The 55570-nt window shown below is 45.6% G+C and overlaps 3 protein-coding genes across 5 annotated transcripts in view; 1 reads left to right on the top strand and 2 right to left on the bottom strand.

Annotated features, from left to right (window-relative positions):
- NINJ1 (ninjurin 1) overlaps positions 1-924 on the top strand; it is a 14441-nt gene extending 13517 nt beyond the window's left edge. Inside the window, exon 4 of the mRNA XM_054280816.1 lies at positions 120-924. The gene's annotated coding sequence lies outside the window, so the exon portion shown is untranslated. The remainder of the gene's footprint in view (positions 1-119) is intronic.
- A 7799-nt stretch (positions 925-8723) lies between these two features.
- CARD19 (caspase recruitment domain family member 19) lies at positions 8724-23537 on the bottom strand. 3 transcript variants are annotated; one of them, XM_054280813.1, is made up of 6 exons: positions 23463-23537; positions 17732-17874; positions 15729-15882; positions 12312-12371; positions 10659-10730; positions 8724-9957 (listed from the first exon to the last, which is right to left on the bottom strand). In XM_054280813.1, exons 1-6 carry the CDS (start codon positions 23479-23481, stop codon positions 9845-9847), a joined length of 561 nt encoding a protein of 186 aa, XP_054136788.1. In that variant the 5' UTR covers positions 23482-23537; the 3' UTR covers positions 8724-9844. The 3 variants fall into 3 exon arrangements, with proteins under 3 accessions (XP_054136788.1, XP_054136789.1, XP_054136790.1); XM_054280814.1 differs by lacking the exon at positions 23463-23537 and adding an exon at positions 20595-20657; XM_054280815.1 differs by lacking the exon at positions 12312-12371.
- Positions 23538-28304: 4767 nt separating this feature from the next.
- Positions 28305-54411, bottom strand: SUSD3 (sushi domain containing 3). Its single transcript, XM_054281120.1, has 5 exons — positions 54327-54411; positions 41081-41269; positions 38665-38812; positions 35258-35425; positions 28305-28692 (listed from the first exon to the last, which is right to left on the bottom strand). Exons 1-5 carry the CDS (start codon positions 54409-54411, stop codon positions 28482-28484), a joined length of 801 nt encoding a protein of 266 aa, XP_054137095.1. The 3' UTR covers positions 28305-28481.
- Positions 54412-55570: the final 1159 nt, after the last annotated feature.

Raw genomic sequence — 55570 nt, forward strand, 5'->3', positions numbered from 1 at the left:
GGCTTCACCTTTACTATTATGCACCCTTTTCCACAGAAAACTTAATTGCCCCTTTGAAATAAATGTATCATTTACTATAATTCCTGTATCACTAAAATATCAATATCTTTGTGTTTCAGAGACCTGGAGCATCCATTTTAGATGCCATTTGCAGTTGAGCCAGCTACGCTGGACACAGTGGGGAAAGAAAAATAATTTGAAGAAGCTGGACACACCAGGCAGCTTTCTCAAGCTTCCAACACACCTGTATACCTGAAATTTTCCCATCTGTTAATATTTAAATTGTTTGGCATCTAAGAGAAGGTTAGTTTTGCCCCAAGGATGCTGTTTTTCTGGAATATTGGCATTTCAATTTCTGAAGAAACTTATTTTTTTTTCAGAGAAGTGACATAAATTCATGAAACAAGGAAATAGCATCTGGTAGCATTTCACAGGACTTTTCTTTTTACATGCCTTTGGTTTTTGTGGCAATTTGTCATTTCACGATGGTAAGAAATGTCAGGCCTTTGATTGTGGTGTGGTCACATTGTCCTTCATTTCACAGCTTGGCACCAAGCCCATGCACTCTGTAGCCCAGCAGGGCTCTGGTTTGCAGTGTGTAAAGGTAGCTCTGCTTTTGCACAGCTTTTTGTTTTGCTTTTTTTTCCACTCTAGCTAAAGGAAAGATGAGACAAAAAGAAATAAGCAGCATTCTTTTGCCCAGTTTTGTTCACAGGTAATCATTTGAATTGTTTCTTCTGGGCACACTTAAAATTTCCTGCCCTTCATGCACAGACACAAATCACCTAATTGTTAATGATTTCTTACCATGTATTGCTATTCTGTGTATTCTGTCCATAATATGTATTTATTTGAATCATAGAGTGGTTTGCATTCAAGGGACCTTTGAAGCTCATCCAGTTCCACCCCTGCCATGGCAGGGACACCTCCACTGTCCCAGGCTGCTCCCAGTGTCCAGCCTGGCCTTGGGCACTGCCAGGGATCCAGGGGCAGCCACAGCTGCTCTGGGCACTCAGCACCTTCATTGTAAAAGGTTCTTTCTTATATCAAATTTCTGGAAACTCTATTGCAAGTGCCACCTTTTCTAGGCTCTACTGGTAAACTGGAAGATCCAGGGTGAACTTTACCTGTTAAACTGGTACCAAGTGCCTGTCAGCAGCAACTCAAATGGCAAAATGAACTGAGTTTTTCTTTCTAGTTTCCTCTCTCTCCTTCCCATCATTGATTGCTGCAGTTTTGTTCCTTTTATGAGTTAATGGCTAAAAGCAAAATAAAATTTTAAATTTTTATTTTTAAATATATATAGAGAGTTATAAGTATCTTCTAGTCTCTTACCTGCTGGCTCAGGGACTTACACTTTTTCTAAATACACTATTGCTAATAATAGTGTAGGTTACAATAATTTCTTCAACAAAAACATTTTAGTAATTTTATTTCCAAAGTATCATACCTACAATCAGAAAAATCTAAGTTTTCTAGATTGCACTTATATGTAAATGTAAGATGTAGATTTGTATGAATCAATTTTCTTGGTGTCAGTTTTCAAAAGCTCCTTTGTACATAAGAATAGAAGATTGACTTCATGTGTCTCATCTCATTTACAGGTTTTGTTACTGACCTTTCTCTTTGGTTATGTCTCAAAGCCCACTGATGTACTAGACTTTCATGTATATGTTCTGTAAGAATTACTAACAGAAAACAAATCAAACTCATGTGATTAGTAATGGAATATATATTCTTTTTTTATTTTCTAATTTGTCTTTTGTTGCTTCATTTCCATTGTTACATGTATTTAACCAGTATCCAGCAGGCAGTGGTTTAATTTTGTGGGCTATACTAATGTAAACATAACTCAGAACAAGTTCTGAAAGAGGCACACAGGACAACTTCCTTCCTGTATTTATTTTTCACAAATCACCAACTGCTGTAGGACTCTTCATGCCCACTGGCTGTCTGGCATGGCTGTCACACTTTTGATGCTGCTTCCTATGTCTTTTATTGTGATTAAGTAAGATTTGCAAAACATTCTTAGACATGAAATCTGTATTTTAAGTCTTTGAAGCCTTCAGAGTTCATGTATTTTTTAGCAGACAGAAGCATCTGCAAGTTGGTTTCAAGTATAAATAATTTAATCACAGGATTATTATTCTTTTAAGTCACATGCTGCTTTAAAATCCAGGCAAATATCTCAGAGGGGCAGCAAACAAATACATATGTTTGACTCATTCTCTGGTTTGCTGTGCTTTTTCAGAGTTTTTGGTTGGAGGCAAATATCTCTTTTAAAAAGAGGTCATCAATAATGAAGGGAGATGAATTTTCCAGGCTCTGTGGGGAGCAGTTCGTGCCAGGTCAGCCGTTTGCTCCTGTTTCATAAGCTCTGGGCAGGGTGAGCACTGCTCATGGTCCTTCTCATTAGTCCCTTCAGCATGCAGAATAGCCTGGGCTGGGATTTTCAGCGTAGCTCTACTTACTGAAGCAGGTGACAACAACCATATTTACTGGAACTCACTCTGAGTATTTGTCTTCTAAACCAGGTCACTGCTGGAGCTCGTTCTGATGCTGAGTCTTATATAAAATGGGCTGAAGCAGAAAATACCATCTTGGTTTCTGTGTCCCCTCAACTGCCATTCAGTTGTTTGAATTAACAACTTCTTTACCCTCAGTGAGTTTGCACATGACACTCAGGTTGCTGGGAGTATTGATGTGCTGTCAGGAAGGCTCCATAGTTTTATCTGGAGAGGCTGGATCGTAGGCCAGTGATTGAGGCTGAACAAGGCCAAGTGCCAGGTCCTGTCCTTGGGTCACAACACCCCCTCAGCTCCAGGCTGAGCCAGAGGGCCTGGCAAGGCCCTGGGGGTGCTGTGGCAGTGGCTGAACAGGAGCCCAGGTGGGTAGGAAGGACCAGGGCACCTTGGGCTGCTCAGCACTGGCGTGGCAGCAGGGCCAGGGCAGTGCCCACCCCTGTGCTGGACATGCTGGGGTCAGTTTTGAGCCCCTCACAACAAGGAAGAGCTGCAGGGGCTGGAGTGTGTCCAGAGAAGGGAACGGAGCTGGGAAGGGGCTCAGCCTGGAGAAAAGGAGGCCCAGGGGGGACCTCTGGGCTCTGCACAACTCCCTGACAGGAGGGAGCAGCTGAGGGGCTCTGGCTCTGCTCCCAGGAAACAAGGACAGGAGGAGACAGAATGGCTTCAAACTGTGCCAGGGGAGGGTCAGGGTGGGTGTTGGGAGGAATTGGACAGCACCAGTTCCTGGAGCAGGTGGTGTTTCTGATAGGCCCAAGAGAAGCTGAGCCCAGGTACATTTCTCAGATCGTGGTGCAACTTGAAAAGGGGCTGGGGGAGGCACCACCACCAGGACCCCACCAGCCAGTGCATGAGCATCTGCTGGGGGAGCCATTAGTATTCACAGGTGATCAACAAAGCCGAACCAGAGACAGGAGCTGAGACTTCCCTAGAGAAGGAAGTAAACTGAAATGAATGAGAGAAGGTACTCCAGGAAGAGATAAATAACAACATGGTCATAGCAGGCCTTAGGGCAGAGTTTCCATCAGAGGCTGGGTGGCACCCAGGTGCTGCAGCATGGCATGTCAGCTGTACTTGGAGTTTCACTCCTCTGCCCATCACTGAGTATTCCCATCCTGACACTGGAACTCGTCCAGCAGCGGTGGGAGGGCAGAGGGGAAGGAGTGTGGACAGAACTGACCAAACAACTTGAGCTGATTGATAGCAGACAGCTTTTGGGCATGTCAGGAAGCAAACACACATTGTTGGAAGTACATCTACAGCAAAGAGACAGGAGAAAATGTGGTATATAAAGGCTTCAGCTGTTTGCAGGAATTTCTTCTTTTCACACTTGATCAAATTATTTTCACTGTATGAAATCCTGAAGTCACAGAATCACTGAATCATTTAGGATGGAAGAGATATCAAAGATCATTGAGCCCAACTTTTGACTGACTCCACCTGTAAATGCCCCCCCTCATCCTGGCTCCTGATGTTCATGGCTGTGCCAGTCACTGACGTGTCAGTGCAGGATCGGGTGTGAAACACAGCATACAATCTTTTCAAAATAATATCTGACCAGTAATTATCCAACTTCCTAACAGGGTGGTGACAAAACATAACCTGCCCTCCTATTGGATACTATGGGTTATTTTGAATTCACTTTTCTCCTCCCCCAGTCTGTTGAAGACTTTCATGGTTCATTTTATCCCTTTGGGTTCTCATAATGAGAACTATTTACTAACCTGGCTGCCTTCCCAAGAAGAGTGCCACAGCTCTAAGTCAGGAACAGAGACTTATCAATAGTTCCTCATCAGGCAAGTCAGGCTTTGTCAGAAATGGCGATGGCAAAAACTCCTTTTTCATTCAGCCTCCTTTCTGATGTTTTCCATTCCTCTTTTTCCAGTCTTCCAGACTAGAAGTTGTCCTACCCCCTTTTTATATGGTACAAGTTTTAACTAGTTGAGAGGTGAGTGTAAATATGGTGCCATGCTAGGAAGCACCACACCAGGATTACTGAAACATTGCAAAACATTTTCACTGGTACCAAAAATATTTGAGAATAAATCAGCTTCATCACCACCCAACATTACCAGAGATCTCTGGTGTGAAGGATGAAAATAATCTAAACTCTTTGGAAGGCCTAATGTTTCAGATTTGTTTTGGACTTGTGGAAGATATGGAGGGGGACAGCTATGTGTCTTTACCCTGAAATAGGAGTCAATTTTTTCTGTGTCAGAAAACATGATTCACCAGGCATGCCAGGGAGAGCATTGCTCAGGAAAGACAGCCCTCAGGCCTCTCCATCCCTTGTGGAGTTTCAAATCCTGGCAACACGACTTGGGAACATGACTGAACTTCACAAACTGTATGAAGTGCACTAACTGGAGAACATTGGGAGCAAGCCACAATGTGCCTGTGTGGGTCACTGTTCTCCTTCATACTCCATAAAAATTCTTTCTTCTCCATGCTAGTAGAAAAACAGGTTTGAAAGCCCCACATCCCAGCTGCACTGGTAGGATGCCTCACAGACTCTTGAAGGGACCCTGGTTATCACACGGAAGTCCTGCAATCTTCAAACCTGGTATCACTGATAATATTTTGCTTAATTTGCATGTCCTCTTCACTTGCAGACACAGGGTGTGATGGAATGATGTGTCTTGTTCATCTTTCCAGAGTCAGGACCAGCCTAGACTCATCCAGGGCTGAATTTCATCCAGCTCAGAATGAGGAATTTACTTCCTACTTGTTTTCTTATTGACTCTGAGATCACCGAAATGAGTTTCACTTGTATCTCACAGGACTCCTAGCTTGGGAATACCCTGAAAGACATCATTGCAATTCTTTCATAGAAATCTGCTATCTAAATGATTACCATTAATAATAATTTTTATTTTCTGCTATAATTTTACCTGTTATACCTGGACTGTGAATTTGGTTCCAATCTGATGTTAGTTGTCTCCCTACCTCCTGGCAGAACAAGAGTTCTTGCAAAGCAGAGCAAAGTAGCCACGTTAGATTGGCCGTGAGCCAGCTCCAGAGGCACAGGTGAAACAAAACCCAGCTCTATGCAACCATTATGGATCAGGAATATTTAAGAGGCACAGGCATCATCTTTCCAGCCTTCACTGGGAGCTTTTAAAATGAATTAGCTCAGAGCCACGGAGCAAAAACAACGTCGGCTCTCTCAGTTTCTGCTGCAGCGGAGCGTTCAGCCCGGGCACCCCGCAGGACGCGGCCGTGGCACCCAGCCCAGCACAGAGCTGCCCTGGGACAGCACCCGCAGGGCTGGAGCACCAGGACACCCCCGGGGTAGATAAAGCCAGGCCTAAAAAGGAAAAAATAAGCCACCTGAGTGTGATGAAATATTTTGCTATGGAGAAGATTTGCTGTAAATCGTGCTGTGAGAACATGTCTCGCCTGTGATTTATCCAAGCTTCATGTGCAGTGGCACTCTGGCTGCTGGCACCCGACTTCACCTGTTACCAGTTTGTGAAGCACAGAGTCTGAAAGGATTTTGCTTTACTAGACACAATGTTATTAAAGATTTATCAACAGCACCACAGCAGAAAGTTTTTCCTTGTGACAACAGTGTAAAGTGGCCTGTGCTCCAAAATAGCAAGGGCAGCTCAGGATTCCCCCAAAATGTTCTTTTATGCCAAAGCAATGGGACTGAATTAACTGGAGCAGTGTTGCTGCATAGCTATCTCATCTCCTGCCTCTGATTTATTTCTTTCATTTGGCTCTAATAGCATCTCTATGCAGTGGGTGAGATGAAGATAGAAAATTACCCCCTCCCGTGAATCCTATAATTTTGTAGTTTCATCAGGCTGTTGTTTCACTCATATCCAAACCTTGGTGATGCCCTGATGCTCTGCTCTGGTCCCTTCACCTGGCGCCTGGCACAAGGCTGCTCCTGCAGGGGCAGAGGGTTGGGGCACAGCCTCCACTGGGAGCTGCTCCTCTCCCCAAAGGGCCACAGAGCAGCGGCAAGGAGGGGAGCCCAGTTCCCACTCACCAGGGAGGCAGTCCACAGAAGGGCACAGGATGAAGAGGATCTCTGCTCCTGATGAAGTTATCTCAGAGATCCTCCTCCATGACCACTCAGGCCCTGTTCAACAGAACCCAGTGCCAAGCTCTGGGGCTCCTCTTGTCCCCAGAGAGTTTTGTAGCAGCAGATGCAATCCTGGCTCTGGGTTAGTGACTCTACCTAAGGTTTCAAGTTGTGTCAGGGGAGATTTAGATTTGATATTAGGAAATATTTCTTCATGGAAAGGGCTGTCCAGCCCTGGCATGGGCTGCCCGGGACAGTGGTGAAGTCACCATTCCTGCAAGTGTTTAAAAAACGTGGATATGGCACTTTAGGACATGGTTTAATGGTGAACATGGTGGTGGTGCCAGATCAGCCTCAATTGTATTAAGAGCTCTTTTCCAACCTGAACAATTCTATGATCCCATGATTATCCTGCTACAGCAACAAGTTCCTTTGGCGGGATGCTCAACACTCCTCATAGAGGCACCCATGCCAGCAGTTCCCCCTTACCCAAAGGAACAGGCCAGTAACAAAATGAAGTCCCCTTTTGGGTGGCCCAAGTAGCACTTCAAATGAACTGTGTGTCAAAGTCCTTTTACTGGTGCACCTCCAAGGCTTCATGGGCAGTGACCCTTGGAACTCCCAAAACGACACAAAATCAAGGATTAACCCAAAGACACCCAGTCTTTGAACTGATGAGCCCTGTTTAACTCCAGACCCCTAAACAAGCTAAGCAGAAAAACTGCAATTTTGAAATCAGGTGAAAAGGTTAAAAATCCTGGTGCAAATAGCCAGAAAAATTTAACCATGAGAGGCAAGAGCCCAGGAGGGGTCGGTCAGCAGCCACAGGAGGGCAACAACCCAGGGGTGGTTCTGCAAGGAAGAGCAGTGCATTAATTACAGGAAAAACAGCAGCATTCTTCTCCCAGATTTTATTTCAATTTAATTGACAGCTTCACCCCATTAAAAAAAAGAAATACATTAATTTCTAAAGGAGGTACATCCAGAGAAATTAATACAGGACACAGGCCCTGTGAAGTGCAGCAAACTGATTCTTGCCAGCACAGCCAAGGCATGGCATAACATGGAGTAACATCTGTGCACACAGAATGGCAGGGAAAAGCATCCACAATGGCACATTTTGATCAAATATGTTTTCAATTTATTACAATATGAGAAAAATAACAACAATTGAAAGAAACAAAAGGAATAACTTTGTCTTGGCAAAGGCACTTGTAACTGCAAACTCCATCCAGCAGCTGTAAAGCAGCCCAGTGCATCCCAGAATGAATCATCACTTCATTCCCATTCCAGCCCATCAGGCACATCATCCTTCACCAAGTCCTTTAAATAGCAGTCTGGCTTTAAAGAGAATTGTGCAAATTCTTTGTAGGATCTATCACTTTGCTTCCCAGCTCTCTGCACACAGATGGTCCTGTACTCAGCCTTGAACATTTCCATGGCTCAGGCCAGTACCTGCTTAGCTCCTGGACAATTCCTGCCTCCAGCATGGCAGCCACAGTGTTCACCAGGAGGGTCTCCACCCTTGGCATGGAACCACCTATGACCCAGCCAGGACAACCTCCCTGCACAAAGTGTGAACCATGTTTATAAATTAGTTACCAACACAGTTTCAGCAGCAAAGGCCAAGCTGTTCTTGACTTGCCAGGGAAACCAGAATTCTGCAGCTAAACAGCTTCATCCAAGACCCTGCTTGATTTATTCCCAAGTCTGTAACACTGTTTGCCTAAAAGGACCTGACTCCATGCAGGTGCACATGTGCTTCCTCCAGGAGCTGAAAGTGGAATTATCACTGTGCTCCATATGTGCTCCAGCTGGTGCACATGCCAACTGTATAGGCAGCCTGACATTCATTGTTCATATTAATAACTGGCACTAACGAAAGAACAAATTGTTTTCTATTCTTTGCTGTTAGGTCCTTTAACACTAGGATGAACCCAGACTCACTTTTTCTTCCTCCTTCCAGCTCTAACCCTTGGCATAGCTCATTCTGGATCACTTTTTCCCTGAGAGATATCCTCATCTCAAGCAACCTCAGGAAGGGAGGAAAATGTAGCCCTAGCCATAGTAAAATTTCCTGTACCATACTGGGAAAGAATTCTTCCCCCAGCCCTGGCACAGGTTGCCCAGAGAAGCTGCTGCTGCCCCATCCCTGCAAGTGTCCTTTCAAAGCTCTCTAGTAGTTTAATATTTTCTTATATTGTGATGCCCAAAGTGCCCCCAGCACTGGAGCTGAGGCCGCCCCAGCGCAGAGCAGAGAGGGACAATCCCCTCCCTGGCCCAGCTGCCCATGCTGGGCCCGGTGCCCCCACAACAGGGATGTTCCCCCTGGCTGCCAGGCTGGGCTGACTCATAGCCAACTTTCCATCCACTAGGATTCCCAGGTCCCTTTGCATGGTGCTGCTCTCTAGCATCTCATTCCCCAGCCTGTCCCTACATCCAGGGTTGCACCATCCCAAGTGCACAATCTGGTACTTTCCCTCGTAGAACTTTACTGGGTTGGTGATTGTCCAGCCCTCCCATGTGTCCAGGTCTCTCTGCAGTCTCCCTTTACTTCACTGGGAAAGGGAAAGCTAAATGAATCTGGAACATTTTCTTGGTAGTCTGAAGTGCTTCAGGTCAGACATTCCACTGCCTGAAAGAGCCCATGGGCTGGGAAGCAGCCTGCAACAGCTCCAGGGCATTCAAACCAGGGCCAGCAGCTGTGGCAGACTGGGAACAAGGCAGACTGGGATGAGGCACCAACTGGGAATCAGAAGACACAATGAATACGAGGCACACATCAAGGGAACTGGCGCCCTTAAACTTTTTCCAGGTGCCAGTGCACCTGAGCTCAGGCAGTGACTATAAAGGGTCTAGACAAAACAGTTCTGAGATGGAGATCCATTTCTTAGTAAGGACTTTGAGTGCATGTGTTTAAGTTCTTTTCTTAAATTAATTCTCACAAAAGGAAAGCCAGAGTTCTTCAAACAGTTGTGATCCTTCATTCCAGTATAGAAAACACATATGCAAACATGGCTTCAGACCCATGCGCACTTAAGAGATCATTTTAAAGCTTATAATAAAAATATTTTTTATACAAACAATAAATACTTCAAGCATTTACAAAAATAAATGGTCCATTCCCATAAAGAAGGACATTTATGGCTGAAATTTCGAATACATCTGGAGGCAAGGCAATTATTGATTAAGCTAGTTACTAAAATCTTTGGTATGAGTTCAGGACATTTTTATCCACTGTTGGCTTCCTTTGGTGTACTGTACAGACAAGCAAAGAGACAGCTTTTCCTTAATTTCTTGACATGTCTTCCAAATACAACATACAAATATTTCTAACATGTCCTCCTATGATAATAGGAGAAAAACCCAAGATTCTCCTGGCTCTTCCTATGACTTGCGTTTCTAAAATGGAATGATGAGAGGAAAAAGAGAAAGTGAACACAGTTAGATTTCATTTTATCTAGGAAGCAGCATCTGCAAAAAATAAAAACCAATCAAAAATAACTCTAGAAGAAAGCCCATTTCCTTCAATTTGTAGAAATCAACTGCCAAGAGAGGTGAACAAGGAATCTGTTCAGATTCGTTGCTGCAAGCTGAGACAGGAAGAGGAGATTGATCAGCTGGGGAAGGGGGCAGCCTCACCCCTGGGCACAGCACTGGAGGGTGTGGAGCCAGTGTGGACTGTCAGGGGGCAGTCAGGGCTCACACCCAGAGCCAGCAGCGGGGGGCAGCTGTAGCTGCTGGGACTCAGCCAATCCAGCCAGCAGCCCCCAGCCCCGGCCAGGCTTCCACCAGCCCCCAAGGGCTGTGGGAGCCAGGAGGGTTTGGGTGTGTCCCATGACTGCTGGAATCATGACCCATTGCCATAGCAACAGGAGTTCACATGACTACTGCATTTAAAAAGTGCCCCTGTTTGTGGCATCTGGAGGCAAAACATCCATTATTTATAGCTCAGCATGTTTGCTGTGCAATTTGTATCCGGAGCTCATTAATGAGTGATGAAACCTTGACCCCCCCTGTTAGGGAGCCTGTCAGATGAGGAGCCCAGCTCGTTGCACCCCTGCTGAGGGAAGGCAGGCAGGAGAAGCCCCTGAGCAGCTCACCTGAGTTACAGCAGTACCAGACAAGGGCCAGCCCTGCAGCCACGCTGAAACACGCCAGGAAGAACACCGGGCCTACAGAAAATGGCAAGAAAACACATTGAGACAGAGCAGGGCACCAGAAGTTTAGCTCAGCTCACAAATCACCAATTGCTATCAATATGCATAATTAAGCATATTCAAATGAAGCTAACACATTCACAATTCTGTATGTTCTGTAGCTAATGTACTGTAGCTAATGTACTGAAGCACATTTATTAGGCTGCAATTAATTTTTACTACAGTTGCTCTGCCACCATTCCCTGTTCCCCTCTGCTCATCTACCAGCTACAGACTATGGCATTTAAGGAAAAGTTTCCCAACCAAATCTCCTGGAAACTGCCTGCCTGGAATCACACAGAGTTTAATGGTGATGGTCAGTACTGATGTTCAATAAAACCTTTCTAATTCATACTCATCCACTGACAAAACAGCATTAAGATTTACATCTGCTTCTTTATTACCTAATACTCTATTTGTAGTTACTATCTCACTACAAACAGAGACACAATTAAACTACACATCTACTTGTAGATACAATTAAGCTACACCTATCAATTTAAGGTCAAGTGTACTGCCTCAACAAATTCCTGGAGCTGACTGCGTGGACAAGGACACTGGAGAAACACCACAGGAGCACAGATTTGGTTGCTCTTTGGCATGTAACCTCCCAAGGAGGGTGGCTGGAGGCCAAACAATCTCTAGTCTGAGGCCAGGTCAGAAAAAAAAAAAGTAATAAGTAAAAAAAACAAACAACAAAAAAAACCCCTACTACTTCATTTTCTTATTTCCAAACACTTTCTCTGTTCATCCTGTACTGTTATGCTGCAGACAGCATCAGCAATGTGTAAACTCTGAACAGCAATTTGGTTCAATATTCACAGAAACACCACCACCACAGACAAAAATACACATTGAGTTAAAAAGTGTTTCATATTTCAGTTTTTTCTCAGGAAACTGCAAAAAAAGGCATAATTCACAGAAGGTGTTTTGAATCTCTCATTATTGTATCTAAATCTCGAAATAAAATACTGAACTTAAATGACATAATAGTTCATTATAAATGGTGAGAATTCTTCATCGTTATTTGAGATCTTCCTTTTCAAAATATCTTACCATGAAAAAAATATTTGTAATCTGGCACTGAACAGAGGAAGGTGAAACTAATTAATATGTTTTCCTAAGGAAAATATATTTAAGCTTTTCCTGCCTTTTCATCATTGCTTTCAAATGACTTGTAGTTAAATTGAGAGCTTAAAAAAAAATTGAAAAAAATTCAAAGCCAGATCAAAAAGTTATTGATGGCTTTATGCAAAATGAATAGACCTTACTGTTCAGGCCTTGAAGAAATCACAGGAAATTAAGAGCTTAGCTGTTTTAGTGTAAGTAATACCATTGTAAATATTGATTAAACTCTACAGTCTCTTCAATTTCCTGGCACTGGTTTCCTCGACAGTAACTCAGTACATTTTCCTCCATTAATTCTACTTAACTTGTGACAGTAAACACATCATAAGCCAAAGTAGTTGCTATATACAGTGCAAATTACATGATATAATAAATTGCATCATAATCTGCAAAGCCATTCCATCCGGTGACACTGTATGATTTATTTACCCCTGTCATTTAGCATATATTGCTCCTTGTCAGTGTCTATCTCTGTGGGATCTGGGGTTTCTAGAAATAAAAGCAATACATGAAAAGTTAGTACTCAGCTCAAGCAAACAAACAAACATAATCAGCACATGCAAAATGGTGCAAAACACTGTATTTCAGAAAAATATCCAATATTGACATAAAGCATTAACCCCTCCAATGGTAAACCATTGCTAGAGTTAAAGCTGGACTGACCAAAAGACACAGGCATAGAGTCATCTGAATGCAACTACAAATAGCTGCAGCCCCACCTCTGATCAGCCTAAGCACTGACCACATAAGTAACATTACACTTTTTTCCTAAGTTAGGAAAGCAGGAGATCATCCTTCACAATACCAGCAGTTTTCATTGTAATACACAGAAACTCTTTGTTAACAGATGCACTAATCTCAAAACATCTCTACAATTTAATGTATCACCATTCTTTGTTCTTGAGCAAATCTCCGGGCATTGATGTATTTAGCAAGTAAAGCACATAGAAAGAACTTCTTGGTGTAGATTATTTACTAAATGCAGGTCTCAGCTGAAGGCATTCTTTAAAACTCTGTGGGTTCTACATGTTAACATTTGGCACAAGTAATTTCAGCCTCTATCTTTCTGCAAATTCTAGTAGAAAAGGAGGCTGGCCATAGGACAAGGTGTTCAGTAGTTTCCAGCCTGGGCAGAAAGACCCTTTCAGAGCTGCCTTTGCCACACAGATTTGGAGATTAAGCTGTCTGCAGAAGGGGGATGCACAGCTGTCACCAGACATGGCAGAAGAGTGACTTTTCATAACACATCACTGATCTGCAACACTGTTTTAGCCAAAGCTTTCTGTAGTCATGCAATCACAGAATCATAAAGGTTGGCAAAGACCTCTATGATCACCAAGTCCAACTGTCAAAGGGCTAGGAGGGTTAAAAAAGGAAAGGAAAAAAAGTAAGAGTTCTGAATCTGGCTGTCAATGAGGAAGAAGAGACTGGTTTCAGCTGCTCTCCTTCTCTCACACGACAGCAGGATGCAGGAGAGGTGCCTCGGAAACTGCCCAGTCCGCCCAGGCAGGCACAGGGGAACATCCATCCCCCTGCTAAAGGATATCCCTCTCTGCGGGGGGACAGGGCATGGCCTGGAGCAGGACAGAAGCATCTGTGCCCTCTGCTGTGAAGCCTGAGAGCCACCAGAGCAGCAAGGATTGCTGCAAAGCTCCCAGAAGCTTGGTGGGCCCCTAGCAGCCTCACCCAGCCTGCCCCTGTGAGGAGCTGATGTCCTTCCCAGAAATGACAACTAGGAAATCCTCACACTGCACAGGAGAGCACAGACAAATCTCTGCCACTTCTATCGCTGCATGGGGCTGATCCAAGCCTTTATCCTGCAAGTCCATGTCAGCATGGAGAGAAATAAAAACATTTTCTGAGTCCCTTGGAAACACCCATTTCCTTCAACAGCTCTGAGGCTGCCCATACCATGTGCCTTACCTCCCCTCTAGTGGGAATGTTCAGACATTACCAGACACTTCATTGGCAATTTACACTTCAGGCAAAGAAATTTTGTTCTAGCATGAATTTTAAAGCTGTTTTAAAAATGAAAAAGAAGTATTTGAAAGGATTTCCTCTGCTGAAAAAATCTGTCATATGCATAGCTGCATGTAATCTATTACAGAACTACGGAGTTCATCCATGAACCATCCATGGTTCATCCATGTCCTCACTGATAATTTCTCCAGCTGTTTGTAATGCTGCTTGTTTCAGCTCAGCCTGCATTTAGAAGAAAAGCCCCATGTTAGTGATTCTTCATATTTACAAATTCTAGTGGCAGTTCTGTAAATGCTTTGTGCTAAATTTAACAACTACTGCTAAGAGCATTATAGAATGATAGCATGGTTTGTGTTGGAAGGGACCCTGAAAACCACCCAGTTCCAACCTCCTGTCATGAGCAGGGACATCCTCTGCTGACCAGAGTGCTCAGGACCCCATAGATTTTGGCCTGTAACACCCCTTGAGCACTTCCAAGAAGTAAAATTCGAGTAACAAATTGTGCGTGTTGGAGGTCTGAAGGATAATGCCTTTAATATTGAAAATGTCCAAGTTCACTTAAAGGAAAAGTTACTCCTCATATTGACAAAAGGAGCTTTTCCTGAAGCATAAAGGTGTTTGCAGTTTTAGCTTCAAAAGCTGCACAGATGTTTCTTGACCATTCAATCCAGAATGCAGACATTTGTTTTAATTACAGAACTCTAGGAAGCAGCAAGCATATTAACACAATCATCTAAATATTTATTTCTTAGGTCAACAGAAAGAAACTGCTGAATCTCAGCACACAGTAAAGTTTTAACTCTGTTCTTTAAATTATCCTTATCCTTCTGAGGATGGTAACATAAAGGAGTGTGCCAAGATAACAGAGAATTTAATGACTTTTCATGTTTACTGAAGTCAGCAGTTTGCAGCAGCAGCAAAACTGGTTTTGGGTGCCACAAGGAGCTGTATGTTTAATGTGAAGCACTTCTAGCACAGATATTTGCTATGCAGAGTCTGAACATGAGAAACCCTCACCCTGCCTACTCATGGCTACCTGAGGAAAGCTCAGAGCCACCACATAAATCATGTGCAAGGATGAGCACGTTTCTGCTCTAGATAAAAGTGAAAACATCCCACAGACCCTATCCAAGTCTCCTTGTAATGATACATTTTCAAAAATGGCTTGTAGAATATGCTACTGAACATCTAAAAAGCTTTAACTCTTAAACATCAAAACAGTCTTGAAATTTTTCTTCTTAGTGATTACACCAAGACTTCTCAAACTGCTCTTAATTCATAAAGGCTATCTGCTAACTGCTAGTCAGCCTGGCAGAAAAACTTGTTTCTTGACCTCTACCAAAGTAAAAATGATAGATCCAAGACAATTTGATTGAAGAGCCTGTTCTCCAAAGTGCACAACTCCTGCAAGGTGAACATCAGACCAAAGCATTGCCTCCAAGCTGCTGCGAGGCTCAGTCAGTTGGGACTGGGGCTCATCTGAGACTCTGAGACAGGATGGGCCCAGACTTCCCCAGTTCAAAAGGGGTCAGGTATGGATGTGGGGTAACTCTGCAGCCTCCCCATGCAGGCAGGAAAACGGTCCTCCACCAGTTTGTGCAGGGTAGATACAAATTACTTCTTTCAAAATGAAAGACAAAATGAAGGAAATTACAATTTTACATCACAAAATCCCCTTATAGCTTTTGGAAAACTCAAGTCAGATGGAATTAAGGTATACCCCAAAAATTATTTAAGTAACTTATTTATTTGTATTATTTATAATCTGTTTAGGTTGTTTGAATGACCTACACTGCATCTAAAATTAGGTTTTGTAATACGCTGGTGAGGAAATCCACAACTCAATCAACTTACAAATCAACTTACTCAAGATTTTCCTGCTTGGCAGGTCATTAAACAGCTGTTCAGCATTGATCTGCAGAGCCCTGTAAAACTCCTGACAGTGTCTGTCTCCTTTCTTTTGGAGGTGTTTTAGCAGATCTGAGAGCCTGGTGTGGAGTGATGCTTTTGGGTTCCTGAACTGCAAGAGAAAAGTGCTCATCAGAAAAGAGATTAAAACAGAAGAGACATTAAAAGATCAATTTTACATCACTATGCCAGTTATGCAGCTTCTTTATAGAGCTTCTTTGATATTTACTAAAAGAATTTGCCAAAAAGGGAAACATAAAAAGGACATACATGCAGTGCACAGCCCTGAGCTCCATGTGGTCAGCAGAATCTGATGAAGAGCAGTTTGTCTCTGCCTCTCCTTCTGCTTTTTTCTGTCCCAATCAAATGAAAGACACTCTGCATTTGACATCTTCCCTGCATCCAAGCTGATATGGTACTTGCTATTGTACAGTTTAATTCTGGCAGCTGTAGATAGAATATTTCAGCAAATCTTATCATGTGAAATAAAGTTTGATGCTTCCAAGTTTGCTCTTAGCTGCCTAGTAAGGATCCTCTAAAAGGCACTTTATACTGCTTATCCTGGTCCCAGTACTGGAGTGTTCATCATCCCAAGATTTCATACTTCATGAGGTTTTTTTGTTTCCAGCCAATTAACTGCTGTACACCCACTTCAACAGGCACAAATCCCCATTACTCAGGTTGGCAAAGAGTTGCGGTGGGAAATACATTTTTTCTGTAGTGCTAAATGTGATGAGTATTAGCAGACCTTACAAAGAGAAGGAAAATGCATCTCTAGCTTTACACATCAAACCATTTTCAGTTTATTGCAAAAAAAATCCAAATCCATTCTCAGCAAAACACCATATTTCATAGCAGCACAGTGGAAAACCTTTGTAGCATACTGAGTTGGGAACAATTGCTGCTTGAGGGGGACAAGAATGCCACAGATTTTACACAATACTTCTTATTCTGACAAAATTCCCACAAGGTCTTCCAGATACAACTGAGATTATAAGCTTCCTAAACATTCAATAGAGTTGACACAAACTTGCCTGAATCTATTAAAAAGCAGTTCATTTCTGCCTAAGTGCAGAAGTCACAAATCATGTTTCAGATGCTTTATGGGTTTATTTTGAAACTCTTGAGGGAAGTGGCAAGACTGGCTCAGTAAATGATCTAGCTCTGCTCTACACCACAAAACACTATTTGTCTCCATGAAGTTTGATTCTGGTAGAATTGGACCTATTTTTCCTCATGTTCAAATAATGATACACCAAAACTCTTTGCAGACACGAAGCCAGCAGAGGGTAAGCACAAACTATTGTAAGTAGGACTGTGGAAGCTCTTAGCTGACTTTAATTTTGTCTCCACACAAGATTAGAAGGTTTTTTCTCCCCAAAAAGAGCTACTCATTTTTGAAAGCTTCACTTCAGGGAGAGTGGCCTTCCTCCATACATGGTGGCACCACCGCAAGATATTATTAACTCCACCCACTTCCCACAGCTCCACACTTACTAATGGGACTAACACCCCCCACTTCTCCACCAATACTTAAAATTATTAATTTGTTACCAAAACTGATTGAGCTAATATAGATGATTTTGTGGGCAGAGATGGATGCAGCACAGACCATCTGGTGTGCCACTCCACACCAGCTCATGGGAGGAGACAGGCATGTCAGGCATGCGGTCACAGGATGGGTGCCCTCCTGCCCAAGGACTGGCTGCCCCTGATCATGGCAGGCACCGTGGCATTAAACTGCTGTTGAAGAGAGCATTCTCTCCCATGACCACTTGGCACAGGGAACGTGCCAGCCCTGTGACTGCTCCTCTTGCATGAGATGCCAGACATAAGTGGTCAGCAAGCAGGAGGTGAGGCAGGCTGGCTGCATGTGGCACCAAGAGTTGTGTCAGGAAGAGGGCAGCTGGGGTAGTGAAGCAATACAGCAGTCAGAGACACAGCAAAACTCCTCAAATTACCTTTTCTGCTTCTTCATTGGTAAGAATTTGGGGATAGACTCTGTTGAGCTGAAGAACTATTTTATCAACCACTTGCTCATTCAGTCGGCTAGTGCTTGTAAGGAAATACATGTCATGCTGCAGCCGATGGCAATACGACTTGTCTAAAGATAAAATAACATAGCAGAAACCAATGCAGTTAATTAATAAGCCATTTTAAAATTCCATACATTTCATTTTACTACCACTGATTAAATAGCTCAAATAAAATTATCCCCACCACCTAATATTAGCAAGCTGAACTATCTGTTAGGGAAACATAACACTGCCACGTGCTTTCAAAGACTCATCCACTTGAAATTACACAAATCAGAACTTCTGGCTGGCCACTCCTACTGCCTCTCTCCTTCCAAAGGGAGAAGGCTATGAATCATTTAGAAGTCAAGTTCTGATGGATATTTAATCAAATACAGCCTAAAGTTAATGAATTACTGCAGATAAATACTCTATCACTTATGAAATCAGATTATGACATTTAAGGCACCTGCAAGATGCTTCTCCCATCCAGTGTGACCCTCCCATTCTGCTCCTGGAAATAATAAGGCTCATAAAAAAACTTATCATACATCACCATAAGGTGCCAGACTGTCTGCTAGAGCACCTGCAGAAAAAGCATCAGGGACACCCTTTCTTAAGTTCTTCAAACAGGGAGCTTGTCAGACACAATTCCCAACAGAGGAAGGGATGTGCCAGACCCTGGCAGCAGCCAGAACGTTGGACAAACCCATATAAAGCACTGTGCTTGATGTGCCTGTGCTGAGGTGTGTGGCCCTGAAAGCTGTCACTAGCCACTGGCACAACACAAACTGGAACTTTCAAGTTACACTGGTTGCTAAAAACCCCCTTGTAATTTTGTTTCTGCTTAACTATTTTTAGCATAAAACCCTCATGTTGCTTTCTGTACAAGAAACATCAAACAGGATTTTGTTTGTCACAGTCCCCTGCGTACATTTCTTCTTCGTGATCTACTTTCACTGCCTTTCTGGATAAAGCCACAGGGCCCTAAGGAGTTGCACTGCCACTTCATATTTATCACAGTAAATTAATAAGTACAGCTGCATTTCAAGGCCGAGATCAGCCCTTCCCTGCCCCGCTGCAACACACAAGCACTCTCATCCACACCCAGGTCCTGGGAGCTGCCAACCACCTTTAGTCAGGCAGGTACACCCTCCCAATTCATAAGTCCAATAATATTTACATAAGGACTCTGGACACTGTCTCTGACACCACTGTATCTTTATTATGGTTTCATCTTTGGTTTGTTTTCCCCTTAAAAGCCTTCTTAAGTTTATCAAGGAAACAAACAGGATCATTAAGGAGATAAATTTAAATACAATAGACATGAAAACCGGTGCAGCTCTCTGACGTTCCCTGGAAAACACAGAACTTGCAAACATCCGTTCCAGAAAGCTCCGTGGTGTCTCCTGTGCAGTGCAAACATGAGTTGCTACTCACTGTAAAACTCCTGGGTGATTTTCATAAATATACAGAAAAGCTGGCAACTAAAGCCTGGAAGGTTTGGATCTGATGATCAAACCATTTGTACATGTCGATAAGAACTCCTTTCAGAAGCATTTCAGGAAGAGGAAAAAGTCTCTCTCAACAAAATGTTAGCTTAACACTAATTTAGTTTTGCCTCTTCCCTTTCAAGATCACAAGAAAGGAATGCCAAGGATTTAAGACTGGCTGCAGAGAAATGGTCTTGAGAACACCAGATAGCACTGGTTACCAAACGCACCCACGAAGAGCAACTGGTCTGTTCCTCTGGGCTGAGAGGATGACAGAGAGGTGAAAAACAAGATGCCACCCTCCTCTGCTACTGTCACCCACTGCCATGTGCTACTGGCAAGTTACCAGAAGTCAAGGGACTCTGACAGCAAGTCAAGAGAATCACAGAATCATTTAGGTTGGAAAAGAACCTTAAGACTTTTGAGTCCAACCATCAATCCAGTACCATCACCATGTTCAGGACTAAACCATGTCATGGAATGCCACATCCATATGTTTCTTGAACATTTCCAGGGACGATGACTGCCATGGGCAGCCTGTACCAGGCATGGGCAACCCCTACCAGGCCTGGGCAATCCTTTCAATGAACAGATTTTCCTTAATACACAACCTAAACCTCCCCACGTGCAACCTGAGACTGTTACCTCTCATCTTGTCACTTGGTGCTTGGGAGGAGACTGACACCCACCTGGCTACACCCACCCGTCAGGGAATTGCAGACTTCAACAACTGCAGTGAGCAAAATATTAAAAAGCATTTGATACTAGAGTGCGACATTAGGTTACACACAGTCCCAATCCTCCAAGATCCGTAAGACGGCTAACACAGCCGGAGTCACCAGGAAAACTAACCTGTGTGCTCCCCAGGTGCACAATCCCAGCGAGCTGGATGGAGGCTGGGAGCAAACAGCAGACTCCGCCGCCACACAGCAGGCAGCCGGCGTGCCAGGGCGTGAAACGTGGCACGGCCCGGCTACCCCGGGCACGCCAGGCCGGGGCTCCGCACGGCCCTGCGGCCCCGAGCCCCGCGCCCGGCCCCGCCCCGCCCGCCGTCCCGCGGCCCGCCCGTGCTGGGCCCGGCAGCGCTGCCCGGGCCGGGCCGGGCCGGGCCGTGTCCCGGGGCGCTCAGTCCGCCCCACGGCCGGGCCGCGGCCGCGCACCGAACCGCCGGGGCCACCGCGCTGGCGGGGCCACTGCGGGGCGCGGCGACACCGCGACATCGGCGCTGCGGCCCCGGAGGCTCCGCCGGGCCTGGGAGCGCCGCGGCCCTCGCCAAGCCACCGAGGATCCCCGGACCCTGCCCGTCCCGCACTCACCGGCCATGGCAGCCCCGGCCCCGCCCGGCCCGCGGGCTGCGGCCTTCGCACGGCGGCCTTCGGCCTTCCTGCCAGGCCGGGCCGGGCTGGGGCGGGGCGGCCAGCGCTGGGCACCGCCTCCCGGGCCCGGAGGCGGCGGGGGAAGCGCTGAGCGGGGGAAGCGGAGCGCAGGGCCGGGGGCAGCCGGGGCGGGGGTAGCGCGGAGCGGGGGAAGCGGAGCGCAGGGCCGGGGGCAGCCGGGGCGGGGGAAGCGCGGAGCGGGGGAAGCGGAGCGCAGGGCCGGGGGCAGCCGGGGCGGGGGTAGCGCGGAGCGGGGGAAGCGGAGCGCAGGGCCGGGGGCAGCCGGGGCGGGGGTAGCGCGGAGCGGGGGAAGCGGAGCGCAGGGCCGGGGGCAGCCGGGGCGGTAGCGGGGCAGTTTTCCCTGAGCCCACACCGGCGTTTCCATCGCCTTGACCTCCGAGGTAAAACATTTCTTCAAATGTCTGTGCTCACCAGTCCGTCCTGTGTAGAAGCATGAATTTACACTTGCACAGCCACAAGTTTTTAAACAATTAATGCATGATTGGTAAACCCGCGATTTCCTTTTCCAGAAGAAATTACAGTGTCCAAAATACCATGTCTGCATCTTCACAACATCCATGCAGAATTTATATTTTCCTTGTGCTGCAGCACAACGCACATTTAAGTGCAGCTGGACACGTAAGGTGCATTGGGCAGGTAGTGACTCAAGCCCAAGGAGGAGGGACAATTTAGCTCATAGAAAAAGTTTCAGTGAAGCATGTAATTAGTTGGGATAGTTAACTTTCTGAGTGAAAAAATACAAGCAAATCTGTGGATGTAAAACCTGCTGTTTGAACCAGATTTCATCAACAATTAATTACCTAGCAAGGAATGGAAGAGAATATGCCTTACTAGGGATAAATGCTGCAGAGGATTGAAGCATTATCAATTGCTGTGACATTCATGGTGCATATCCTTGAGAAGATTAGTAGAGTATATACATCCTGAGTTTATCCTATTTGCCCTCCAGAATCCAGATCATCCTAACAGCACGAAAATACGTTTTAAAATTATTATTATTATTATTATTATTATTATTATTATTATTGCCCATGGAGACCTTGATCATATCTGCATTGGTGTGATTTTTGGCAATGTATTTTAGTAAAGAAACAGAAATCTTGGGAAAAGTAACTTGGAATTTTGTAATTTCTTTTGTGATATATTTTAACATGATTTGGGATGGGGCTGAGCTACCTGGTACAGCGGAAAGCGCCCCTGCCCATGGCAGGGGTTTGGAACAAAATTATCTTTAAGGTCCCTTCCATTCCAAACCATTCTTGTATTCTACGATTCACTTCCATATGCATATTAAAACATTAGAGCAAGAGGGGTTGCCTAATACTAAGCAGCAGTGGGAGAATGCCATGCTGAGGATTTGTTTTTATCACCCCTTTATACCTCTGTGAATTCACTGCATTTTGTGCTCTACTAAAAAGTTTCCCTGGAAACTTTTAGAAATTTTAGAAGTTTTAAATTTAAAAGCTTTTAGAACTTTTGAAACTACTAGAATCTAAACCACTAAACAGAAAACCTGGTCATCTTAGTGCGATATGGACTGAAATCTCTAATATAAATCTACATGTTTTTCAGCACACAGTGATTCAAAGCAAAGTGAGTGAAGTGGAAACGAAAATCAATCCCTCAGGAATGCTGCGATGTACAGTGCCGCACTGCCTGGAGATATTTTTGTCCCGCAGACTCAGATAAATCCCCAAGAAGCAGAGGTTAAACATATCTGCTCTCATGGCGGTGGCACGCAAGATCTCTGCGGCAGGATCGCGGTCAGGCTCGCTTTGCATGCAGGCCTGGCGGAGCCCCCAGCAGAGGCGGCGGCAGGATCGCTGTCAGGCTCGCTTTGCAGGCAGGCCTGGCGGAGCCCTCAGCAGAGGCGGCGGCAGGATCGCTGTCAGGCTCGCTTTGCAGGCAGGCCTGGCGGAGCCCCCAGCAGAGGCGGCGGCAGGATCGCTGTCAGGCTCGCTTTGCAGGCAGGCCTGGCGGAGCCCTCAGCAGAGGCGGCGGCAGGATCGCTGTCAGGCTCGCTTTGCAGGCAGGCCTGGCGGAGCCCTCAGCAGAGGCCGCGGCCGTGCCCGCGCTCCTCGGGAGGGAAGGGGGGGCTGGGCCGGTCCCAGCGCCCCCAGCGGTGACAGCCCCGCCCCGCGACAGCCGCACGCACAGCCGGGCCGGGAGGCGGCACCGCCCGCCTGACAGAGCCCAGAGCCCTTCCAAAACCCGCGTTCACTTCAGAGCTCTGCCTCCGCACTCAGCGGCCGTGCGAAGTGATCTGCACAACGTTCCTTTTCCCAGCAGACTGATTTCCTGCTTAGCTAATCTCAAAAGCCTGTTTCCTCCCGCTAAAGAGACCGAGTTGTTTATTTAAGCGAACTATTTTACTTGCTAAATAACACCCTTGTCCTGGCAACATTATCGTGTAGTGTTCTATCTGTTAACTGTTGGATCACAATATGCTTTGTTGTTTTCCCACCGCCAGAGGACTGAATCTCTTTAGCAACAAATTAAATCTAGATAGCGCAAGCAGTTCCTCTAACAGTCTTTCTTTGTGCTTAAGAAAATAACAATCAAGTGTTTCTTAAAAAGGTCAGATAGCGCACTAGGCTCCCTTCAGTAAGTTTCAGTCAATAATTTACAAAAAGAAGTTCTAAGAAGGGGGGAAAACGTGAAGGCAGTGACGGGTTGGCCACTCCCGTCAGAGCCACTGCCCCTCTGTCTCTGAACTCCTGTTCCCGCAGATTTGCACCTTTCAGACCCTTGTTTTGCCCAAATTCCTCGCTACGAATGTGCACTTACAGCTTCTGTAGAACATCATCCATGGGTTTCGGGGTGGGTGTGTGCCGTGCCCGGCACACGTCCCACGCGGGGCGGCCGCAGTGCGATTCTCCTTGGTGGGATAAGCGGAGGTCACGGGCAACTTGGAGAAGCGAAAGTAAAACAGGGAGGGAGCGAGTCCAGTTGTGACAGCCGGCAGAGCTCCGCCGGCAGCGGGGGGCGGCTGCTCCTCTGCGCCTGGGAGGCAGCAGCAATTTGCTGATGATTTAAGGGGACGTATAATTAGCTCTGAAAACCAAGATGTTTGTTTGCTCAGAGTTATGAAGGCTTTTTGTGTGTATGCTAATAATTTCTAGAGTTGCTTTGCACATAAAATGAGTTATTTTCCAGTATTATTTATATAGTCAGAGTATGATTATTCGTATGATTACTTTGTTGGCTAGAAGGAGATGAAGAAAAGAATTATCTGACTCCAAACACAAAAGCAGAAGCTGTGCTGCAAATTCCCAGCTCTTTATTCCTAACCAGTTAAGCCAAACCGTGAAATGGGAACAGAACTGACTTGGATGAAACTTCCCCCAGAGGGTGCTGGCAGTGCCCAGGCTGCCCAGGGAATGGGCACGGCCCCGAGGCTGCCGGAGCTGCAGGAGCCTTTGGGCAGCACTGCCAGGGATGGACAGGGTGGGGTTGTTGGGGGTTCTGGAAGGGCCAGGGGCTGGACTGGATGATCCCTCAGGGTCCATTTCAGCTCAGGATATTCTATGATAGCCTGGAGCATCCACAGGTCTGGAAACCCCTGGTCAGTTGTAAGTTCCTGTATACTCACCCTGTACCTGGTGAATTACACAGCCCTGGTTCTGCTCTATGCTACCCTATCATTGGAAATTTTAACAGCATAAGTGAAACAAGAAGATGATGCAGATAATGAAAAAATTGTGTATCTCAGTCCTGGCACAAGGGAATAATGGGCATGTAGAATAAGTGTATAGTGATCACAAATAGTCCTGGTAAATACTGCACAGATTCTGGAGAATGAACCAGCTTCACAAACATGTTCAATACTGCACTTGGCTCCTTATCTAAAGCACAAATCAAATTGTACCCATGAAAAAATACTCAGCTAATTATTTTTTAAAAAACCAAACAATTGAATTCTTTGAAGATAGGAAGCAAATAAAATTGTTGGAGCATCCTCCCCTTAAAATAGGTGTGTAAATAAACAGTTGACAGATTTGGCAAACTGACATTCTGCAGAGCTGTGGGAAGGGAACAAAGCCACTTCAGGTACACGTCCTCACATGGAAGTCATCCCTGTGCCAGCTCTGGGCCTCATCTGACCCCCAGAGCCAGGAATGAATGAGAGGATGGTGTGCAGCCTGTGTGAAGTAAAGCCCTGGGCATGGGTTAGTGTAGGTCCCTTAGAGCTCTTGGGTTGATGGAGCTTGATGGAGAGCTGCTGGGGTGTGATGGCCTGCTCAAATGGGTGGATGCCTTTATCTTTTGTAAAAGGGATTTTGGGGGTTTTAGTTGTTGTAGTCATAGTCTTGTTTATGTTTTCCTCTTTAGTTAAATGTTTACAAAAATCCATAGGAGAGGCCTTTTTAATAAATAAAGAAAGGGGAGTCGTGGAGGCCTGTGGACCTGCTAAGGGATTTCCTGCGTCTTTGCCCTGGAAGAATGTCCACTGGAACTTCAACCTCTCCCATGGACTCCTGTGACATGCTGTCAGTCACCCTCAGTGCCACAGCCCCTGTTGGCCCATTGGCTGTTCAACTGCCTGCTAACCACATACGGTCACAGTTCTAGCAGTTTCTATGTACCCTCGTTTGTCTGTACCCCTGTCTGTTTACCCTTGTGTTTCCCTTTTGGTCACTTTTCCTTTCCTTTCCTGTCTGTTTACCCTTGTGTTTCCCTTTTGGTCACTGTAATATTTTTCTCACTCACACCATCAGGTGATTGGTTGTTGCTGTTGGCTCTGCCCCTTTGGAACAGTATATAGTCCTGGACCCTCCACCTCTCCCTCTTTGTCCCTGGACCCTTTCAGAGTGTAGGTGGAATAAGCTACCACTGGAAACCTGTACAAAGACCCTTCTGCCTCCGCTGTCTCACACAAGCAGCTGCTGTGTGTGAGGGTGGCATTTGCTGTGTGCTTGGTGGAGTGCTCTCCTTGTGGGGACACTTCAGGAAGGTTTCAGCAACCAACCATCTGCCTGTGCTGCAACAGCTTAGAGGCCACTGCAGATTCCAGCTCATAGATACAGCATAAGTCCTGTGGGAAACACTTCTGTGAGCAGTGCGCAAGTCATCAGTTTTACAAAATGCACAAGGAAATGCAAGTGTTCTGTAGCAGAAATAGGAGCTTGAATCCAGCTGGAATCACTGGCCAGCAAACATTTAAGGTTACAAGGTTTTAAATGTCTATTTTAGAGTCTCAGCTGTTTTTGTCTCCTTCCTGCACAGCACTTACTTCCCTTCTGACAATAAATTACATTTGCACGAGCAATAAAGCTAACTCCAGGGGGTGCAGCCATCAGAACTAAGCACAGGCCCAGAGGAAGCCAAGCCACAAATCTTTCACAAACAGTTTGGGTGTTGCTTCCTTACCTTGATGTAACTTTGCTGCCTCTTGCATTAGCTGCCCAAGTCAATGACAGTCATTTAGGGACAGTGAATTTACCTGGGGGGCTTCCCATGGCTGCAAGCATCCCTGGCAGCTCAAGGGTGCACTTTTTGTCCCATCCAACATTACTCAGCTTCTCCTCATGCAGAACAGGAGCCAGGCTGTCTGCTCGCACAAAGTGTTGACCCAAACATCCCAACGGGGAATTTATTTCACTTGCAGTCATATTGTTGCATTTTAAAGCCAAATAATGAAATTAAAACACCAGGGAACTAAATAATGGAATTCTGTGAGCATAATCATAGAGATGGGAAGAGGAAGGAAACTGAAAAGAGCTACAGAGAGGCAGCATCAAGGATATCTTGGCCACCCTTCACATGTGTACCTTAAACATAATATTGCCAGTAGGGCAGATCACCTCCCTCCTATGCCTGTAACTCTTTTTAATCCTAGGCTGAGCTGTATCTTCTTTGTGAAGGACTTGTTTAACCATTTGTTCTACACTTCAGGGGATCAGAGAAACCCTCCCATTCTGGTACTTCTGAGGTTCTCTTCTCTCCCCTTATTAAAGTTAAATTTGCCCTTTTCCATTTTCTAAGGACCAGGCCCTCACTACCCTCTCAAACAAGAATTTCTTTCCTGTATCTCATTAACCTTCTGGCAGTGGGAACCATTCCCCTTTGTCCCCAGTTCCTCTCCAGTTCTCCTGGAGCCCCTTTAGGCCCTGGAAGAGGCTCTGAGGTGTCCCTGGAGCCTTCTCTTCTTCAGGTGAGCACACCCAGCTCTCCCAGCCTGGCTCCAGAGGGGTTCCAGCCCTTGGAGCAGCTCCAGGGCCTTCTCTGGATCTCTCCAGCAGCTCCATGTCCTTCCTATGCTGGGGCCCCAGAGCTGGACACAGAGCTTCAGATGAGATCCTGGCAGAGCAGAAGGACAGAACCATCTCCCTTGAACTGCTGCCCACACTGCTGGGTACAGAAGCTGCATGGGTCCGACAAGCAACTGAAAACTGCAGGCAGAATAGTTCACAGCACAACTATATCGTGATAAACACTAGCTAGTACTAACTGGATCAACTGAGAACTTAATTGGGTGGAGTGATGGGAAGTACATCCATTCTCCTTTTTGCAGTGCATAATGAGAAGGGTGTTGCAGGATGCACCTTGGAATAATGTACAGCAGAACTGAGTTTATTAGAAACAAGGAAAAAGCTCTTTTGCTGCAACTTTCATCTTACTGAGTTTCAAGCACGTGTTTTTGATCTCTGCAGAGTATGGCCAGGATAGAAGAGGGCATTTGCCAGCAAGCTACAGTAATTTGAATTTCAAAACTGAAGCTTCAGAACTGCAGGTTGTGAGATGATACCTGATTCATACCAAGGGAATATACCATAAAACAATTACTGCAGTCTGCTATAAGGTCTGTTTCCACCCACGAGAGAGACGTGATGATACCCATTAAACAGACAGCTGATGACAGTATTAGGTAAGGCTTCAATTGGAACAAAAATAACTATTAGTAGTATATACATCTATTTGCATATAAACAGTAGAAAAAGCACTGTATCTGTTACTTAACTACTCAAAAAGGACAAAACAAGAAAAAAACCCACAGCTTGTTTCCTCACATGATGTACAGATGAACAACAGGAAAAGAAGGCAGGCTTTCAAAAGCTACCTCAGCCCTTTATTTAGAGAGGTCTCATCGAGATGATGCTGCAGTGATCCCGAGCTGGCTGCTCCAGGAAGGCTGCACTGCTGTCCCCACCTGCACACCAACTGCTCTTGCACTGGGACACCAGTAGAAGCTACAGGAGGTCACTGGTGGGGGCCCCAAGGTGGGGACACCACATCCCTCCATGTGCCACCTCCTCTCCCTCAGGCTGGCAGACCTGCAGATGGGCCTCTGCTGCACCCAGTCTCACATGGTCTCTAAACACAGAGCAGATGAACTAAAGACCTTTCTGATACAAAACAATGCGGCATTTAATTAAAACCAAATTTTTTTGTAGTTCTATCATGCTACTTTGTAAAAATATGGGGGATTTTTCTTTCTGAAATTCTTACAAAACCCATTGATTCAGAGAAGACTGGAGTCTGAGGGGTGTGTAGTTATTATCAGCAACTTCATATGAGGCAAATATGCCAACTGGGTACCACCTCCCTAGCTGTGCAGAAGGGCATTATGCTTTTGCCACGGTCACACTGCACAGCACACCACAGAGAACAGCTCTGGACTGACAGCCCCAATATTCATATCTTTATTTGTATCAGACCTTGAAGCATTTCTCTTAAATAACCATCTTGGAATATAGAAAATTTACAGTTCATATGAATAATGAACTTTCTATGTTGTCTTTAAGGCACATATTTCTATCAACACTTCATTTTGGTCCAGAGAAGCAGTTGCATTTGAGACACCAGCTATCCAGGTATCTGGCAGGTTGGTTTGTTGTAACTATCCTTATGACTGTAGACTTCAACAAGGTGTATGGAGTTCACCATCTGCAGTGCAGTGTCGTGTCTCGGCACCGTGTGTGCCCCAGGTGCACCACTGCTCTTGGCTACCTTCAGGTGACTGCTGTCTTTGCAACACCCAGGAACGACGACATCCCGAGTCTGCTCTTCCTGGCACCTGTAAGCACAAAGGGAAAAGTTATTTCTGTTTCACTAATTCTGGTGAAGGTACAGAATTTGTGCATTTTATTGGCACATCGGGTGTTTCGCAAATGACTTGTGCTGTAACATGAAAAATTGCTTCTCCCAGCATCAAAACCAGTTGGCAGCAGTGGTGCAAATAATTGTGTCTCTGTAAAACCTCAACAAGACCTCAAGTACCTTTTTGCTGGGTACCAACTGAGCACTGGGCACCACTGTGACCTGCCATCAGGGAACAGAAGCTACATGGGGTAATGCTGCACACCTCATTGCCAAAAGAAAATCTTCTGACATAACTGCTGTTGTGCACTTATTTATTATTTTTATAGTATAAGCAACTTGGTTCCATCTTCTTGAGTTGGTAGTCAAAGGTCAAAATAAAAATCAAATCAAAGCAGCACACAGGCAGGAAGGACTGGAAAAAAAGCTTTGCCTGGGCCAGCAAAACAGCCTTTGAAAAAAAAAGCCTTTGCAAATTGTTCTGCCAGGATTATAGCTCAAGTCTAGGTGTGCTGGTTATAGAGCAATAAATCCAGTCCACCTGGGCAGAAGTCATCCCATTCTGATGTTTTTCCCTATAAATCTCTGTGCTGTGAAACACTTCAATTACCCATAGTCCACCACTCAGGAACCCACACTGGCTAAAACTGTACTTGGAGAAGAAATGTACTCCTGGCTTAGCAGCCCATTCCTCCCATTTCAGGAACTACTAAGCTTTCATTGACATCTGCTGGCACAGGGTGCCCAAGCAGCTGTGCCTGCTCTATCCCTGGAATTGTCCAAGCCAGGTTGGATGGGGATTGGAGCACCCTGGTCTAGTGGAAGGTGTCCCTGCCCATGGCAAGGGGGGGAATGGGATAGTCTTTAAGGCCCCTTTCCATCCAAACCATTCCATCATTATGTGATTCTGTAAGTGTAGGGTGAGACAGTAGGCACCTCTCTTCCCTGCAATAGATTAAACCCTGAGGACATCAGAGGGACAGTGAAGGCAGTAAGGTTTCACCTCAGCAGAGGATGAGAAGAGCTATTAAGAGGGTTGCAGTGTCACCAAGGGGCAACTGTGCATGCAGTGGGCTTTGCTCTGTGTGCATGACCTTCAGTCAGACACAGTCTTCAGTTTGCTCTCCTCTCATCCTTGGAAGCTCTGCACTTTGTCCTGAATAAGTGTGACTGTTTTTTCAAGCACTTCAACTTTACTTAACTCCAGTTCCCAACTGAGCTACTTCAAAACACCACAGCAAGGGGGTTAAAACCCTTCTCTGCACCCTTACCTGGCTATATAAACCTGCCCCAGGCACTGCACAGCCAAGGGCATGATGCATTTGCCAAGGACAGACTGTATCTGAACAGATAAAATTTGGAACTCCCATCAGGGGAGAAGAATAGCCATCACAGCATTTGTCAATGGGATTTAGAGGATTCACAAGAATATTTTCCTGTGTGACTTGAGAGATGCTCCTTGCTGGAGGGAAAACACTGTTAACAGGACATCCGAGACGTGTGAGAACACAGCCACAAAGCTGCCTGGTGCTGGTAGTGCCTCTCAAAACAGCTTTTATACTAGAGGATGGGAGGGGATTTTTTTCTTGCTGTATGCCTAGTGGCTTTGTACAAGACCCTGGGGTAATCAGGAAAGCATTATGAAAACAATAATAGCAGCTCTATTAAAAGCACATGTTGCTGTACATGCCCCTTTCGAGCTCTTGCAATGACAATTAAGACTGAAATTCAGAAATGGGTGTAACTTAAAAACCAGTTTATCCTACCCTTCTAACAGGGCCCCAAGGTGAAACCACAGCTCACTTCTCCTGTCTAAGCTTTCTTTGAAACCTGCATGTCAAAAGGTACTGGGAAGATCTGAGCCTCTAAAAGGTGGTGGTGGGGAACACAGAGCACAGGAAAAACAAGAGGTAAAAAAAGAGTAACTCCATGAACAGAGAAGCTCAAGGCTGGACCAGTCACGGGCAAAAGCAGGGAAAAGGAGGGAAAGGAAATCTGCCCCTCTCCTATGCTGCTGTCTTCCCTTCATGGTGCCATGCAATCAAACATTTTGTGTAGGGAACTGTGTCAGTTCCATACAATTGTATCAGTGAATGCTCTATGCGATGCAGCATTAAACCCTGCAGTGATGCTGAAAATGCTGAGCTGCCTCTCCTAATAGCATGCTGGCTTTGTGATTTTTCACAAAATCTTTTCAGTTGGGATTCTTTGTTGTTGGATTGCCCTTATTTGCTTTTTGCCAGGTAGAATGGTAAAGCATCTTGTAGTCAGAAAGGTCTCTTGTACAAAAATTTCAGCAACTAAAATTATCTTCTGTGGGAGAATACACCAGCCTGCTTCTCTGCAGAAGGATTTTTTCTTCTTGGTAATATGTTCCAGCTGTGTGAATAGCTGAAAGGAGGACTTTAACCCTACTGATACATGGGCTTTCCCACTTGACTAGCTTCTGCAGTCAGATTAACTGCTTCACAGAGAATGTTTTGTAACTTAGAGCTGTGAAAAATAATTCACCTTTAAGCAGTCCAAATTTGAAATGCCCAACTTCTTCCAAATGTTTCCATGCTAGACAAAAAATCACACCAAATTTCTTTGATTCTCTTTAGATTGCATTTTTGAGCTGGACTACTTTTTTTTTCTTGTTGTCATCTTAGCTGACAGAGAATGAAAAGGAGTTAGAGTACAGCTACATTCCGTTCTCCTGAGTATGGAAAATGCTGGATCATCAATTCCCCCTTACAAAAAATCAGCACATCCCTTGAGTCAAGGGAGTATCTATTCCAGGACAGGTTACAGGACTTTTACATTGAAAAGCAGAGCAACAGAGCCAAGGTGTGGCTATTTCTGACCATCACTAGCAAGATGATGCAAACTGAAATGAGCTCTCAGCACGATTTCTGTGCTGCTCCTGGGACAGTATCTTCAACACATGCAGATATATATATATATATATATATATATGTTCCAAAAGAGAAGTGCCTGGTTCTTTAATGTCTCTTCATGCCAGAAGAGTTTGCTGCTTGCTCTCACAATGTTAGACTAGGTTGTGCATATTTTGTCAGAACAAAAGTGGTTCCAGTTGGATTCAGGATCCCATTTCTGGCACAGAACACTTGCATTTCCTCGTGCTTTTTATGGAACTGATGGCTTCACTTCCAGAACAAATGTAAATGCTACAAACTACTTAAACAGGAGCACAGGACAGTCCTCTTCCTGAATGGATGCTTACAATTTAATTGATGTACATTTACAGCGGTGGACAGGACAATTCTTTAAAAATTTAAAAACTGGCAATGATGTTTATCAGAGCAGTTGCTTATTTGCATTTCCTCATGCTGTATTCCTAGAGCAACAGCTCTGCTGAGGCTGTTGCACTAGTTTGCTGTGAAGCTTTGCCTCCTTGCTGAAAACTGAAGGCACTTTTTAAGCTCTGTCATTTTGGGGGAGGTTTAGGTTGGATATTGGGAAAAAATTCCTCACAGAAAAGGTTGTCAAACCCTGAAACACCTTCACCTGGGGAGCAGCTACAGCTGACCATGAGCAGTGGGTGAGCGTGGGCCCCTCCAGCATTAAGCTGACCCCACTCTGCTTTCGGACACCCGTTTCTTTAACATAGCGCCTCAGTGATCTTCACTCCATCTCTCAAACACTACTAGCAGCTGGCACAGAGGAAGGACAGCTGCCATTAAGTTTTTCTTTACTGATATTTTACCCTGTGCCTGTCGTGTGGCAGAGGACAACCTGCCTTCTTGGGCAGATGCCTGATCCTAGCTCTCCCACATTGCTGCTTGCTGGGATGGCAGAGAGCTCTTTGTCTCGGGGTGGTGGGTGCCCAAGCAAGTGCTCCAGAGCACAGTTACTGCAGGGTCAGGTATTATTCTTCATCACAAAATAATTGACTCAAAAATAACACATCCTGGTACATCTTGCAGCCAGGCTCTGAGAGCCATTCCCAACATGCTGACAAGCCCTCTGCCCAGCAGTCCTCCTGGGGACTGCTTTGGAGGTTCATGGACATTGTTCTCCTCTAGCTGCGTGGCCCAGGGCTGCAGCTAATCTCCCTTCCCTAGGCACAGACCCTTGTTTTCAGCTAATCTGGCTCAAACCTCTGCACCACAGAGAAAACTGCTATCTCTGCTGCTATGAGCTTCTCAGAAGCAACGCTGGGGAAACACCTCCCTCCCAGCAGCACCATGATCTGTAACTTGTTTTTCCTTGCTCAACATTATTTAGTGTTTTCAATAATATAACAGAGCAAATATGCTGTAAATACTTGCAGCTCATGCCTTTTTCTGCTAAAAATTGGTATGTTCATCTTTATTATGATTCTTTACATCCAAATGAAAGAGGTGGCATCTGGAGTGACAGCACTCTGTAGTTAATGATCCCAGGTATTTGTACACATATTTCTTATCATTTTAAAGCAATTTGTTCAACCAGAAAAGCAGCCAGAATGAAGATCATTATAATTAAAGCAGTTGCCACTAAAATTCAATGTTTTCCTGCAAAACTGCATATTCACGATGTTTGTGATACGCTTCAAACATGAGGGGAGACAGTTCTCATTTTGTGGCAGCCAGGTCCAGAACAGCACTGTGGAGCCCCTAGTCACACAGCTGGGCTTCTCTGTTATTTACAAGCTCTGCACATCAGCACTCTGCACCCACATTGTGTCACCTCACTGCAGCCAAAATTATCTTGTCAGCGTCCTAAGGCCCCCTCTTTAACTGATTAGAGTGTTTTAATCTTAAATTTGTCTGCAAACTTTTGTTTGTTTTGTAACCCTGTATTTGTTAATACCTTACCTGCCTGAAAGAATTGATTTTTTATATTATACTGCCTTACTTAAAAGAATCAGCTTTTTATTTTATCTCTTCTTACAGTATTTTGACCCTCAAGCACTGAATCAAAATGTTAACGTCAAAATCTATTCAATTAAGTCTGAAAAGTAGCACAACCTACATGATTTTCTAGTCAAAAATAAATTAAGATATACTCAAGAGAGTCTTCTTCAAGGATGGAAGAGTTCTTACTCTTCCAGATACTTCATATGCTACAAGAATATTAAGCAGAACTCTCTTCAAGAAAAGAGAGAAAGCTATCATAAAAATGACTGAATTTTTCAGGCCTCCACCCTCTCCCTTGTCAGACATAGGCAGCACTCATCTCAACTTCCCCTTCTAAGTGGGCTGCAGAACCATTTTCTGGTTCTGCAGCCATGGCTGGGTTGCAGAAAACAGCATGTACCACAGCCCTGGAAAAGGCAGGGAGGAAAGGATTCATCCCCTGTGCCTCTTCAGACAGCTCCTGCCTAGAAAAACCAAGCAGGATTGCTGCTGTGCTTGGAGATCTCATGATGCATTGGGCAATTCCTCCAAATGGCTGAAACTTTAACACAGAAGAGGATAGGGTAGGATAGAATAGGGACAGGCTGCTGATAGACTGCACTAGACTACACTAGACTAGACTAGGCTAGACTGAAATATTTCAGTTGGAAGGGATTCACAAGGATCATTGGGTCCAACCGCCTGACCCCTTTAGGGCTGACCAAAAACTAAACCTCATTACTAAGGGCATTGTCCAAATGGCCCTTGAGCAATGCCAGTTTGGGCCACCAACACTGACCCGCTCCAGGACTCTGTTCCAGGGTCTGACCACCCTCTTGGTACACAAATGGCTACTCACGTCAAGCCTGAACCTTCCCTGAAGAGTCTTGGTTAAATTCTCTTTTGGTTCTTGACCATGGATATGCAGAAATGTATGGAATCTTTCCTTTGCCCACCCTCAGTTTTGCTGCTGTTTTTCAACCATGCCAAATGCCTGTATTTATTTCTTTGGACAATCAATACTGTAACAGCTTCACCACTGCAGCAACACGCACCCAGGTTTAGAGATTTCCTCCAGGCACAGGCTGCCAACATTCCCACCTCACACTGCAGGGGAAATGGTACCACAGCAACCACCCAGACAGGTAATGTGTCCTTTCATTCTGGTCCTCCCAGCACAGCCCAGCTCCATGTTTGCACCTCCCCAGTGCCTGCACTGTTCTCCTGTTCCCAGTAAGCCAGATGAACACAGGATGAGGAAACTTAGCCTAATTTGTTACACACACTAAAAAAAAACAACTTGCAAGTGAAATACAAAACTGACAGGCCATTTGTTGTCTTCATGAAATCTGTCAGTAGAATTCCCACATCTCACCTTGCATGTCTATTCATTTTACAGAATTAAAGAATAGAAATCACTTGAAATTACTTGATTAAACAGCTCTTACTTGAGTGAAAAAAAGAGAACAAGGTGTAAATGAGGAAGGGTCACATCCGTTCCAAGAGCAATTCCAGGACAGTTTTATTTAGAATCACCTTTAATGACACTTCCATCTCTGATGAGAAGCAGTGCCCACTCTCCATACCAAAAACAGCCAGACTTTTGGCTAAGGGTGCACAGACTGATAGACCTGCTCTCATAGCTGGTTTTAGCTCTGGTTAGTGTTTAGCCAGGATCCCATCAGCTCATTCAAACCTACTTTATTTTAACAGCCTTACCTGTAGAAGCCTTGGTTATCATATGCCATCTTAGCCATGTCACCAAATACAGATGTATTCCTGAGTTTCTTATTATTGTTGTTATTGTTCCTTCCCTTAAAGCCAAAGTAAGCAGCTTGCATGTGCTCTAGTTCTTCAGTCTTCAGCTGGTACCACAGCTGCATTTCTCTGTGAATATACCAAGCAGTAGAAACAGTTTTGTGATATATGGCTGTACAGCTGAGCTGTTATCTGACCACAGGCCTGAGTCTGTAGAGCTTAAATCTCATTCCAGGTTTGTGGTGGTGTTTGCAGGGGTCCCAGGACCAGGGAAGAGATGAGGATCTGACTCCATGTTTCAGAAGGCTTGATTTATTATTTTATGATATACATATTATATTAAAACTATACTGCAAGAATAGAAGAAAGGATTTCATCAGAAGGCTGGCTAAGAATAGAAAAAGAAGGATTGATAACAAAGGCTTGTGACTGACTGAGACAGTCTGGACTGTGATTGGCCATTAATTAGAAACAACCACATGAGACCAATCACAGATGCACCTGTTGCATTCCACAGCAGCAGATAATCATTGTTTACATTTTCTTCCTGAGGCCTCTCAGCTTCTCAGGAGAAAGTCTTAAGGAAAGGATTTTTCATAAAACATGTCTGTGACACAAGTTTACTGAAAAAAGCACTTAAACATGTGCTGAACTTCATGTGTAAGCCAAATTTGTAGAGATTTAAATAGCACCCTAAAATAGGGAGTTCTTCAATAGAATAAATATTATTGTGCAAAATAGTGTTATTTTAAGTACTGTCCAGCACTCCTCAAAAAACAAACAAACAAACAAACAAGAAAACGAGAACGATTTTCTTATGAGCACCAATGGATAGTTGAAAGAAATAAACCTCCAAGAATTATGTCCATTTGATTCAGGGTTTTTCCAGACTACATGTAGTAAGAAAACTCATATAAGGGTGGGATGATGTGTCAGTGCTCTAATGGACCTTCAACAGTAACATCAGGCCACAACCTGTTATGTGTGAAAAGACTTCATATCCTCTCCATTTTATGGGATAAATTACTTCAGGAAAAAAATTTATTTTCTGTGACTTTTTGCACCACTGCTATTCTTAATGTTTCCAAAATCACCAGGCAGGTTGAAAAGATATTGACTTAAAAATGGAGACAGGTAGTGTTGCGTTTGTTAAGGCATAACAGTGAGGGCATATCCCCTCACTGTCAGAATTCTTGTTTGGGAATGTTCAGAGCTGTTTTCATGCTTCTCTCTGCAACTGTGAGGTGAGAAAAAAAAATCCACCATTTCTTTTCTTGTTTTTAAAAGAAGTCTAAGACTAAGAGAATCACAGACACTTTCACTGGCTGATGGGAGAAGATCAAATTGTGAGAAGTGGCGACGCTGATTTTGGTGCCATTTCTGTCTTCTTGGGATGCAATCCTGCTCTTTCCAAAGAAAACAGCAGCCATGCTTACTCAGTGGACAAGATCTATGAGGAGGCTGAATGGTGGGAGGACTTTCAGCAGCCTTTGTCCCTTTTCTCTTCAAAACATGTGGATGTGGCAGTTTAGCTGTGAACATGATGTTAGTGCTGTGTTGATAGTTCACCTTAAGGGTCTTTTCCAATCCTAATGATTCTATGATTCTATTAAACACAAGATGGCACTTCAAAGATCACTAGACATCATGCAAGGCAGGTTTGCAGGCAGAGATGGTCTCTCAGGTGACCAACTAAGAGCCAAAAGAAGCAGACATGCAGACCTCAGAGTTACAAGCAAGGTGAGGAGATCCTCTCTGCTCCATAGGCAGAGATTACCTCATCTCTCAGATCTGGTCTAAGAGACACTTACTTCATTATTTCCTCCCCAAGAGCTCTCATTTTGTTTCAAGTTATCAAGCCTGCAGCTTTTTGTCAGATTAATGATTTGTGCACTCAGAAGTCAATCCACTTTTCCACCTCCATTGCCAACAGAGATGCTGCCACTCCACCTGACAAGTTTCACAGAGGGTTATGTCACTTTTTCTCCCATGACATGGACAGTTTGTACATGACTTCAATTCTTTCTGACAGAAGGGATAAGATACACAATGCCTGCAGTGCCCCCAGGTTTCCCCTTGGAGCTGGACTCTGTTGCCAATGGGATGGAGCAGCTCCTTCAGGAGACAGGGAAAGAAGCACAGGGGAGCAGGGAACTGAGAAAGTCTCAGCAAAAGGAATAATTTTACAGCCTGATGACAGAATCAGGTCATTATGTCCAGTGTGAAGGGCTTTTCTTTTGTAAGAGTAAAAATATCAAGTCATCAAAATAATGAGAATGGCTAGTTTTTACAAAACTTCATTTAAAATAAATGAATAACAAGGACTGTGATATGAATAGTCTTATCAAAAAGAAAAGTGGCAATTCCAAAAATGTCAATTAACCTTTCATTTCAAAGCAATTTATTTCATGCTACCAGTAAATACCTGAATATTATGACCGACACTAAGGACTTTTATTTTTTGACACAAAAAAGTCTTTTAAGAGAAACAGAAAATCTCTATTTTGGCTGCACTTGGATTTCAAATGACAGAAGTTCCCCCTTCAGCTGGCTCCCACACAGCTTCAGATATATCACAGCTCAGCACAGAAACCCTCACTACTGTCTTCCCCAGTCTCCCTCCACTCCACTGGAGGGCCTGGTGGGAATAACCAGCAAGAAAAGTGAGAGGTAAGCCAAGTTCCTGTGGAAAGCTTTCTGCAGCAGTGACTGCAGGTGGGTGCTCTGGTGAGCACCAGCAGCCTGGCTCCAGCCTACAGGCAAACACGCTCCTGCTGACACTATCCACACTGAGCTTTTATAATGAACTGGATTGAAAATTTGACTTTTTCCTATTCCTGTTTATAATCCACCAATTTGTGCTCCAAGCCAGAAGACAAAATCCTCCGTTCTTCCAGCCCCATGCTGGGACAGCTTTGAGGATGCTCAGCAGATGGTGAGGCCTTGGATGGCTCTGACACAGGGAGATTCCATTTCCCAGCAGTATTCAAAGAACGAAAGGGAAAAAGGAAAGAAATAGAGAAGAAGGGGAATGCTTGCCAATCTTCAATAACTTGAGAAGAGAAATGCTGTGCCAGAAAATAAGACTTGTGTGTTCAGCTTCTGCATAATCCTGGGTAAAGCCAGATCTGCCTAGGCCTGTTGAGGTTATCTGTTACTAACAGGCATCAGGTATTTAAGTACTCTGGAATTCCAAGTCCTTCTACGCCTAAAGCCTGACCTACAAATTAAGGATTTTAAGTAATTAACGTCATTGCAGTGCTGCAAGCAGCAAATCCTTTGAAGCATTTGTTATCACAGGGGTTATCAATGGGGTCCCTATGATGTACAACTCTTACACTGTTATTAAAACTGTCATCTTGACATACCTTTGAGTTCTTCTCCTCTCACTTTTCTTTGCACATTTAATCAGACAGCAAGTTAAGAAAGCCATGGACATCAGCAGAATGACAGCACAGCTCACAATGGAGGCAATCACTGCGACCTTAAAGCCAAAAGTCTCGTATTTTGATATGGCTGCAACAAAGCAAACACAGAATTGTTTCTAAGATCAGTCCAGGAATTTATCTTTCACATTTTCATTAAACCGTTCTGAAGCCTGCCTGCTTCACACTTCTGCTCAGTGAGGACTTCCACATTACTATGTGTCAAGATACCAGAGAATCTTGGCTTCAGCTTTGACCTATGCAAGCCTCAAACTGGACTATGTAAAAATCTCCTGTTTATAAGTTACCCATGAATTGTTCACAAGCATTTCACCACTGCAATTAATTAAACACAGCGCCCTTAGCACTGCAGTAGCTTAAAAGCACAAGTCTGCTGATGAGCTGCAAACTCTTTATTAACAAGGACTGAAGCTACAGAAATGAATACTAACACAGGTAAATGGGCTTAAAGAAGCCATTTAGAGCAAGGACAGTTCCATGTAATTACATCCTCTTTGGCAGGCGGCAAACAACAGGTCTTCCTCTGTTTGGGGAAGAATACAGGATGGAAGAAGTGATGTGCAGGGCTGAGTGTTCACAAGGATCTGATGCTGGAAGCGAGTCATCCAGACAAAAGGAGTAGGAATGCGATGTGGCACAGCTAACGCAGACCTCTGCCAACTCACTTGGAGCAGTAAGCATGTCTTGCTTCAAAAGTCAGCCAGTTCTCCCAATGTCACAATGACCAGCATCACAAATGGTTCAGCTGACCTCCGCACAAAGTATTATATTTCTGCAGCCTCTGGGGGAATGATTTCTCTCATTTTTTCTTTTATGGTATGTCCAAAGAAGAGGTAAGAATAGCTGAGCGTGGGAGAGAGCACTAAGTGTCTGAAGAGCAATGTATCCACTGGGGATTTGAAATTACATGAGGTCTGAGGCACCTCAAAGCTCAGAGGTACCAAGTTTTCCTTGGGTCTACTTCTGGTCAAACTATTAGCAACCTTAGAATAAATAAGCAGAAACACAGCTAAAAGGTAGTTAATGCTGTTGCCATTCAGACACTATTTATCTATATGGTAAATTTCCCACGCAGCTGCAACAACCAAGAATTGTTCAAAAAATATCACTGTGCTTCTTTTACAGCAAAAACATTGTCAGAAAAGACTGCCAGGAGATACAAGGTTCGCAAATATGTTTGCACATCAGTTGGTCATTCCCATAGTGTTGGGGTGATTTCTGATGATGGTCTATTCCCTGATTCTCTGCTTTACGCCCCAATATGATTGCTGTGTCTTTAACGTGGGTCCGAGGGAAGGGGGAGCCTTGGGGCCCTTTGCTGGGCTTTTCCAAAGCCTCAGTGGCCCGGCGTCTGGGAGTGTGGTGCAGTCCGGGTTTTGCTTGGCTAGTTTGGGGTTTTTTTTGTTAGCCCAGGCGGAAATTTGTTTGGTTTTTTCTTTGCTTTTCTTGGGCGTGGAGAGGCTGCAGCAGCAATCCTTCAGCTGCTTTTCGAGGTGAATTGCACAGTTCGGTTTTGGTCCAAGATCAGTGAGAACAAGTGCCAGGAGAAGAATTGGCCGGGCCCGGCGGGAGGGAGGGGCTGCTTCTTTTTGGCCCCAGACCTGGGAAAAAGCCCGAGCCGGGCAGGGAAAGCGCACCTGCTTCACCAGGGGACCAACACCACAGATTCACTGGGTTCCCATCTGTTTGCGCCAGCTGCTGCGTGAACCTTTTGGTTTTTTCTCTGAGACAGGAGCTGGCGTCATCTTTCTCCCCACCCGCCTGCTGGCCGTTGTGGGTTTTTATCTTGCTCTGGTGTTTTGGGGTTTTTTTCTCCGGGGCAGGAGGGTGTGTGTGTTAAGATCTGACAGTTCAATATCTAGCATTTATTTACCTTTTCTCCTGTGCTGCACGGGCAATCTGTTTGTCAATAAACAGTTGGGTTTTTTCACTTTCATCCACTAGTATTCATTTCTTATTGGTGGAAAGGGATTGTTGGAACCCTTTTTTTTAGAGGAAACACTCATTCCAGAATGTTTTTCTCCTAAATTTGCCTCTCAACCCATACATTCTCTAAAGAAGCATACAGCTTTTAGCTAGAGGCACATTTATTCCAGGTGCTACCAGTGACATGAGATCAGGGACGAATCCAACAGAGTCTTTTCTGTGTGTCATGATAACGGCATGTCAGAACATATATGGAGTGGAATTACCATCAGTGGGGCAACTTTGAAGAAAATTGAATTTGTCTTTTTCTTTGCACAGGTATCTAGGAAGAATCCCAACATCGCAGGATAGGCAGGGCAAAAGGAAGGCACTGCGTCCCAGAGGGAGGGGCAGGGGTTGGGAAGAACCTTACGCTTGCAGGAGGGCACTCCGGCTGTCCACTGCGCGCCGTTCCCTTCCCAAACGCAGGTGACGATGGCCGCTCCGTGCAGCTGGTGCTCGGCGGAGCACTGGAAGGTGACCACGGTTCCCAGCTCGGTGCCGTTGCCGTGCAGGACCCGCAGCGAGCCCAGCGGCGGCGAGAGGAGGCGGCCGCACTGCCCTGCAGAGCGAACACAGACACAGCGCAGCGCCGCTGCCCAAAGGGAAGCCATCCGCTGAGGCTGCACTGACACCAGACTGTAAATCAGTCACAGTCACCGTCACAACAAATGCCAGACCTCGGGGCGGCCAATGCTGGCTGCTCTGCCAAGCATCGGCCCACGGCTACCCTCCATCAGCGCCATTCGACAGCTCCCCTGCCCTCATCCCCAGCACAAAGCAACCGATGTCGTGGCATTATCTGCTCAGACTGGTACATGTTGAACACTAAAAACACTAAAAACAAGTAATTTCTGAGTAGCACGGTCCCCTATGGATCCCTGTATTGTTAGATTCCGATTAATTTAGTACTCAGGCTGGCTGGGAGTATTCATTACATGTCTTCCTGCACACAGATTTCCAAGATCTACTGGACTGGTCATGCAGTTCAGCCTACTTGGTAGCAACCTGGCATGATCTGACTGAAACTTCTTATCTTTACAAGAACTGCATGCCTGTTTGGCTTGGCTGAAAGGGGACAGCGGGGTCAAAACCACAGGGAAGAGCATACAAAGACATACACATATAACTTATCTCACTTTTTGAGTGATAAACTCTGCTTTACAGTAAATCATTAATTTTTAATATATTTTTGTTCATTCCGCTTTTCTATTGCTTTGTTGTTTATACAGCTGCTCTCTGAGCTGTGGAGCAGTTCTCCTCTTGGCCACCTAATGTTAACCATTAACTTCATACACTAAATTTTATTGTCACAACATTTCTTGTTCACAGTAATTTTAAACAACTTTCAATGAGAGATGATTAAAACTACATATAACATCTAGATAACTTCAAAGGTAACAAATACTTTTTCTGGGTCTGTATATGTGCTTTGACAGAATCTAGAAACTCAGATATTTTTAACATTTACAGAATACCAGCACTGCTTCTGCATCAGAGCCCAAGTTCCCTATCTTTCACTGGATTTCCAAAGACTTGAGGAAACTCAGAGGCATAGTGCTGCAAGCACTATGATGACACATACAAAAATATTAAAAGCATGTCTACAGGCAAAAAGAAATGACAGCCTCCCTGAGAACATCCTGACAGAACCACATGTTGTTAGCAAATGTATTTTATTTTGAATGCTAAAACTCCCCCCATGTCATTATTGTTGCTAAGCCCCCAAATCATACCACAGCAGGCAGCTGTCCCACCTACCTATCTCCAATTCATGCTCTTAAACTCCCTGTCCCTGGAAAACAAACCCAAAGCAATCTCAGCAAAACACCAAACAGAAGTCCCAGGGACAATTACTAGACTAATCTACTCAGTAAATATGCACCGAACACTAGCTTTGAAAACCATAGCTCTTTAATTCCATGCTGATTATTTCTCTTTGTTTTGCCACTTCTTTCAGGCACTTACTATGGCAAAAATTGGCCTCAATGAGAGCAAATATTTTCTATAGGACTGATTTCTCTTCACCTCTTCCCACCCACATCCCATTCCTGGAACATACAGGATGCATTGGCCAATTTTCCTTCTCACTCCAAATGAGTGTTACAAGTTTGGGCTTTTCTTTTTATTTTAATCACTCTGTGGTTTACCATGAGAAAACATTGTCCTAATCTGTAAAATAAGGATTTTACATATAATTGTTTGGTTTTGGGTTTTTTTTCATTTTACAATTTCAAGGCTCTTTTTAGAGATCAGTCCACATTCTTAGAGTTCACATTGGTGACTCTTGTAGCTGCACAAGATGCAAAAAGTAATTAGAGCTGAACTGGACTTGACGCACACCTGCTGGGCCACCACATGCAGCTTCAGTAGAGGCATTCAGTATATCAGCCAGTTTACCTGGACTCATTGTTCACTCTTTGTTCTCCAAAGAACAAATAATTTGGCACTGGATCGTTTCTTTCAACGATCATTGAAAGATCGTTTACCCCAGCACTGACCATCCCGAGTTACACGTGCAGCTGCAGCTGCTGGAGTGTTCTGAACCTTCCCTGCCCCGTCCTTGCCCAAGATGGTGTCTGCCAAGACATCAAACCTCCGAATGGCAGTGACCTTGTCAGCACCATTCCTCACCTGTGGGCTTTAAATTATTTTTGCTCCACTTGAGCTCTACAGAAATGTCTATTAGCCAGCATCCCCTGAAAATGTGGGCATTTCCATGCTTTGCCCTGGGCTGCAACAGCACCACAGATCATGCCAGGATGATCATTCTCACATGAATGTATCTGGGGCTGGAACTACAGAGGTGCCTCTCAATGAGAGCTACACATCCAAAACCTTCTGTACCTGAGCTGAAACTTCATCAACAACTTCATGTACCTGTACTTGTGCAGAGGAGAAATGCTGTTCTTCTTTTAAGAGCTTTCAATACCACTTCTTCTCACTAAAGCCAAAAACTTAAATGTGTCACTGCTTTTTGCTTTTCACAAATGCATCTATTGAAATGCCCAGATGGAGCTTTGCCAGAATGACCTTTTGAAATTTCAACCAAGCTGAGATTCAGCTTCTCTGCATAAAATTTGCCCTAATTTTAATCATCAGTTAACTTCTAAAAATGCTTTTGGAAAACTTTCCTGCAAGCTCTAGTGTCCTTCACTTCCTTCACTTGTAAAGTTTTCGTAGTTAGCCATGGCATTCACTTTTCTGCTGGGTTAATTTTACCCTTACATCTCCAAAGAATCATGTTTAAGTAAGCTTCCATCCTTATACTTACATAAGCAGATGGTCCATATAGACTTCTTTTTTGAATACCCTTCAGGCATGTTTATCGGACTAAATCTACTACAATCAAGAATTTTATTATTGTTTTTATCATTAGAATTAATTATATTTTTGTTTTCAACTGAGACTCGAGTCTGAGGCTCCATTGCTGCCTGGTAAAACACAAACATTTGTGCTGACCAGATTAACATTTAAATTCGTATTTCTTTTATAAATATCTAGAAAATGTTTTGTTCAGGTCTTGGTTTGCATAACTGGCACCCAGAAATGTAAAAATGAAAAACTGTAAAATTGAATAAATCCCCTAGTTAGAGAGCTGGAGGCTCTCTGCTCTGGAGACAGGGTGGGAGCACTGGCATTGTTCAGCCTGGAGAACAGAAGGCTCAGGGGAGACCTCAGAGCCCCTTCCAGTGGCCAAAGGGCCTACAAGAGAGCTGGAGAGGGACTTTGGAAAAGGGCCTGCAGGGACAGGACAAGGAGGAATGGCTGAAACAGGGCAGATTTAGATGGGATATTGGAAAGAAATTCCTGGCTGTGAGGGTGGGCAGGCCTGGCACAGGGTGCCCAGAGCCTTGAAATGCCCAGATGGACAGTGTCCCAGCTGAAGGTGTCCCTGCCATGGCAGGGGTGGCACTGGATGGGCTTTAAGGTTCCTTCCAACCCAAAACCTCCTCTGATTCTACAGTTCTATGATTCCAGTTTCTGCAGCTTTTTGCAGAGCAGAGCTGATTTATACAAACATAATTCTCAGCTTGGCCTCACGCTGAGAGGATATCCAGTGCTCAGAAAATCTCTGAATCTGATGCTGCTGTCTGGCAGTGCAGAATGGCACTGGCTACAACAAACAGGTTACTGCATATGACAAATAACTGTCCTCAAAGTAAGACAGACACTAAAGCATAGTGTTCTCCATAAACTCTTAATTCACCCAACCTCTGGGTTCAGAAATAAGCACATACATAATTTCCAGGCAGTGAAAAATAGAGAGTAATGTAAAAATTAAAATAATTCAAAATATATCTTCTCATGTACAGCAAGGATTATCTGTATTGCAAAATTGATTTGTCAAAAAGAGGAAACATATGGTTTCATTGTCATCAAGCCGTGGGTTTATGTTTTGCTGATAAGAAAAAGAAATGAGAGAGCAACCTAGGCATGCCTGCCTGGTAAACATTTCCTGTTCTCCTTCCACAGCAAAACAGTGAGTAAAATCAAATACATTGCATAAGTATCTACCAAATTATCTAAACTACACAAGTAATTACCTGGAAGCATGTTAGCAAGGCTGCCACTTGCTGTCTGTGCAGAAAGAGAGCAATCCATGTCTTTGCCTCATTATTCCCAGAGACACAAAGGTTACCCCTTTACATTGCTTACTGTTGGGAATTGATACCACTAAAATATGCTGGAATAACTAGATGCCAGAAAGAAAGAGAACAATAGGGTCTATCAACACTGTAGAAAATACACACCAATATTATTGCTGCAAGTCTCTTTTCCTAGAGAAGCACACCTCAGAAACTGGTGTCCCTGAAATCACCGGCATGTTAAGCATCCACAGCAATCTCAAAGAAGAGCTCTGGGAAGAGCTCACTGTGTTAAAAAGCAAAAGAAAAGCAGCTAGAAGTGAAATATGAAGTAAAGCAGATGTAGCAAAGCATCTTGTACAGAGTGAAACTGTCTGGCCCTGGCATTGTTCTCCTCACCACCAGGCCTTTGCTCCCTTGCAGAGCTGGCCTCAAGGGCTGCCAGGGCTGGCCTTTTAAACCAACAAATGGCCACCAGGATCTGATCCTCCCACGAGAAGATCCAGATGCTGGCATGGTTTTTAAAGAAGTTAGTGTAAGCATGACACCAGACCTACAGTAAAAGAGTGGGTGAGACCTGGGCTATAGAAGCTGCAGAGATTAACCAAGGTCCCCAGCTGTGCTGCAATCCCTGGGCAGCTGCTGTGAACATGTGGGAAAGCTCTTACAGACCTGTCTGCCTTCCAGCACACAGGTATGGCTCTCTGAAATTATTCCCTGGGGGAAGCTTTGGCGGTTCAGGCGTGGCACAGAGCACATGCACCAAACACAGCCCTCTGCACTCCCATCACTGCAGGGAGGCAGCGCCAGGCTCAGCCACCACTGCTCCGGGAGCTTCACACCCCAAATCCTGATGGAGACCTGCAAGAACTGAGCAGCAGCCACAGGACTGTTCCTCTGGGTCAGTCACATAGGGGAACATCTGGACAACTGCACAGGGCAATACTTGCAGGTACCCAAGGAACACATCCGTCACAGCACATTACCTGAAAACAGAAACGCAGCTTATTAATATGCGGTTCTGGCACCTGCCTCATATTAGCATTTCTGAATGAAAATATTCCCCATAAAACATTCCATGTTTCTATTGATCAAACTATTTTTAAAGTGTGATAGAGGGAACCCAATATCTGATGATTCTTACAAGCCACCATTAAATATTTGTAAAAACACCTTTTCAGAAAAGCTAGTTCTCCCATTAATACGTAATTTCCATGCAACTAAGAAGGAGCGTAAAAAGGTATTTGAAGAGAGTTTATTTCTGTGTTCACAAATCCGTGCTCAAATAAGCTCTCTGCTCCTACCCTTGTTATAGCAGATACCTCAGGCTCACTCCTACCCACTTCCTTTATTTTATTCAGTGTTCTGTTTAGTAGATAAAACTGATTTCTCATGTAATGAGAACATTACATTACATGGCACATGTAATTTACAACATGCAAGGATTCAGGTGCTGAGACTCCCACATCCATCACATTTTGGGCAGCATTGCTTTCATGGAATCACAGAACGGTTTGGGTTGGAAGGACCCTTAAAACTCATGCCATTCCATCCCCTTCCACGGGCAGGGATGCCTTCCACTTGGTTGCTCCATCCAAGCCCTGTCCACCCGGTCTTGGATCCAGGAATCCAAGGGGCAGCCCCAGCTGCTCTGGGCAACTTGTGCCAGGGCCTCACCATTCCTTCAGGTCACCATGGGACTTACAACATGCGAGTCCCAGGGCAAGTGTGCACTTCACCTCTGCCACCAGGTCCCTCTGTTCTCAGACAGGTTTTGGTGGGCACATCCTTGCTGGTGTCCTTCACTGGGCCAGTGAAGTCTGGATTTTTGTAATTTCAACTTTCACCGTTACTTTTTCCCACTACTAATGAATAATCTCTCATTCAATAAACAATTGTAACATTTCTGCAGAGGGAGCAAAGTGATCCGCTAGTTGGAAAGCCAGCCACTGAAGAAGCCAAAAGAAACCCCAGATGTATTTCCACAGGGAAAGCACATCTCTGTTAGGAGCCATGGACAGAGGAAGGCTGAGGGGTGCCCCACTAGAAAAGTGGACAGGACAGAAGTTGTGTGCTGCCCCATGGGAAGCCATCTGCAGCATCCCTGCCCACCCCCAACACGCTCCACTCTCCTGCACTGCCCTGGCTGCTGCAAGACACAGAGCTCAGCCTGGCTGCAAATTTGTCTTGCCTGGCCCTGGGCTATCTGCCTGCACCAGCTCTTTGATCTGGCTTGTGCACAGCAACAGGCACGTGCTGGGGCACTGGACAGGGCTGATAAGAGCAGATGTGCCTGCACGATGTGGCCGGTGCCTCTCGCTTCTGCACGACACTTGCCACACTGGGCACAACCTCTATGGGTGGCTGGGGCCACACTGCACTGACCTACTTGACCAAAAAAGTTCTCAAGGAGGAAGGGTCCAGAGCTGGACAAAAAACAGTTCAGTCATTAAAAATCCACCCCCAATGTGAAATTTTAGGTGGACCAGATCTGCATGCTACTTGATGGTCATATTTTAATTTTTTGCCAAAAAGCTTAAAACACAGGAATTGCATTTCCCCAAAGAACTGATCTGTAAAGAATATAGAAACTTTTCAACCTTTTATCTTTGCAACCACTTTTCTGGTTTCAAACAGATGATGGAATACAGGTTTGTTGTTTTTCATGGGGAATTTCCAGTCACCCTGTTAAGCAAAACAAGCTGGGATGCTACAGACCTTACCTGCATTCCCTCCCCCTGGCTGGCCCACTTTAGCTTCCCTAAGTCTTTCCCAAGAGCAATCTGAAGCTAATCCTGTCCTTGGTTTGCTGTGTTAAGCTGTAAAATGCACACCACAGAGCTGTGACCTAGCATCCACAACTGTCAGCAAGAATTTCTGTGAATTGATTTTTCAGACACCAGTCTGAAAAAGTTAGCAATAGCATGCCTTTTATTATGGGGACAGAAGTCATTCCTGGGCTGAGAAACCAACATCCAGATTTAAAACCCACCTCTGTGGTTTTATAATTTTTTATTTTTCTTCTCCCCTGGTTGGTTCTTTTCCTGACAGAGTTTGGCTTTCCTGTTCCGGGCTTCGCGCAGAGGGACACGCAGCCAGCAGCCTGGCCACGGCCACCAGAGCAAGCTGCAAACTGCTGGGTGAGAGCCACGCAGCATCCTGCCAGGAACTGCTCAGGCACAGCAACAATTAACAGCACAAGTCAATAAACACACCTGCTTTCATCCTCCCTGCACACAGGAATTGCTGCAAGGTGGCACCCAGACAGACAAGAATGCCAGTATAAGGACAGGGAACCAGTGCATTGTGTTTGCTTTTTCCCATTTAAAAAGCCAAGGACTGCAGGTGAGTTATGCACAGAATGACAAACAGCTGGAGGGAGCAGAGCAGAGGAGGGCAGCCCCACGTCCTGCCCTTCCTTTGTACACAGCTAGGGAGCTCGGGGCTGCACGTGAGAATTCAGCTTCTGGGCTGAAACAGATTCAAATGAATCAAAACCTTAGTCCTAATCTAAATTTCTGCAGGTATTAAGAATAATGGGCACCAGGGCTCTCCTGCCTGTGCAAAACTGCCCCTGGTTTTGTGGGGCACCATTTCTTAGAGCAAAGTAGAACCCCTGTGTCCAGTCCAGATGCCTCTTTTGACCCAGTCAACTAGCAAAGATCTTGGAAATAACTGTGGCTGTAAGCAGAAACCTTCCTGGGTGTAATTCTCTGCTTTTACATGAAGGCACAGATTTCTGCTCTTCTGAACAGGAAAAAATCAGACCCCAAAACTTGCCCTTTGCAGCTCTCTGAGCTCCCACAGGCCAAATCATCCTCGTACACACTGTTCCCAGCCCACACATGCACTTAGGGAATTTTGTACACCATCCCTTCACCCTACTCAACTTCTGTCCCCATTTCGACCTCTCCTCAAATTCATTCCCAATCAAAGCTACTCTGCTTAGGAGTCTGGAATACACGAGCAGCCTTGTGACTGGCTTTATTTCATCCCAGAAATAACAATGGAATCATCTCTCCCAGGTCTATTGGAGGAAAGGCAAGCAGTTAACCCATCCCTTTCCCCAGCCCTGCTTCTGCCAGCCACCACCACTCCAACCTGGGCTCAGGTAGCTGTGACTGCTGCCCCCCCTAAAGATGCTGCTGGGCCAAAGGAGCTGTGCTCTGCTGCAAAGGCTCATTTGTAATCCAGGCACCAGCTCAACCCCCATCCCTGAGACCCTCAGCAGACACAGGAATTGATTTATTTTAGGGAGCAGTTGCTCATTCTGCAACTTCTGCATTTCTCTCTGTCATCTGACAACCAAATGAGAGGCAGACGTTCATGCAGACTGCAAAATCACCTCTCTGCCAATCCTGATCCACTTGGCCAGTCAGAACTGTTCTTTAGAATAACATGCTTGCTCATCTGCAGCTGCATTTCAAAGACAGCGAGTCAATAAAGTGCCGAAACAAAAACTGACAATTCTCCTATGTGTTAGCTTGTCTCCACCATAATATTGAAGGCAAGACTCTACAGTGCACATACAAAGTCAGTGGCAATCACGATTAGTAAGCAAAATCACACCAATTCTATCATAGTTATAAATCTCTTTGCTGTAGAGTTGCAGTGATGCTTGGGGATGCTCGGCTTTTCTAGGGGAAAGGTCCAAGGATGTCCTGGCTCTGACACAGTGGGAACAGCAAAACTGGCAGCAGTTTTGCCCTTTAAAATAGACTACACCACCCAGAAAATGCTGGGTTATCCACTGTCATTGCGGTGCTTCTGTGTTTTAAGACTGATGTGTGATTTTTTAAATTTCAATGTTTTGGATCCAAAGCATTCAGCTCACCTCATTCATTAGCTGAAATTCAGATGTCTACTAATAGTCTGTCTCTCTAGCCTAGGTAATTTCAGAGTAGCTAGGACAAAGCATTGGAGAATACCACAGGGAATAATCCTGCACTGTGGAGGACTCAGAAAACCCCAAAGCTCTCTTCCTTCTCAATTTTGTACTGTTCTAATGGTTTAATGAGAAGCACAAAAATCCTTCCCTCAAAGCAGTATCAATGCCTGGTGCAAATGCCTAACCATACAGATTAACTCCTTGCAGTACAGGAGATAAAGCCAATTACCAGACACTCTGCAACTGTCACTTCTTTTACATTACTTAATACAAAGTTTGACTTTGAGGTCATGGATTAACAAGAAAGGAGAAATAACCCTGGGGAAATGACAAGCCCATATATTCCAAGTTGTATCACCTTCTGCCCTGTGGAAATGGAAATCTGGGATCCAGGTTTTCTTCTGCAGCCTAAAAACGGAACCACATGTGAGGATCGCAGGGACAAGGTGATAAAATTCTATGCGGCCGTACTGCAGAGCAGCAGCATCCTGGCTTCCAAGAACAACTTTGTTTTTGCTGTCCTGGAAGAGCAACTGTAAGTTCTTAGTTAGGTAATTTCAGTTTCTGCACTACCAAGGAAACTCCAGAAAAAATAAAAGTTGCTCACAACAAAAGAGCAGCTTAAGTCACACCATAGGTACATCCACCCCGGTACCGGCATCCCACCACGGCCACCAAAATCCAGGCTACAACTGAGCCAAAACATGCTGTCCTGCCCCTATCCTCCAGCAAACTGCAACTTCTATCTGTTCTAAGCAAGAGACCCCATCCCTTTCTTTCAGTGGTGTCTGCTAGATAATTCCTTCCACAATTAGGTCTGAACAGAGCATTCATTGCAGCCTGCAGCATTTCCCACCTCACAAAAACTCTCCCCTTCCCTGGAAAGTGGAGGAACTAGGCGGAACCACAGACAACAGCCCAGCAGTGAGACCTACTAATTAAAAACCTGTCGTAATGAGTGTTTCTGCCAGATCCTGCATTTATTGTTTCTCTGTCTGTGGCTGCACTGATGTGTTTGTCAATGCATCTCTGTGTTGGCAGCAGTACATGCTACCTGGTCTGAAGGAGCTACAGGAGGGTATTAAGGAATGAGAGGAACCACAGCAAAAAAAAGGTATCACCCTGGATAACTGGAGGGCCAGAGCCTCCCCCTTCAGCAACATAAGGACTAAAAATAATTATATGCCTTTGTGCTTCTCTCTCTTTTTCCCGTTTCACCCAAAAGACCCCGGTATAATCTGGGCAGCTTCAGAGGCACCGGTACCTCAGTGGCACAGGCTGACAACAGCAGTCAGGGCAATCCCACAGGGCAGGAGAGTGCTTGGGTCACCTGACACAAGCCTTTCAGAATCTCAGAGGCTTTTCCAGAGAATTTACTGAGCCTGGCAAGCACTGGTTGATGAGTGTCCACAGAACACTACCACAGCATGGCACTGTAAACGCTGCTGTGACAGCACAACAGCCACAGCACAGAAGGCTTCTTCTCAGCTCCAGACACCTATTGTGCTCTTCCCCTACACACTTGCTGACCTTCCCTCGGGGTAAGCCCGGCTCCCACAGCTCCTCAGGGAACCACAGTCTGAGGGTGGCATCATTCTCCCCGCTCCTGTCAGCCCTTCAAACGAAGGCAAGACCAGGAAAAGTGCAGGGTGTTTGAATCTCACAGCTGTGTCTCAGGAAGCTCTAAGACCTCTAAATACGACAGGCATCAGGGCTGTACTAAGGAACTTCCTTTAATTTCTCTCTCATTCATGCGTTAATTCAAATGGAAATCCTGCCACATTTTTTTCATCCTCTCAGAAGGAACATGTGAGGGAGTTTATCTGTGCCAATCTTTATTATCACCTTATTGCTCATGGTCTGAAATAATGTAAGGGGGTAGTCAGCATCAAAAAGGATCACCAATAAGGACAGGATGCAATGAAAGATACTGTACACTGTGCAACAATTGGCAGCAAACATTGACGTGTAAATAACACGGTCACATTTAGACGAACAAGAGTTTAATTTAAAATTATACAAGTAGCCATCGTTTTAGCTATCTAAACTGCTTAGGGTTGCCACCACTACATCCACCCGACTCAATAGTTCCAAATGCTTTTTTTGCGAAGGTGGAATTACACCATGGAAAAGCCCCATGAAGCAGCAGAGAGGGTGAAGAGCCGACACCTAGCTAAGGTCTGGCAAAGCCCTGGGTGCTCAAACATCACTGCTGGTCCTACAGCCAGTGCAGCACAGCCAAGCCCTCACCCAGCATATTCCAGTTTAGCACCTTACCAAGAGCTCCTGCTCCACAGTTTTGGTGTAGTTGGCTTGGAAAAAATGGTCTTTTTCGTTCTGGCTGGAGACATGGCTCAGAGGTACCAGGTCTATAGATATCCAAGGGATTAATTGGGGGTGGATTTCTAATTTGAACACCAAATAGTTTTTGGCAGATTAGCATTCCTCGCTGTTTTGTCACAGATCTACACAAAGCAAGATTAACCTACACAGAAAGGCTGAGTGTAACACAGGACATGCCACTTCCAAAACTCATTTTAGTGTGGCCAAAGCCAGTCCCACAAGACTTTGACACAACACACAAAAGCAGCTAAATATACATTATTTTAAATAAGAGAAAAGTCAGTAATTAGCAACACTATCAGACTAGAGCAACAGAGTTTACACTTGGGTTTGAGTTAATTCTCTAAGCCCATTTCCCAGAACTTGTTTAGCGTTTTCAAATTAACCGCTATATTAAATTCAAATTAAACAGTCAAGCACATTCAGAAGATACAATTTAGAGCATTGCCACTAGCATTTAGCTAGTAGCTAAAAGACATTTGCCAATTTCTATAGGCACAACAAATTCAGGTCATTAATGAAGTCTCTTAGAACTTCACGAGCCAAATAAATCGCAAGGATATGAGAGAACAGGCTGCACATGAGAAGGAGGTCTCTGGATTTCAGCTCTGCTTGCATTGAAGCCAGGGAAAAGCCCATCTACTCTGTGATCTGAAGAAAAGAGGAAGAAACCCCCGCAACCAGCAGGTCATGGCAGCTGCACCAAGCTCTAGCATCCTTCCATCTCACCTTGGTCCTGGACTGCAGAGGTGGCTGTGGCTGGGAATATGCATCTCCTGCCGCCTGGGCCAGCAGGTCCAGACCATGGTTCTGCTCCCTCCAGGCCCAGACACCCTCCAGCGCCACAGCCCTGCACAGCGAACATGTCCCACCGGTTCAGACCCTCCCTCACCTCACATCACCTCCAAATTATGGAACCCACTTAAGCCAAAGAGGTTTTAAAAGAATTTTATAGTCTATGCAATTGAATTGGGTAAGAAAACTCCAGGGAACAGAAAGATAAGAAGGAAAAAGCTTTGCTTGATTTCTCATTCCACCCCTCCATGTATTAACATATTCCATTAAACCACTGATATCTTAATTTCCTTCCCAGCCCGGTGATACACACCCAGGAGCAATGTCCCTGAGAACCAGCACTCCCTTCTGCCCCTATGCACTCGTCCCCTTCGCCGTGGCCATCCCAGCGACTGAACCCCAAACTTGTATCATTGAACCGCAGCGCCTCCCCTCTGGGAGCAACCACCCTCCCAGGGCCCCGGCAGCCCCGGGTGAGCCGCTCGGAGCGCGGCTGCTGAGTGCAGCCCTGGCGGCTCGGCCCCTCCGCCCGGCCCGCGGTCCAGCACCGGCCCCGCTCGGCTTCCCGAGTGCAGCCCCGGCAGAGCCGTCCAAGGGTCGCCGGGACGCGCCGGGACCCCCCGTGCCGGGGCGGCTCCGGGACACCCGTCTCGAGGCGTGCCCGAGAACTTCAGGGTGCGGATCACCGTCCCCTCCGCGCTCCGCGGCTGCAGGGACCGGCCGGAGGCGGCACGGAGCGGGACGGGAGGGGCTCCTGCCCGGCGCGGGGTTCCGGAGCTGAGCGGGAAGGTAATGCAGCCCCGGCTGGGGTCTCCCTCCCCGGGGACGCACAACACCTCTATCCAGGGATACCGCATCCTGCCCCGGCCACCCCGCATCCCTACGCGGGAGGGATCCTGCACCCTGACGGGGGTCTGGCGCTACCCCCGCTGACATCCTCCCTCCCCTCTGTCGCCACGCAGGAGGGAACTTGCGCGAGGAACGACGCGGGACCACGCTCGTACCTGCGTATCCGCGGGGGCCGCCGCCGTCCCGCCCCAGCGCGGAGGTACGCGGCGCGTCCAGCCCGGGTGTGCTGGCGGCCGGCATGGCTCCGCCGAGCGCCGCCGACCCGCCCGGCAGGTGCACCGCACCCGAACCCGCCCGCCCTCCGCCGGGGCCGGGCCGGGGGGAGCAGCGCGGCACGGCCCATCCCGGGGAGCCCCGCCGGGCGCCCGCCCCGCGGCCCCTCAGCGACAGCGCGGGGCGGGGAGGAGGGGCCGCGGGGCGAGGGAGGGGCCGCTCGGGGCCGGCGCAGCCGGAGCCGGGGATCGCGCCGTGCCCTCACGGCGCCGGGCTTTGGCCTGGGCCTTGCCCGGCCCGCACGGCGCCCCACGAGCAGCCAGAGACCGCCTGCCCCTCGCTGCCCGCCCTGCCTGACCTGCCCGCCGCCTGCCCTGCTTCCTGCCTGCCACCAGCCCCCGATGCAGCCAGGCTGGTGCTCAAAACCTGCAGAGCCTCAGGTACCTCAGTCTGGTTTTCATGGCTCTAGTCTAGCAAACACAGTATACTGCTCTTTATGTGGTTATATGCCCGGAGCAGAATCTCTCACATACATGCAGTTTATGGTCTACAAAGTTGTGTTTGTTTTCACTGGGATCTGCAAGGAAGCCCACTGGATGGTTCCCAGATCCATCATCCTGTCCGGAGCTGGGTAGCACACACAAACATGCACTGGCTACTTGGCAAAACCCAAGTGCCTTGTGCATGCTATGTGTGTCATTTCGTGCTTGTCACATCCTGGCCATGTCTCCCCTGCCACTTACTGCCCTTGCAGCATTACCATAGGGAGTCTGGGTCTCAGCAGTGTTGGCTGAGATCCTTGATTTGCTGACACTGGCAGTGGATCCAAAAAACACCTTTAATGGTCTGCACTGTGTCCACAGAAAACAAGAGGAACAACTAGCTCGGCTGAAGAAGCTCTGTATGTTGGTGCTGAGCCTATAGTCTGGGACCCACACCAAGCCCTGCAGCTATTCACACTCTCTCCCACTTGTTATACCCTCTCATTTTTTTTTTTTTTCACCTGGAATTAGAAGGAAAAAATAGTCTGCAGGAACAGATTAGAGAGATTAAATTCCAAGGTACTTGAAACCCAAATAGACTAAAAAACCTCTTAAGGCTCTTCTGGAAACATCAAATAGAGCAGGATCATGCCCACATGAAATGGTGACAGCTAAGTGTGCTGCTGGCCACAGCACTGGAGCTA

This window comes from Melozone crissalis, unplaced genomic scaffold, assembly GCF_028551555.1.
Source record: "Melozone crissalis strain CALT ecotype California unplaced genomic scaffold, PUWL_Pcris_2 ptg000029l_1, whole genome shotgun sequence".
In the NCBI taxonomy this organism is placed as follows: domain Eukaryota; kingdom Metazoa; phylum Chordata; class Aves; order Passeriformes; family Passerellidae; genus Melozone; species Melozone crissalis.

Excerpts from the sequence above, each read along its gene's own strand:
- SUSD3 (XM_054281120.1), bottom strand. The coding sequence starts at position 54,411 with ATGCCGGCCGCCAGCACACCCGGGCTGGACGCGCCGCGTACCTCCGCG. Across the intron at positions 38,813-41,080 it reads CGGAGTGCCCTCCTGCAAGC|CCATATCAAAATACGAGACT; the intron begins GTAAGGTTCTTC and ends GCTTTGTTGCAG. Across the intron at positions 35,426-38,664 it reads GAGAGGAGAAGAACTCAAAG|AGAAATGCAGCTGTGGTACC; the intron begins GTATGTCAAGAT and ends GTATATTCACAG.
- CARD19 (XM_054280813.1), bottom strand. Across the intron at positions 12,372-15,728 it reads GCCAAGCAGGAAAATCTTGA|AAACCCCAGATCCCACAGAG; the intron begins GTAAGTTGATTT and ends TTTTATTTCTAG. Across the intron at positions 10,731-12,311 it reads ATATATGCTAAATGACAGGG|GCCCGGTGTTCTTCCTGGCG; the intron begins GTAAATAAATCA and ends CATTTTCTGTAG.